General features: G+C 36.0%; 4 protein-coding genes across 4 annotated transcripts; all 4 read left to right on the top strand.

The window, feature by feature from the left end:
- The first annotated feature begins 4,816 nt into the window (after positions 1–4,816).
- On the top strand, positions 4,817–9,092 carry LOC113350608. Its single transcript, XM_026594747.1, has 7 exons — positions 4,817–4,881; positions 4,955–5,013; positions 5,182–6,809; positions 6,950–7,115; positions 7,206–7,354; positions 7,397–7,675; positions 7,821–9,092. Exons 1-7 carry the CDS (start codon positions 4,817–4,819, stop codon positions 9,090–9,092), a joined length of 3,618 nt encoding a protein of 1,205 aa, XP_026450532.1.
- Positions 9,093–14,452: 5,360 nt separating this feature from the next.
- LOC113350609 lies at positions 14,453–14,923 on the top strand. The gene has a single exon (XM_026594748.1). It carries the CDS (start codon positions 14,453–14,455, stop codon positions 14,921–14,923), a length of 471 nt encoding a protein of 156 aa, XP_026450533.1.
- An 8,315-nt stretch (positions 14,924–23,238) lies between these two features.
- On the top strand, positions 23,239–25,165 carry LOC113346724 (gallate 1-beta-glucosyltransferase-like). Its single transcript, XM_026590219.1, has one exon. The coding sequence runs from the start codon at positions 23,392–23,394 to the stop codon at positions 25,012–25,014; it is 1,623 nt and encodes a 540-aa protein (XP_026446004.1). The 5' UTR covers positions 23,239–23,391; the 3' UTR covers positions 25,015–25,165.
- Positions 25,166–28,896: 3,731 nt separating this feature from the next.
- On the top strand, positions 28,897–33,946 carry LOC113346725. Its single transcript, XM_026590220.1, has 2 exons — positions 28,897–29,562; positions 33,486–33,946. The coding sequence occupies exons 1-2, from the start codon at positions 29,320–29,322 to the stop codon at positions 33,549–33,551; spliced, it is 309 nt and encodes a 102-aa protein (XP_026446005.1). The 5' UTR covers positions 28,897–29,319; the 3' UTR covers positions 33,552–33,946.
- Positions 33,947–72,089: the final 38,143 nt, after the last annotated feature.

A 72,089-nucleotide genomic window follows, 5' to 3' on the forward strand; every position in this document is an offset into this window, starting at 1 on the left:
TTCCTAATCATGAAGAGATTGACTGTGCTAATATGACTCATACCCGTCATGAGATGAAAGAAATTGTTCGTGGTTTTGGTTTTGTAGAGCCCATTTTTCCTCCTCAAAGGAATCCTGAGCAAGAAGCACAACTCTTTCTACAACATGGATCTCAGAGGCGTGATAGACTACGACAACCTATTGAACAACAGCCTAGACCCTTTGATGGTATGCGCCTTTCAATCTTCTCGGCCACTGATTCAGGTTCTGGTGCTTCCTCTTCATATCACAATCAAGCTCAGCCCTCTTCTTCTTTGAGACCATCTTATACTATGACTAGTGACGGTGCTAGTACTAGTGGTGTTAAGAAAAGATATCGTCGTACACCTATTTTGGTTATAACTTCTGAGCCGCATATTCCTAAGGAATATGCGGCTCAGAAGTTATAACCAAAATAGGTGTACGACGATATCTTTTCTTAACACCACTAGTACTAGCACCGTCACTAGTCATAGTATAAGATGGTCTCAAAGAAGAAGAGGGCTGAGCTTGATTGTGATATGAAGAGGAAGCACCAGAACCTGAATCAGTGGCCGAGAAGATTGAAAGGCGCATGCCATCAAAGGGTCTAGGCTGTTGTTCAATAGGTTGTCGTAGTCTATCACGCCTCTGAGATCCATGTTGTAGAAAGAGTTGTGCTTCTTGCTCCGGATTCCTTTGAGGAGGCAAAATGGGCTCTACAAAACCAAAACCACGAACAATTTCTTCCATCTCATGACGGGTATGAGTCATATTAGCACAGTCAATCTCTTCATGATTAGGAACTTTACATTCAGGACAAAGACGATATGGCTGTTTCTCATAAAAAAACCAATCCACCTAGTTACACCAGCAGCATTAGCAGTAGTTATACCAGTAATAAGCTCTTCATGATTAATATACTGAATCTTTCTGTATGATAACTCGTTTTGGTTTTTGAATTTATTGTAAAATTCTCTCTGTTTTTGATACCCTAGTTTTTATTTTTCTTTTTCTCCCTTTCTTCGTGTCGATCTCTGGTTCTAATTGATCTGTTTTTCCCTTTAATGGCAGACTAATCTTCTATTTTATCTGTTGCCACGCATGGGGTTGCAGTATTGTCCCATTAATTATATGGGTTTCTCAATGGTTGGCAGTATCAAAGTTGGCATCTTCAAAAGTTGGCCTTATCTAACAGTGGTGTGTATCTTATTCATCTTTATCTTGTCGATCCATCGTTATCTGTTTGGGAATCATTGTTTTGGTTTTAACAAGATGCTACCTTTATCGATCTCCGCTTCTGAGGTTATCTTAATTTTTTTAGAAGCTTTGATTCCTACAACTTTTTATCTGTTCTTCCAATTTATTAAATCTTTAACCCATACTTATCCCTTTTACCTCTTGCCACCTCCTTCATGTTTTGTTTATAAAATCCACCTCACAACCTTCTTCTTTCTTCATTCCCTCTTCTGTTTTGTTATCATCTTCTTTCTCTTTATTTTCATGGCTCGTCCTTTTTTGAATAATATTGCTCACCAAATGGAAAGTGTTTCTACCAGTGAAGAGCCTATTAGGAGAAGAGTGATTATGCATTCTAACACTGCTATCTTAGCTGGAATTAGGGATTGGCAGTTTAGTCTTGCTGGTAAGCTTTATGCTCCGGGGGTTATGTCTTGGCAGGATGCTGAACGTGCAGATAAATTTATTTGGCCTCATCTTCGAAGACACAATCAATGGTTTTTCCAGGTGCGTGGTTTAGAACCAAATATTTTTGTTATCAAGTTTAAAATTTCAGAAGATAAAGATGCAATTTTATTTGGTGGAGCTTGGAACCTTGATGGTCATTTGATTGTTTTAAAGGATTGGAATCCCACTATGGATTATCATCTACTGGATTTTACGGTTTCTCCTTTTTGGTTAGAGTATAAATATCTTTTACCTGAATTCACCTATGCTGATATTCTTCGAATGTTTGGTAATATTGTTGGGGAAGTTAGAGTTTTAGAACCAGATGGTGTGAACCCACCTACATCCTCTAAGTATAGAGCTCTTGTTCTCATTAATGTTAACACTCCCCTGATTACTGGTATAACTACTGCTAATGCTGCTGGTGTAACTAGGTGGATTGGTTTTTTTATGAGAAACAACCATATCGTCTTTGTCCTGAATGTAAAGTTCCTAATCATGAAGAGATTGACTGTGCTAATATGACTCATACCCGTCATGAGATGAAAGAAATTGTTCGTGGTTTTGGTTTTGTAGAGCCCATTTTTCCTCCTCAAAGGAATCCTGAGCAAGAAGCACAACTCTTTCTACAACATGGATCTCAGAGGCGTGATAGACTACGACAACCTATTGAACAACAGCCTAGACCCTTTGATGGTATGCGCCTTTCAATCTTCTCGGCCACTGATTCAGGTTCTGGTGCTTCCTCTTCATATCACAATCAAGCTCAGCCCTCTTCTTCTTTGAGACCATCTTATACTATGACTAGTGACGGTGCTAGTACTAGTGGTGTTAAGAAAAGATATCGTCGTACACCTATTTTGGTTATAACTTCTGAGCCGCATATTCCTAAGGAATATGCGGCTCAGAAGTTATAACCAAAATAGGTGTACGACGATATCTTTTCTTAACACCACTAGTACTAGCACCGTCACTAGTCATAGTATAAGATGGTCTCAAAGAAGAAGAGGGCTGAGCTTGATTGTGATATGAAGAGGAAGCACCAGAACCTGAATCAGTGGCCGAGAAGATTGAAAGGCGCATGCCATCAAAGGGTCTAGGCTGTTGTTCAATAGGTTCGTAGTCTATCACGCCTCTGAGATCCATGTTGTAGAAAGAGTTGTGCTTCTTGCTCCGGATTCCTTTGAGGAGGCAAAATGGGCTCTACAAAACCAAAACCACGAACAATTTCTTCCATCTCATGACGGGTATGAGTCATATTAGCACAGTCAATCTCTTCATGATTAGGAACTTTACATTCAGGACAAAGACGATATGGCTGTTTCTCATAAAAAAACCAATCCACCTAGTTACACCAGCAGCATTAGCAGTAGTTATACCAGTAATAAGCTCTTCATGATTAATATACTGAATCTTTCTGTATGATAACTCGTTTTGGTTTTTGAATTTATTGTAAAATTCTCTCTGTTTTTGATACCCTAGTTTTTATTTTCTTTTTCTTTTTTCTCTTTCTTCGTGTCGATCTCTGGTTCTAATTGATCTGTTTTTCCCTTTAATGGCAGATAATCTTCTTTTATCTGTTGCCACGCATGGGTTGCAGTATTGTCCCATCAATTATCTGGGTTTCTCAATGGTTGGCAGTATCAAAGTTGGCATCTTCAAAAGTTGGCCTTATCTAACAGTGGTGTGTATCTTATTCATCTTTATCTTGTCGATCCATCGTTATCTGTTTGGGAATCATTGTTTTGGTTTTAACAAGATGCTACCTTTATCGATCTCCGCTTCTGAGTTATCTTAATTTTTTAGAAGCTTTGATTCCTACAACTTTTTATCTGTTCTTCCAATTTTTAAACCTTTAACCCATACTTATCCCTTTTACCTCTTGCCACCTCCTTCATGTTTTGTTTATAAAACCACCTCACAACCTTCTTCTTTCTTCATACCCTCTTCTGTTTTGTTATCATCTTCTTTCTCTTTATTTTCATGGCTCGTCCTTTTTGAATAATATTGCTCACCAAATGGAAAGTGTTTCTATCAGTGAAGAGCCTATTAGGAGAAGAGTGATTATGCATTCTAACACTGCTATCTTAGCTGGAATTAGGGATTGGCAGTTTAGTCTTGCTGGTAAGCTTTATGCTCCGGGGGTTATGTCTTGGCAGGATGCTGAACGTGCAGCTAAATTTATTTGGCCTCATCTTCGAAGACACAATCAATGGTTTGTCCAGGTGCGTGGTTTAGAACCAAATATTTTTGTTATCAAGTTTAAAATTTCAGAAGATAAAGATGCAATTTTATTTGGTGGAGCTTGGAACCTTGATGGTCATTTGATTGTTTTAAAGGATTGGAATCCCACTATGGATTATCATCTACTGGATTTTACGGTTTCTCCTTTTGGTTAGAGTATAAATATCTTTTACCTGAATTCACCTATGCTGATATTCTTCGAATGTTTGGTAATATTGTTGGGGAAGTTAGAGTTTAGAACCAGATGGTGTGAACCCCCTACATCCTCTAAGTATAGAGCTCTTGTTCTCATTAATGTTAACACTCCCCTTATTACTGGTATAACTACTACTGCTAATGCTGCTGGTGTAACTAGGTGGATTGGTTTTTTTATGAGAAACAACCATATCGTCTTTGTCCTGAATGTAAAGTTCCTAATCATGAAGAGATTGACTGTGCTAATATGACTCATACCCGTCATGAGATGGAAGAAATTGTTCGTGGTTTTGGTTTTGTAGAGCCCATTTTCCTCCTCAAAGGAATCCTGAGCAAGAAGCACAACTCTTTCTACAACATGGATCTCAGAGGCGTGATAGACTACGACAACCTATTGAACAACAGCCTAGACCCTTTGATGGTATGCGCCTTTCAATCTTCTCGGCCACTGATTCAGGTTCTGGTGCTTCCTCTTCATATCACAATCAAGCTCAGCCCTCTTCTTCTTTGAGACCATCTTATACTATGACTAGTGACGGTGCTAGTACTAGTGGTGTTAAGAAAAGATATCGTCGTACACCTATTTTGGTTATAACTTCTGAGCCGCATATTCCTGATGCTGATTTGGATGACAATGTGGTTACTTCTCAAGTGGATGATACTGTCTCTGTTGAATGATACCACTGCTTCAGCCATGGATAATGTTTGGGACATTGCTGCAGCCTCTGCTTATAATGCACAGAATCATACTGATGCATGGCAACAGGTGATTGTCAAAACTTATCCTTCTTTATTCATTTTTCTTTGTTTTTTTTTTGTTGTTTTCTTGCAGTCTTTTTTTGAATTTCTCTGTTATTACCGTCATGAAAATTCTTTCCTGGAACTGTCAAGGTATAGGTAACCCTCATACCCGTGATTATCTTCATTTCTGTTTGACCAACAATGACCCATATTTTTTTCTTGTGTGAAACCAAAGCTCAGTCTAATAATATGAGATTTTATCTTTCTAAAACTAATATCCTCATTACTGGTTTCATCCCTCTTTGGGTCTCTCTGGAGGTATCTCTCTTGGCTGGAAAAATGGAATTGATATTGAAATCATGCATACAACCTCTAAAACTATCCATGCTATTGTCCATACTCATGATAATAATATGGATTTCTTGATAACCTTCATGTATGGTGCTCATGATGATACAGAAAATGCTAACCAGTGGCAATATCTTATTAATATGCATTTGTTTGTTGATCTTCCTTGGGTTCTTCTAGGTGATTTAAACTTCACCATGCATGACTCCGAAACACATAGCTCTAGTGTCACTCATCCTCATCATGCTAGACATGTTAGAAATTTTGTTCAGCAACTAGGTCTCATTGACTTAGGTTACTCAGGAGCTGACACAACTTGGTCAAATCATCGTAGTGGAGATGATCATGTCTCTGCTCGTCTAGATAGAGCTTTAGTAAATCGCTGGATCAACCACTACACAAATGCACATCTTCAACATTTAGTACCTGTTGCTTCGGATCACAGCCCGATTTTGCTACATACAGTTCCTTCTGCTACAAAACATTCTCCTTTTAAACTCTACAAGTGTTGGTTTAAAATGGATTCTTGTACTGATACTATTGCACGCAGCTGGCAGCAACGATTTTCGGGGTCTCCTTCGTTTCAGTTTTCTAGTAAATTAAAACTAACCAGAACTCAGCTGCAGATATGGAAACGACTTTCTTTTGGCAACATCGAGAATAACCTTCAAAATATTCAGAAGCAGCTACAATTTTGCTATGACCGCAATTTGCCTTCTTCTCATCCTCAAGTTAAGCATCTAAGCTCTTCCTTGCAGCAATGGCTTTTGATTCAAAAAGAGTTTTTCATGCAAAAAGCAGGTGATAAAGCTCTTGAAGCAGATAGAAACACTTCTTATTTTCACTCGATAGTCAATTACAATAAGAGAAGGTCAACTATCAATTCTATCCAGGGTCCCTTGGGCATTTGGTTTGATAGCAGAAGTGATATTGAAGCTATATTTACTAACCATTTTAAGAATATTGCTACTTCTTCTAAGCCTCAGATTAATAACGAGATTCTGCAGCTTTTTCAACCTTGTGTTTCAGAAATACAGAACAATTGCCTTATCCAGGTGCCTCATGCTCAAGAAATAAAGGATGTGGTATTTCAAATCAAGCCTTGGGCTTCTCCGGGTAATGATGGGTTCCAAGCTGGATTTTATCAACATTGTTGGGATGTTGTTGGCACTGAGGTAATCTCCATGGTTCAATACTTTTTCACTCATAAACATATGCTCAAAGCCATCAATCATACATATCAGGTTTTAATCCCTAAAATTTCAAACCCAAAAACACCTGCTGATTACAGACCCATAAGTCTGTGCAATGTTAGCTATAAAATTATTTCTAAAATTTTAGCTAACCGTCTTAAACCCCTTCTTCCTGATATTATCTCCCCTACTCAAACTGCCTTTGTTGCAGGAAGACATATCCATGACAATATCATTATTGCTCATGAGATTTTGTTTAGTATGAAACGTAAAAAGATTAAGAAGGCTTTGGTTGGTTTGAAATTAGACATGTCGAAAGCTTTCGACAGGGTTGAATGGTCATTTCTGCTTTCCATCTTTCGGCAATTGGGTTTTCATAATGATTGGATTAGTTTAATAGAGCATGTATTTCTACTTCAAATATTTCCATTCTTATCAATGGCAGTCCTTCTTCAACTTTTTCTCCGACTCGGGGTATTCGTCAAGGAGACCCTTGTCTCCTTTTTTATTTTTTTGTCATGGAAGCTTTTTCTAGACTTTTGCAGCTTAATGTGGACTCTGGTTGTCTTTCAGGGATTAGAATTAATCATCACTGCCCTTTAATTAATCATCTGTTCTTCGCGGATGATTGTTTGTTATTTTTTGAAGCTGATTCTACTCAAATGGCAGCTTCAACACTTGCTTCATATATTTGGACAAGCTTCAGGTCAGGTGATAAATATGCAGAAATCAACCTTATTTTTTGGCAAGCACACTTCTAATGCTCATAAGTCTAATATCATGGTATTCTTGGTATGAAAGTTATGGGACTTGGCGAAAAATACTTGGGTATACCTCTTCTGCTGCATAGATCCAGACATAAGAACTGTCAGGGTGTTATTGATAACATGAATAATAGATTGCAGGGCTGGCAGAGCAAAATTGTGAATCAAGCAGGAAGAACTACTCAGGTTAATTCTGTTCTAAGCTCTATGGGTATGTATCAAATGCAGGTTTTCAAACTACCTGAACAACTCTTCAACAAATGGAAAAATTCAGAGAAGCTATTGGTGGAACAGTTATCAAGCCACGTTCTCAAAAGTACATTTCTTGGAGAAAGGTATGTTTACCTAAAAGTAGGTGGTTTAGGACTTAAAAATTTATGCAACTATAACTTAGCTTTTCTTGCGAAACTAGCTTGGCAATTGTTACATAACCAAGATGCTTTATGGGCGAAGTTGTTGAAAGGTAAACATTTTCCTCATCATGACCTGCGTTTCTTCCCTCCACCGGTTAACTTAAATTCAAGTTGGATTTGGCAAAATCTCTATTGGGCTCGAGATTGTGTTGAAAAATGCTAAATGGCAAGTTGGTAATGGAGCTCATATCAACATCTGGACTTCTAACTGGATTCCTTCTCTGAATTCTGCTTTACAGGACTGGGGTGATTTGAATACTTCTAACTATCAGTTGGTTTCTGATCTTATAGATACTGATACTGAACAGTGGAATGTGTCGCTTCTTCGCCTTCTCTTTACAGCTGATCAGGTGAACTCCATTTTAACCATTCCCATTCAGTTAGATCAAGAGGATAAATTAATCTGGCCCTTTACAACCACTGGTATTTTTACTACTGCCTCAACTTATAAGATGTTGTGTGATAAAGATATCCTAACAGATAACTCCATGGGTTTATCTCAACATTTTTGGTTATCTTTTTGGAAGTTGAAAGTACCTTACAAGTTTCAGATTTTCCTGTGGAGAGCTATTCACAATGCTGTTCCAGTCAAAGCAAGAATTTTCACCCATGTGCATAATGCTGATTTACACTGTGTACTTTGCAACCACAATCAAATGGAAGATCTGGACCATCTTTTACTTCATTTCCCTTTCTCTAGGGCAATATGGCAGTATTTTTTACCTCATCCGTTTCACTTTATTTTGCAGCACTCTTCTCTCTTATCTTGGATTCAGACTTGGCAACTCAAAGACTCCATCATCAACATCCAGAAGTCCCCTGAGATTGTTCACTTAGCTATGTGCATCATGCATTTCATATGGAAGCTTCGATGTAGTGTTGTTTCTAACAATACCACTCCCAACCATAACTCTGTAATCCATCAGGTCACTTCATACATTCTCCAGCATCATCTAGGAAACACTCCTGCTAACTACAATCATCCTAATGTTCATAATAAGCTTTTACATCATAAATGGGAACCTCCTCCTTTGCAGTACCTAAAAATTAATATCGATGCTTCTTATAATTCTAGTTCTTTGTTAGCTGGTATTGGAATTATAATTCGGAACTCTACAGGGGCATATGTCATGGGAAGGGGAGCCTTGAGAAGAGCTAGTAATGCTCAACAGGCCGAAGCATGGGCAATTTTGGAGGCTATGCAACTGGCAGATTCAAATGGTTGGTCTCATGTGATTTTTGAATCTGATAATCTGGGAATTTGTTCTTTTCTTCAACAACAATCTTCTCTTTGTCACTGGCAGAATATGCCTCTTCTGCGAAAATGTGTAAACATATGTAATATTAATCCTGGTTGGTCTTGTAGTTTTGTGTATAGGTCTGGTAATAAAGCTGCAGATGCAATAGCGAAGGCAGTTTATAAACATAATCTATGTGGGGATTGGTGGTTTCATCCACCTCCTTTGTTAATTCCCTACATAAATTGTGATGTATCAATTTCTCATGTTTAATATAAGTTCTTTCCTTGGTTAAAAAAAAAAGTCTATAAATTTCTCAATCTAAAATATCGATAAGAAAAAAACTAATCCTAATTAAAACAAATGGGGATCTACTTATACTTTTATTTTCACATTTTAAACATCATTTTTCTTTTTGAAACCTAAATAATAACGGATTCGAAACTAATATTTTGGGGATATGTTTCTCTTACATAGTTCTATACACTACTAAAAATGAGTGCATTCCAAAATACCAATCATCATTATCTATCGATCATAAGCTGATTTTCAAAATAGTAGATGGTGGTGTTATACGTCGTAAAATGTGCTCATTTTTAGTAGGTATATAGAGCTTTGTAAAATGAACATATTTATAAACTCTTACCGTCTAGATTTTATTCGCAAAAAATGTTGTTTAAAGCATGAGATAGTGTGAGAATTACGTGTGTGGATCAGTCCCCATTAAAACATGGCCAAAAACAACAATGGTCTAAAATGTAAAATGAACATCGATCATTCTAGGCGTACCGCGTAAATAAATCATGGAAAAACCGCTATTCACACAAAAATGGGTCCCATGGGGAGGGAATTTACAAGGGGCTAGTATTGTGGGCCAACATGAGGGATATGTGAGGGGGCGGTTTTGTTGGTGTCCATCAGAGCAGTTACAAAATCTTACCGTTTAAGTTTTATTCGCAAAAAATGTTGTTTAAAGCATGAGATACTGTGAGAATTACGTGTGTGGATCAGCCCTCGTCAAAACATGGCCAAAAACAACAATGGTCTAAAATCTAAATTAACCATAAGTATTGTTGTTTACTCTTTCCACCATGATTTTAATCCACAATTATTATATCTGCTCTGTTTGATAACTAATGTCTTTCTTACCTTTGGACTTTGATCACAAGACATGCTTGATAATGATAGCAAAAAGGAAGAGCAAATAACAACAAAATTAACGTTTAGTCAGCTGAGAGAGTTGCCTACTGCCTTGTTCTTCGTCAGAACCAAATAGTGTAAATGCATGCGAAATTGTTTACGAAATGTAAAATTCGGATGTCGTACAGAGATGAGATGTTGACCATCTTGAATAGATACACCCTCCTGTGATGACGTGCAACCATCAGGTAGGGCAACTGGGTCTACAAACATTACGTCACGGATGACCTACGCAGTCGGAATGCTTTATAGGCAAACAATTGGAATAGTTTTTGGCTAATTGGCTGTTGGTCTCTGTTCGGCAGGCTAGATCCTGGGATCCCAATATTGTGTGGTAACTGGTAATCTATACTGCTTCTGTTGGAAACCTATATTAATCAGTAACCGTTATCCAATAGTGTAAGACTGCAGGATTTAGAGTGAAATTCAGGTTGCCCAAGCAAGAAGCAACTCTCTGCTGAAAAACAAAATGAGGCAGGAAGGATGGTTGGACTAGAACTTGTTTGTTTGCAGCTGACTCGGCGTCTGAATTTGAGTCAACCCCCTGACTTAGACCGAGTCAGCAGTCAGATCGTTTGTTTTCCATTTTGAGTCAGATCTGACTCGACCTCTGACTCAGACATAATCCCTGACTCGGACTCATTTGAGTCAGGTAACAAAATACCCCTGACTCATGGGACCAAACCACTGACTCACTTATTTCCGAATCAGATGAGTCAGATCTGACTCAAAACAAACATATCGACTCAGATCCAGATGAGTCAGGTGATTTCACTCAGATCCAGATAATTCAGATCCAGACGACTCAGATGAGTCAGGAGTAAACAAACATGGTGTAAGTGATAATCTTAGTTAAATTTTACGTGTTCTCAATAGTTTGAGCTCCCATAATATTTGAATAACTAAACCAGTTAAGTTTCTTTAATTGTCTAATTTGACTTAGCAGCAAGGGTGTTGCTTTAATGAAAATTGTTTTAAGTGCTGCAAAGAGAACTACATCGATTTTTAAAACTTGGCATTTTGTTACTAGTATATGTATTTCATTGACATTTAAGTACTCGACTACCTACTTGTCCGATTCAAGATGATGCACGCCCCACAAAGTAACACACTAGTGATGGACTGGTTTGCATTTAAACCAAAACTCCAACATCTTCCAAGTGTTCCATTGACATCCATACAACTATATTTAGTTGAACTAGCCAGCTCCTTTCCTTCTTTCTGGTCTGCGCTGTACTGTAATTCAGACACCCTTTTCCTTGTAACCAGTGGAGTAATTAGGCCAAAATTGACGCTGATAAAATTTGCTATTTTTGTCCACATTAATTTTTGAATTTGGTTTTGGGAGAGTTTTGGAGTCTGTCTTAGACCAGCTGTTAACCTAATTATTTGAAAGAATAAACTGATCTAGACATGTAAAATCACGAAGCTGTATATACAGCGGGCTTATCTACTCAATACTTAAAAGCAGACATGTCCTTGATGTCAAAAAAAAATCAAAGGCCTTCAGCAGCCAAATGCAGACTTAATTGAAAGTCTTTTTTTGAACCATGTTTTTGGACATACAAGAAAATTTTATGGCATATACAAAATGATTAACCTAACTAGGGTGTCGTGATAAGGGGTATATTTTCTTTTTTTTGAAAAGAGGAGTTTTTATTAACTTAACCAGGTTGAACATCTCTTGGGTAACGAGTCCTCATTGAGTCATTCGTTACAATTACATTGATGAAATCCGGAACAGTATGTTCCTTAATGTGAGTTGAGTTGTTGCCGCTGAGGGCGTTCCCCGCCTGTACTTGTTTCTTTGCCGCATAGTCTGCAAGTCCATCTGTTGTCTGGTTGGCTTGCCTGTATGTGTGAGTTATCACACATGGTTGTACTTGTTGCAGATGTAGTCGTATATCCTGCAACATATGAAGAATGATCCATGGAGCTTCGTCTGCTTCCTTTGATAACAACGTCAACAGTGCTGCTGAGTCCAATTCAAATTGGATATGGTTCCATTCTCTGATAGCCTCCATTCTAACGGCTAATAGCAGCGCCCATGTTTCTGCCACGATAGCTGTTGTTAGCAATCTTGTCTATTTTACGATGGACATGTGCTGGTAGTAGCCGTGTCTGCATATGTGATTGGTTGTAGGTATCGTGATAAGGGGTATTAAAGGATATGTAAATTATTTAGTTATCCTCAATGAATTTATTAATTTACTTATTTTGTTCTTTTTCTTAATATTTTATTTTTCCTTTTTCTTTTAAATTTTTTTTTTCTGTTTTTTTAAAGAAGAAAATTTTGAATTTTTAAAAAATATTTTTTAAAGTAAAAAAGTAAAAAGAAAAATATTTTTTAATTTTTAATTTTAAAAGTATTTAATTTGTTAGAAATATTTATTTTTAAAAAGAAATAAATTTTAAAAAAATTTAATTTTTAATTTTAAAAATATTTGGTTTTTAAAAAGAAAAATTAAATATGGAGTTGGTGCCCATATTGTAGCTAGGCTAAGGGCTACCAACCAAAGTTGTATGCCAATCTTGATGTAATTTTCCTTTTAAAATTGATATCTTATTGCAATATTTTTGTTTGTCTTGGAAGAGCCTATAAAGATTAAATTGAAAAAAATTTAATTTTTAATTTTAAAAATATTTGATTTTAAAAAAAATTGAAAAAATAATTTTTAATTTTTTTCTTTTAAAAAGATTTATTTTAATATAATAAAATTTAAAAAAATAATAATTTTTAATTTTTAAAATAATTGTTTTAAAAAAAGTTGAAAAAAAGTATAAATAAAGACAATTTTGGCATTACGTAATATATATGGATAAGGGGCTCTTACAATTACTATCAAATAACCTTTTTTTGTCTTTACATGATATGTCCTAAATTTTTTTAGGTATGCCCTAAAACACTGTTAATCATGCATTTATAGGGCACAACCAAATTAGCTTTCAGCATATTCCATCTGGAATATATTTTTTCCACCGTTGTGTGTGGATCTAATGAGGACCAAAGTGATCCTTGTGACCATGACCGCCACTAGTTCATCGATATTTCTTCTGATTACTATCAAAGTGGCAAAAGAGCTGTATAAGTCGACTGATAAATCCAAAACTAATAAGACCAACGAAAAAAGAAAAACCCAATTGGCAGAACCATCAAGTTGATCCTTGCAAGTTAAAACCAAACACAAAAATATTCCTCAGCTAGAGGAGTTACCTGAACACACACTATCATTTGGAGAACTAATGTATTGTTATTCGTGGAAGCTCATTACATCAGTAAGGTGTTTGTTTATGGACCATACACTTTGCAGTTGACCTCCTGTCCAGAACTATTCAATACATTATCCACTGTGTATTCATTTGTACTATTGGTTCGTCCGATATTGTCGCTTGTATACTAATATCACAAGGACAAAGGCTATACATAACAGGCAACTTGCATGGATATTAATACACGAAGCTCTCTATGCCAGTTGTATGACCATCCAAATAATTAATCTGTTATGGGGGTTGTTAGATGTCTGATTCATCCATTCATTGTATCGTATGTCTTGGAAAAATCACATCTTTCTAGCTAGATCTTATGATAGTGCTCAAGGTTCGGACGCGTTGAGACCATGCCAACCAAGTCTTGCTTTTGAGCCTTATCGAGATTGACGTCTCAAAATTCTTTTATGTCGATGCTGATGTTTTTCTGTGGCGCAGTAGATACATTACATACGACGGCGAAATGGCATCACTGGTATAGTCTAGAAAAATATACTTGCAAATGGCATTGCTAACATGTCGCGGGCTAGAATAATCGACTTACACAAACATTTATGAAATTTTGCTTCCTAGCTAAGATGCTTTCACATCCTCGAAGATATCCTATAACCAGAATATGGGCTACAAGATGTGCTCGTAATCATAATCCCTATCATGCTCACGGGAAACAAGGATTGCTTTCCATTTGGACAGTCTTTTTTGATTACCAAGGCACACAGTATTAACCAGCCACATCATGGACATGCTTTAAAACGGCGACCAAGAAAACATTGATTACATGATCGCGGATAATAAAGCACCAGGATGCAGGATTATCAAATCTTAAATATTTCCTTACAAGCTCAATCTCAATGCTGGAGATGCTTAAAAGAAATTTTACAAACCAGAACCAGAGTGGGAAGAAAATTCTACAAACTAGAACCAGAGTGGGAAGGCATGTTCAGTTAGAAGATTATAACTGTCCTTTCTACAAGCAAACTCCAGAAACAGACACCCATATCATCCTGCATTGTGATCTAGCTAAAGTCATATGGTTCACTTTCCTATCAGAAACTATGCACTCTCAACAACATTTCAGTTCCATGCAAGAATGGATCAAAACTTGGAGCTAGGAACAAAGCATCATTTCTTTTAAAAAGGAAAAAAGTATCCTTTTAGCTACAATAATGTGGAAAATTTGGAAACATAAATGCATAACAGTCTTTGAAGGAAAAACTATACACCCTGACAATATTATCATGAGCATTAGAAACTTGTGCACAAAATATAACATTGTAGGATGTGATACTAACCCTTCATGCAGGAATCAAGTCACTAAAATCAAAAGAAAATGGGAGAAACCTCCTGAAAATTGGTGGAAACTAAATTTTGATGCTGCTTTTAATAAAGATAACAAAACCTGTGAGATTGGTCTAATTTTAAGAGATTGTGCAGGGAGATATTTGGAGACCATGGTGAAAGCATCAAAAGCCAGAGATGATGAACAGGGAGAAGGTTTAGCTCTCCTAGAAATTGTGGAATGGATAACAAGTAGGGGCTGGAGAAATGTTATCATTGAAGGAAATTGCAAGACTGTCATTGAAGCCGTGACTTTAAATTTTGTTAATGCTAACTGGAAGGACCATAATCTTCTTTGAATATTAGTAGGAAAATATAATCTATTAGTAATATTAAGTGTAACCATCCAAAATCTTGGAAAATCTTGGATATTAGTATAGTAATATTAAGTCGTGACTTCAAATTTTCTTTCTTAGGACTGGTAATTATGTGGCCGATGGACCAGTCAAATATGCCAAAAAATATAAATGTAACCAAGTGTGGGATGACATACCACCAAGATGTATCCTCTCAACTCTTGAGAAGGATTATTCTTTGTAATCTGTTTCCTTTTAATAATGAATTTTGCTTTTATGATTAAAAAAAGAATTTTTTTTTAAAACATAATAAAGAGAAAAAAACTATATTTGGAATCAATTCTGATCATTTAGTTTGAGTTTTTACATTTTTTGAAAAAAGATTCTCATAAACAGTAAGAATATTTTACCCGTAATCTTATAAACTTAAGGGTTAATTATTCCTATGACCTTTTTTTTCGTTGAATCATAATATTTTCATTGATTTAAAATGGGATTACAATGATAGGAAAGGCAAAAATAAAACAGAGCTAGACTCTAGCTCAAAACTTACACTGAAAAATTTACAACCTAAAATAGAGAATGAGCAGCTTCAACTGAATCTGTAATATGTGACTCCAGGCATTTCAATTCTTTTCAGCCATGTGGGCCTTCCAATGTAAAGCTGTCTTTCTCCAGCTTGTAATGTAGCTCATCTTTTAGCAGCACGGTCTGCAGAAAAATTAATTTCTCTAAAACAATGAGAAAATCTGATTGCTGAGAGCTTCTTGGTTGCATTCATCCACCTGTTTTTCACAAACCATAGAACTTGATTCCTTGCAAATTGGTTCAACACTGTTTTAGAATCAGAATTTATAATTATTTTCTGCAATCCCCAGACACCTGCTAATTCAGCCACATGAATCACTGCATACACTTCAGCAATGTAATTGGTTGCAGTTCCCAGTCCACCAGTAATTGAACCTAGTACTTGGTTTAAATGATCTCTAACAACAATCCCAAAGCCTGCATCACCTAGATTACCAAAAGAGGCACCGTCACGGCAAAAAAGAGTGAAATCACAATCTGGAGCAGTCCACTAACAGGCTGTGATGCGTTGAAACTTGGAAATTCTTAGACCCAGCTTGAAGAATGATATAATAAGATTGTCATAATCTTGGTTCCATTTACTTACTTTAATTTTAATACTATTTCAGAAACTGTCTTCAGAAGCTTGCATTTTGAAATATCAGGCTTTATTTCTTCAAAGAATTTCTTGTTTTTTTTTTGAAACCACAATTATTTAAAGGTAAAACAAGAAGCAACGATCCATACCTGCTGAATCAAGGAGCTTTTAGCCTTTGCACTTTTCTAAACTTCCTCAAAAGATTTTGGAAGAGGAAAGTTGAATATAACACACAACCAATTCCATATATTCAAACTAAATTTGCATTCCCACAGAAGATGGTTCATGCTATCTTCAGCTTCTTCACAAATGCAACACCTGGAAACCATGTCATATCTTTTCTTGACCATTATTGTATCATCCATATAAAGTCCTTATATTAATTCCCGCACATTGCTGGCAATACTAGGATGTAAATAAGCATTCCATATATGCTTGGACCACAACACTTTCTCCTCCTTTAACATGAGTTTATTAACAACTTCTGCAATTTCAAATTCACCTGAGAAAGTTGCCTTCCAATGTAATTCATCATTCATACCACTAATATCAGGTAAGCTGAAAATAGATATTGCATCTTTGATTTCATATGGAATGGACCAGTTACCATTGTTTAAAATTTCAGCTACCTTCATATGGATATTACTTGTCACAAATTGAGATTGGTCCATGATATTAATCAGTGGAGAATCACCTATCCAAACATCAAACCATACAGAAATTGATTATCCATTGCCAACACTCCATTTTAAATCTTCTTGTAATGACTTCCATGCCCATTTTAAACCACTCCAAACTGATGATAGTTTCCAGTTAGTTCTCCATTTATTATGCTTATCTCTATACTTGGTTTTGAAGAATAAAGCCCAGTCATCTTGAGAAGTAACAATTTCCCACATCATCTTCACAAGGAAAGCCTTATTGATGACCTCAAGTCTTTGAATACCTAAACCACCTTCAAAGTAGGGAGTACATACTTTTCTCCATGCTAAGACTTTGTGTTTTCTTATTTCACTGTCCCCTGACCAAAGAAAATTCCCTATAATCTTCTCACAAGCTTTAATTACTAAAGAAGTCCATTTGTAAATTGCCATGTTACAGACTGGAATACTACATATAACTGATTTAATTAGGACTAATCTGTCTTGAAATGACAATAATTTTCCTTTCCAAGTGGCCAGTTTTCTTTGCATCAGTTCCACCATTGTCCAAACAGTTGAAGATTTAACTCTGCCAGCAACAAGGATTACTCCCAAGTATTTATCTGGAAACTCACTTAATTCCATTTGAATGATATTTTTAATAAAAGTTTTCCTTAAGGCTGTAGTTTCATCTATAAAATATTTACTCTTGAGCTTGTTTATTACTTGACCTGAACTTACTTGATAGTCATCTAAAAGCTTGAGAAGATTTGTTATACTTTTCTTTGCTCCATTTAAGAATATGAAAACATCATCTGCAAACATTAAGTGTGTTGGATGAATGCCTCCCCTTATCACCATTGGAATAATGTGACCACTTTTCACAATTTCAGTTAAGATTCTACTTAGAGCTTCCTCCATAATGATAAACAAATTTGGAGACAAGGGGTCTCTCTGTCTTAAGCTCCTGCCCACTGAAAAAAGCCACTTGGACCACCATTAAGCAAAAAAGATATTTTAGCAGATTTAAACAGAACATGAAGCCACTCACACCAAGCTTTAGAAAATCCAAATTTCTGCAAGACTTGAAAAAGAAAATCCCAGCTAACTGAGTCATATGCTTGAGAGATATCCAATTTAAGCCCAACATTTCCACATCTTCTTTTCTTCTTCATCTCATTAACCATTTCAGAAGCAAGAAGAATTTGTTCTTGAATGCACCTTCCTTTAACATAAGCAGCCTATTGAGAAGAGATTAGTTTTGCTATTAAGCCACTCATTCTTTTAGTAATGAGTTTTGTAAAAAATTTGAAGCTTACATTTCTTAGACCAATAGGTCTAAACTGATTAGGAGATTTAGCACCTTTAACCTTTGGTAACAAAACTAAGAAATTTTAATTAAGCCCTTTAGGAATAAATTTTCTTGACCAGCAGAATTGGACAGCTTGCACTACATCATCCTTAATTATTTGCCAACATGCTCAGTAAAAACTACTAGAAAATCCATCTGGACCTGGTGAACTATCAGGGTCCATGCTGAAGATTGTACTTTTAATCTCTTTTTCCTCAGGAATTTTATCTAACATTTCTTGATCTTCATTAGTGATTACTTCAGGAATGTTTGTTAATAAAGAATCTTCAATGGAAACAACTTGAAACTCATTTTTTTCCTCAAAATATCTGATTAGTTCATCTGCAATATCTTTTTGATCAATAATAACATTTCCATCCCCCATTTATAACTCACTGATGAAATTCTTTGCTCTTCTTACTTTTAAGTTTGCATGAAGAAATGTAGTATTGGATGCTCCCTCCTTGACCCAGTTTACTTTTGACTTTTGCTTTAATAAGGTATATAATTGAACCTCCCTTGTATTATAAACATTTTCTGCTTCTACCAAAGTATTTAGGGCTTCAACATCAAAAGGATTGCCATCTGAGATATTCATTGCAGCTTGTACTTCTTTTTCTGCTTCTTTTATTTTTACTTGAACATCACCAAACACAGTCCAATTCCAATCATTTAGAACCCTTTTCAACCTTTTCAGTTTACTCTGAAAAACAAAAGCTGGATTTCCAAATATAGGCTCTGACCAACTAGAGCGGACAACCTCCATAAATCTTGGATGAGATAACCACATTTTTTGAAAATTTTTTGGAGCATTTCTTGGCTTTGGAATGTTAATACAACCACCTAATAATGGAGCATGATCAAAAGCAATTCTTATACCAATTTTGTAACTCCAGTCACCATATTTTTGCACCCATAACTGATTAAAAACTGCTCTGTCTAATGCACATAAAATTCTTTTATTATTACCTTGCTGACAATTAGACCAAGAAAAATGCAAACCAATATGAGGAGATTTAATCAATTCACAAGTATCCAAACATTCTGAGAAGTCTAGCATGATTCTTCCAATTGGACTTATGCCTCCCACCTTTTCATCTAGAGAAACAATAACATTAAAATCACCAATAACTAACCACGGTTTCTTCAATTCACTAATTGCTTCCATTTCAGTCCATAAAACTCTTCTTTGAATCACTCCAACATGAGCATGAACACCTGAGATGAGAGTATCTCCAACACTGAAAATAATCATTTGGTTTGGCATATAAACCATAGATGGAGTTGGTAAATATTTATTCCAAAATAACCATATGTTTCCTTTTTTATTAAACACCGAATTATGAATTTTCATGGATTGCATTCCTGGTAAATTCAATTTATTGCAAAAGGAAGAACTACAAACTACTTTTGGCTCAGCTATAAAAAGTAATGAAGGTTTAAATTGATTAACTAAAGTCCACAATTTATTTTGAGCCCTAGTTCTTCTAAGACCCCTTAAATTCCAAAATAAAACTTTCATTGTATGGTGGAGGTTTCTTGTACCTCCTTTTCCTTGAGTTTTTCTAAAATTGCACTTGATTGAATTTTGAGTAATTACCTTTTCAGGTGCTGTAGACTCATTGTTGCTAGTTGTTTCTTGATCCTTGGGAAAAAATGGTTTTTGAATTATCTTAGACCAAGAAGTAACTGGTATTCTTGTTGCTGACACTGAGCCATTTAAACCATCCGCAAATTGTACCACACTTTTATAAACTGAGTTTTCTTCTACTATTTGAGATAATGTTGCTGGATCCAATGGATCAGGAATGAGCTCTATAATAACTTCTTCTTCTGGCACTCCATCTGTTGCTTCTATCAAAGGATAAAATCTCCCAGTACTTTTATTGGTGCCACTAACATTAGCATGAATAATTTCTTTGTTTACTTGAGTTAGAGAAGCTGGAGTTTGACAGATATCAAAAGGTTCCATAACTTCCTTTGGCTTATCTTGCACCTTCTCAGTAAAAGTATTCTTGGGAATTGTTTTAGGAGAATTATTATCTTCTTTACCCTGCTTGAATCTACATTTAGCTTGTAAATGTCCTACAATTTTACAGTGACCATAGAACTTTGGCAATTGAGGAAGTAAGACACTCTGCATAAAACCCCCAAACTTTATAATTATCCACACTTTACTAGGAATGATTTTTGCTAGATCAACATCTATTAGAACTTTTACAGAATAACCACTTTCATATTTGAGATTTGATTCATCAACCTTGATAGGTGTACCAATAGCTCTGCTAATTTTGAATAAAGTTTTCTCATCCCAGTACTCTAAACTTAATTCTGGAAAATTGACCTACAACATTGCAGAAGATGATCTTTGATTTTCAGGTCTAAAATTAGGCATCCAATTTCTGATCCTTAATACTTGATTATTCACTTCCCATCTGCCTGATTTAATATGTTGTTTATCCCTCTCATTTTTCAACTTAATTGTGAAGAAACCCTTTCCCAAAGGAATCAAATGACATTGACCTTCTAATTTCCAATTACTTCGTAAAATTTCAGCAGCTTCTACAAATTTAATACGTAAAAAATCTAGACGACCAATCAAAGAGAATTTTCAAGAAGCATACCTATCATCATCATCATTAGTTATTGAAGGAGCTTCTTCAACATGTTTTGAGATGTCAACTGAAACCCTATTTGAATCTTCAATATTGTTGTGAGATTCCATTTCTTACAGATTAAATCCACTAATTAATACTCATGATTGATTAGTTTAAGTCAACACCTGAATTATCAAACAATTTTGCACCTGAATTAATGAAGATGATACACAGAAAACGAGATCGCGAGAGAATTTTTTCTCCGAGTTGCAGAGCTCGACTCAGTCCGACTCACTAATTAATAACCTCACTGTGTCAATTATTCTTATGACCCTAGAAAACATGGGTCTTACTCTTTTGTCTTTGGGGTCATAGAAATAATTATGCAAATTATTTTCTTGGCCCTGAAATAATTGTGAATATTTCCTGCACACATTCTAGCTGTGCATATTTCCTGCACGGATTCCAGTCGTGGATATTTTCTACACAACTTCATATCAATGTGTTTATTCATCTTTAAAAAACGGTTTTATAAACTTATTTAGTGTACATACTATAGTATAAGCCATTATGAAAGGTTAATTAACATTGTGGATCATCGCTGCACACTAGAAAAACACCGTGGATAATAACTGCACACCGAAAAAAGTCGTGGATAATATCAGCAAAATAGAAAAAAATACTTTGAATAATAGTTGTACTTAAAAAAAATTATCTGGATAAAATCTATACACAAATAAGAAAAAAAATAAAAATCATTTAAAGAATAAAAAATTCTAAAAATATAAATAATTTGATATTTGTATTTACGCTCATTGGGTTGGTCTTTCAAAAACTTTTTAAATATATAAAATTTGTTAAATTCCTACGTATGGTTTGTGAGATATGTTATATTGAAGTTGGTTTGACAATTATACCCTCGAAGAATAGAGTTTATGTCAAATTTTAACATCATTTAACATCTTTATTCATATGACCCTCCTTGATTTTTAAGATTCATTTCAATAAAATAGGTTAAAGTATTTTTAAACGGGCTTTAAACCCAATACTATAAGAGTAAGAAAGAGTGAAGAGGGGGCCAACCAATTAATTTCCACTAAATTTAAACATACCGGATAGAAAGAAATTGAGTTTGACTTGTTGATTATAAGTTGAATTTATTTTACTGTTATAATTAAATTCTTCTAAGGTTTATAAAAATATTTGTAACGTTCGTAATGGCAATGTATTAGGAAGTTTTAAGAAAAAATAAGGTCTATTTTACGGATAGTACCTAGTTTAACCAATATCTTAGTACCCAACATTTTAATTCTTCGTTTGACAAGTATGTTTTCCATATGCGTCATTCTTCATCAATATAATACAATCTAAGCTCGATAAATGAATAGTTTTCTTCGGTCCCGATTTGGGCAAATGGGCTAAATGAATAACCTCACGAAATGCATTAACAAACAAAAAAAAACTTGAATCTCTAGAGGCCATATGAAAATATAAATGAATAATCACTCAAGTCGATACAAAAATATTCATAAATAAAATCAAAACATTTTGTCCAATCCAAAATATTCGTATACGAAATTACTTTTCTCAAAAATACATCTAAAATTTGTTGCTCTTTCTTTCGACCTAAACCAAAATGCATTCCATCGTCAATTTTTTTTGTGTAATACATGCACAATTTCTGAAATATTTTGGCCGTGTTGTAGCAAGTCACTTTCCATCGTTACTAGGGCTAGAAATGCCTTGTTTGATGACACAGTTTGTGTGGCGTTACTATCATCTGGTTCAAAATATTTCTCATCATTTATTATTGATACGTTAACTTTTTCCTCCGTAAGCAAATCCATAACTACATCATTCTCGTTACGGTAGTTTAAAAAATGTTCGACATCCATCACACTTCTATGACGAATGGTATCTTTCCCCGAACATCCTTCCACAAAAATTGATTGAAAAACGAAGTACAAACACCCATTTTTCAAAAAGTTCACTATACTCCTTTTAAGTCTTCACGACTGTTGGAACACTTTCCACATCTTAACGTTTTCCTTTTGTAGAGTTGAGTGACAACCAAAAAATTATTGGGGAGACACTGAACAAAACCATAAAGATGACCGTCGGGGTGTACTTTTAAACAGTTTGAATGGTGAAAGTCCGTAAAAGTAAATAAAATATAATGATGGTGATGGGATTCCCAATAATGCAAGATTGACGGGAAAAATTTATCCGAAATTCTCCCGTGTCTCACACAAAATACCTGCTCATGTTTTTTTCATGTGGGCCCCGGAGCTCTCTTTTATATGAGACACAGGAGAATTCCCGGTAGATTCTTCCGGTCATTGTAGCACTATTTTGGGATTCTAACCACTATCATTTATCGAAGAGAAAACTACTGCACCTTATTTACAAGGCCCCTAATAGGGGTATCAAGTTATTTGGGGGTGTACCAACACATATTATTTTTCTGTCCAATATGAATTTCGGTACAACCTCGTCCAATTTGGTACCCTTATAAATTTTACTCATTTATTCCAATCAAACTGGCATACCACTTGCGTATGCTACACTTCAGTCTATTCAACAAAATCTATATAATCGTCAACCTCTGATAATGCAAAATACAAACTCACAAGACCTTTCTTTTCTCTCATTTCATACGAGGGAAAAATTTAGCCGAATTTGTTAAAATAATCGATTGGAAAAACACATGTCAAAACATGATTTGTCCCCCGTGCCCCCGTCATAAAACGCCCCCATCAAAAATTTACTCCCATAGGAGAGTATCCATCCATCCACATTATTTCCAGAAAGAAAATCAGGAGCTAGGCACACCATTAATGGAGTGCAAGAAGTCTAACCTTCATGTATTATTGGTTTCCTTTCCTGCCCAAGGTCATATTAACCCTCTTCTCAGGTTAGCAAAATGTCTTGCTTCAAAGGGTCTTCTAGTCACCTTCTCCACAACTGAAACTATCGGTCATATGATGAAAGAAGCAACTAACACAAAGAGCACCAACATAGGTCAGGGTGAGCTTCGTTTTGAGTTCTTCTCTGATGGTTGGGAGATCGATGAACCACAGCGAGCCAATCTTGCTACCTGGATGCACCAGCTGAAAACTGCCGGACGTGAATCATTTATTGAACTCATCAATCGACAATCCGAAACGGGTAAACCTGTTTCCTGCATAATCAACAACCCATTTGTTCCATGGGCAACTGATGTTGCCGCAGAACTTGAAATCCCTTGTGCTGTATTATGGGTTCAATCCTGCGCTGTTTACTCCATTTACTACAATTTTCAACACCAACTTGCTAGTTTCCCAAATCCTGATCAGAGAGACATGGTGCTTGATTTGCCTAGTTTGCCTTCTCTGGAATTCGATGATATACCCGACTTTTTAACGTTGAATCCTTTCGATTCTTTGAGGAAGGTAATATTAAGTCAGTTTAAGAACCTCGACAAAGCTTTTTGTGTGTTGGTTGATTCATTCGAAGAACTAGAACGTGAAACTATCGAAGTTATGTCTCGTATATCAGCTCCGATCAAACCCGTTGGTCCTTTGTTTAGATCCACAAAAAATGCTAGTGTTAGAGGAGATATCTGGAAGGCTACAGACGATTGTCTTCAATGGCTAGACTCTCAGTCTCCAAATTCAGTCGTCTACGTTTCTTTTGGCAGTGTAGTAGCTCTATCCAGTGAGCAACTCCAGGAATTAAGTGCAGGTCTGTTAAAATCCGGGACACCGTTTTTATGGGTCGTTAAAACCCCACCACCAGACATGGGTTCTAAACCGGAATTACCTCAAGGTTTCAAAGAAGAAGCGGAAGGAAAGGGAATGGTGGTAGAATGGTGTCCACAAGAACAAGTTTTAGCTCACTCAGCCGTATCATGTTTCATAACTCACTGTGGATGGAATTCTTCCATGGAGTGTTTAACTTCAGGTGTTCCGGTCGTTGCATTTCCTCAATGGGGTGATCAGAATACAAACGCCAAGTTCTTGATCGATGTTTATGGAGTTGGAATAAGAGCGAAGAAAACTCCAACAGGAAAGAACGGAGCACCAGTGGTAACTAGAGATGAAGTGGAGAGGTGTATCTTTGAAGTTACAAAAGGTGCTAACGCGGAAGAGATAAAGAAAAACGCAGTAAAATGGAAGGAAGCAGCTGAGGCTGCGGTGGCTGATGGTGGTTCTTCTCATCGGAATATCGAATTGTTTGTAGATGATATCCAACGAATGGCATGTAATAAGTCAGGATTCAACGATCAGATATCTCTCACAGCTGAAGATGTTCATACTCTCACAGCTGAAGATGTTCGTACTAGTATCAGTATGCCTTAAATTTTGTTTTTTGTTTTGGTGGAATAGTATGCCTCAATTGACAACCCCTTATTTTCTATCTTAGCTTTTGTGGTTTTAATATGAACGTGCTATATAGTTGTAGTATATTTCTAGTCAATATCAAAATTCTATATAGTTGAAACAGTGAAAAGATATTTATTTGCCAATCAGAAGATAAACTTTCTAAAATTATTTTAAAAAGTCCCACGCGTCAAATTTGGGGTGGTGTACTGCATTTTTAGCCTGCTAATACGGGGGAGATATTAGACCAATAGGCTTTTTTACAAAACTATGATAAAAATCTAAGTGAGAAGTAAATTCTCATTCTCTACTTTCATTCCTTCTTTTACGGTAGTAATGGCTCTGTAAAGTCTAGAGCTGGCAAACGGACGGGCCGGGCTGGCTTGTTACGAGTTACACGGGTATGGATTAACACGGGCCAAAACCTGTGGGTTGGCATTCTTCACGGGTAATTATTTCTTCACCCCGCGCTCGTAACGGGTAAAGCTTGCGGATTCACTGGTTAATCCGGCTTGTTTAATTAGAACTAAAATTAAAAATTAATTAACTTAATTTATAAAATGATCAAACACAAATTACAAAAATTAGACCTCCATACCCATCTTAAAATTCATTAAACCATTTTCAGGCCTTTTAACTCCTTCCCTGTAACACCTAACATGTATCTAAATATCTAATCACTTCATTTTCAGCTCAGTCCATCCCGAAATTCACGACTTCAATACTAGCAAGAACTCTTTCCAGTTGTGTTCTCTGCTCAAACTCAGACTCATGCCTATGATAATCACCAGCACCAACATTTCAATTCCATAACCTGCAACACCTCATGCTTGCACAACAACCCATTAGTAGGACCCCCAAGCTTCATATCAACTCACACCACATCCACAATATTCTCCTCTTTTCAGTTCGTCAAATTCAAACACCATAATAGATCAACAGCTGCAACACAATTCAAATATGACAAAAATCAAGAGCAATTTTACTTAGATCTAATTCTTATACAAATTCATACAAACATAAATGAATTTGAAAATTTCAAACCCAAATTAAATTGAAACCCAAAACAGTTATTGAAGCGAAAGTAGTAATCAAAATCTCAAAAACATTCAACCCAATTGCTGCCGTATTCTTCCTTCTTTCCGATTAACCAAATGTTTAGCCAGTTGCTGCCGTAGTCTTCCTTCTTCCCGATTAATTTAGGCCTTGTAATCCTCCTAATGAGACACCCAACCCAATTGAATCAGTATTAATAAGAAAACAACTATTTAGGGTTTTTTCTTCTTCTGTAAAATGCTAAAAATTGAATAGTTATTTCTTTTAAGATAATGAGAAAATTAAGAGAAACAAAGTTCACCAGATGAGAAAATTGGTCATGGGTGGTGGTGGTGCACCGGTGGTGAAGCGCCTGTCTATGTACGACTGATTTGTATTTTGTGAGAAGAGAAGAAGAGAGAAAAAAAGAACAGAAGAAAGATGGAGGTGCTGACTGGTGAGGAGCAGCCGCAGTGGGGAGAAGAAAGATAAGAAAGAGGAAAAGAAATGAGATCTTTTGTCTGCTAGGGTTTTCGTTCTTTTTATATCTTAAATGTACGAATAGGATTAATGCTAGATGATCTGACGGTGGATATTAACTAAAACTTATTACTTAGGGATTTTTGACGGGTTAACGGGTGGTACCCGCGGTTTTACGGGCCGGGACGGGTTAACCCGTTTACTCACAAGCCTAACCCGGCTTGTTTAGCCACCAGCCGAACCGGGTGCGGATTTTTTACGGGTCGGGGCGGGCAAACCCGCGGGTTTTGGCTTGTTTGCCAGCTCTAGTAAAGTCCCTTTCTGTCTTCCGTCTCTTTAGTGTCCCAGTTTATTATCTAATAAAACAAACGGAAATGTTGTTCACCTCTATATTCTCCACCTCCCTATTCACCTCCCTCAAATCTAAGTCTCACATCCCTATCGAGATTCGCATTCAGGCTAAAACAAAGTTGTTTTTTAAAAATCCTGGCTTGATTGGGGTATATCTAATAAGACAAAACTCGGGTCATTATGAAATAAAACACACCACCCCTTAACCAGTTATTTTTGAAATACCTAATCTATCCTTGCTTAATTAACACTAAGAATGTATTTAGGTTAATTAATTTAGTTAGTTAATTAGTTGAATTAAAATTCTCAAATTAGGTATTGTTTGGATTGAATTCATGGATTATGTGTTATGATTTTTAATGATTTTTTTTTTTTGAGATTTTTCTTTTGTAACGGAAATGAGACCACACTATCCAAACACTTCTATAAAGGGGATTGCAAAGCTGCTGAGTGATTTCATACTCGAAATTACAGAAGGAATCAACACTTTCAATTCTGAAAATATGAAAAGTCAGCAAGATCGACAAAAAAATACCATACCGACTATGAAAAGTCGGCAAGGTCGACAAAACAATACCCTGCCGACTATAAGATTTTTGACATGCATAAAAGGTGTTACAAATGCATGATTAGTCGACAAGGTATTAATTTCATAACCTGCCGAGTAAACTATAGTCGGCAAGGTATAAGGATGAATAACGTGCCGACCCTGTAAATGCTAATTTCAGAGATTAAAAGTCGGCAAGGTCGACAAAAAATTACCCTGCCGAATAATACGTCGACAAAAAATACCCTGCCGACATTTGGAAATGTTGAGTCATAAAGGATTTGGGATTGGTTATGATTTTGTACCCAATCTCAAAACCCGTATGATACACATTCTCAGTTTCTTCTTGATTTTTTTTTTTGATTTCATAGTTAGAGTTTTGGAAAAAGATTTTGGATGGATTTCAGTCGGCATGATTTTTTTTAGGCAATTTGGTCTTTTTGGACACCCCGTAGCACACTAGGTTGGATGGGTTTAATTTTGGTATATCCCAATTAATCTGGATATATCCCAATTTGGCCAGGTTAAAAATGGTCTCTCTGTCTCAGGTTTTGATGTTTGAAGAAATGAGTTCTCAGCCAAGTCCAATAGGAAAAGCAACAACAAAAAGAATGGTTTTCAAAACCCAATTACTTTCGTTCTAGGTGCCTATTTTAAAAGGTTTTAACCATGAAAACTCTACTGTTGCAAGGATATTTTCAACAACGTCTTTTACAAAAACTAACATTGCAAGAGCTCTGAAATTCAGATGGGTAAAAAACAATTTTCAAAACTAAACAGATAGGTTACAATGTGTTTATGGTCTCATTCTCGGACAAAGAAACCATGAACATCATACTTACAAATGTACTAGGGCATTTGTATGGTGATGCTTTTCCTATCGCCACATGGTTTCCGGGAATGCAGATTCAAAGAAACTCATTGAAAATTATAACTGTTTGGGTAAAAAATTTAAACCTGCTACCATTTCATTTTGATGAATACATCATTGCTCAGATTGGCACTCACCTGCGTTTTGTGACAAAAATTTATCCAACTAATGCTATCCCTGTTCAGGGACAAGATTTTTTTGCTAGGATAAATATAAACATTGAAAAACAATTCAAAACCTTTGCTAGAGTTAAGGCGGGACATCACCCTGAGTCGATCATAGCATTTACTTACTTACACTTCCATACATGGTATGCAACTTTTGTCAGCGTCTAGGGCATTTAAAGGAAATATGTGTCATAAAATACAATCTTAGATCATAGGATATTTTTGATGATGGTCCTGACTCGGAATCGGCTGAAGAATCGTAGAGTTGGGCTACTGGGTTTAAAGTACTCATTAATGCTCAAATAGATAGAGACACCATTTCCTATGGTGCAAATGCCCAGCCCGTCTCTCTCTTATCTCCTGACTCGGTCTTTCCTTCTAATACCCCTTGCATCGATGTTTCCTGCAATAATTCTTCTTTAGTAAGGGCGGAGGAAGGTGAAAATTAATTAGAAAGAGGAGTTTCACTTCTAGGCAAACGTCAGAGATTTTGGGTTTCTCCACCTCATCCCCTATTCTCTCATTCTCAGTATGAAGACATCTCAGATTCTGATTATCAAATTAGAAACACCGGACTTCTACAAGATGTGGTAAATCAAATCTTATCTTCTCCATCTCCAAATGATGAAGATTTTATACCAATTGAAAACGGATCCATGGAGTTCGATGACTCAATTGAGCAGTACTTCACACCGGATGATGCAATTTCTGATGATAACTCATTACCTAAACCGGCATTGTGCATCACCTTCTACGATTCTTTTTAGGATACTAATCATAATGAGGATAGAATTCAATATCCCTTTTCCCCTAATATAGTACCAGCTTTCTCTATGTCTTTCTCTGATCAATCTGATTTTACTTCTTCACCTCATAGCTCGTTGGGTTCAAATGATTTCAATCGTTCTATTTTTCAAAATGCTGTAGAAAATGAGCTTCTTGATGAAAATGTTTTAAACCAATATGGGTACTTTACTCTGTCTCTCAATACCTTGGATGAGGATACACTTCCCATAAATGAAAAGATTGAGCTTCTCAAAGACCAGGCTGCAGAAAAAGGGAAACAGGTCATTCAGGTAAGTCCCCTATTTCTTTTCTATAAAAACATCTCCAACTATTTGCTTCCTCTGTTCAATCTTTAGCATTAACACATCTTACAGCTTGCATACATTTTCTTCTACATTGCCTTAGTCTTTCAATTTTATTGTTCTTATTTCTGGCTTAGCTGTTAGACTGAGGTATCAATAGACTCAGGTTTTTAAATTTTTGGCCTTTTTATCTTCTGTCTGATCCTATGAAAATCTTAGCTTGGAATACACAAGGGTGTGGTCAGAAAAAGACTCAACAACATTTGCATCACCTGTTAAACAATGAAAAACCAGACTTTTTTTTTGTCTGAAACCAAGTCTCAAAGGAGCTTGATGAAGAATATACTTGATTATTTCCCAAATACCCATATTGTAGATCCAGATGGAATAGCTGGAGGTCTAGCAATTGGTTGGGTAGATGGAATTCATTTTGAAGTGGTTCAATGGAACCTTAACATGATCAATGTCATAGTTAAAAATACTTTTTACTCTAAGGAGTGGCTTCTAACCTCTTTTATGGAGCACCTAAGCCTGAAAACAAATTAGAAATTATGGGTTATCTGGAAGATATTGCACGGAGAGTGAACTTAATTGGAATGTCATGGCTTGTAATAGGTGATCTTAACATAATCTTCAACAGTGAGGAAAAATTAGGGGGACTGCCATTTGACAGAAAAAAGTAGAGCCTATCCTGAATTTAATTCAGAGAACAGGTCTAGAAGACTTAGGTTTTATAGGGAATATATTTACTTGGAGTAATAAGAGGGAAGGAAGTGCTAACATTAAACAGAGGTTAGATAGAGCCATGGAAAATGCCGAATGAAATGAGGAATTCCAAGAAGCATCACTGCAAAATTTAGTGGCAATTGGGTCAGATCACGGGATAATTTGCCTTTCTTTAAACTCTTTACACATCCATCTAGTACCCACTTTTAAATTCTATGATACTTGGCTTAAGGAATCATCATGCATTGAGGTTATAAAACAATCTTGGAACATTAATACCAATAGACATGTCTTGGATCTCTTAGAAAATATTACTAACCTAGGAATTAATCTTAATACTTGGAAGAGAGACATCTTCGGTAAACCAAATAAAAAGATTAAATGTCTTCTAAAGACTATAGAAAATTTAGAAGCCAAAAACCCAACTCCCAATGCTCAAACCTTAATAAATAAGAAAATGTTAGAATTATAAGCTCTATATGATACACAGGAAGAAATAGCAAAGCAACATTCTAGGAACAATACAATAGCTCTAGGAGAAAGAAACACAAAACTGAAAAGGAGGAAAAAAAACAACATTGATTGTATTCAGGATAAAAACAACACTGTAGTATCCTCCAGAGATGAAATTGATGAAACTCTAACTTCATATTTCTCTGAGCTTTTTACTAAATCTTCTATAGACCCCAAAGAGGAAATTTCCTCCCGCATCAAAAGTACTATCTCTATAGAAGAGAATTTAACCTTAACTGCAATACCTTCACCAGAGGAAATTTGGATGGTAGTAAAGAATCTTAAGTCCAACAAGGCACCGGGGCCAGATGGCTTCCCGGTGAGCTTTTTCAAACATAACTGGGTCATTGTGGGCTCCCAACTAGTGGCAGTAGTGAAGGATTTCTTCAAAAACAAAAATCTAGATAGCAATCTGAACAAAACTTATCTGTTTTTAATTCCTAAAACAAAACATCCTAAAACCCCTACCGATTACATACCAATTGGTCTGTACAACACTCCGTATAAAGTTATAGCTAAGCTGATGGCTAACAGACTAAAAAATCCCTAGAACACATCATTTATCCGTTGCAATCTGCTTTTCTCTCTTCTAGGTAAATTTCAGACAACATAATTGTGGCTCATGAAATACAACATTCAATGAAGAAAAGCAAAAAAAAAGAAGGAAACATAGGTCTTAAGATTGATATGTCAAAGGCCTTTGATAGGGTCAATTGGACATTCCTACTTAAAGCTTTAAAAGCTTTTGGTTTCTCGAAAGATTGGTGCACCTTGATTCATCAATGCATATCAACAACTTCCATTGTGGTTCTTCTAAATGGTAATCCTTGCAAGGAATTTAAACCCTCTAGAGGTATTAAACAAGGAGACCCATTGTCTCTGTATCTATTTATCTTATGTACAGAAGTCTTTTCACGGCATCTAAATCATCTAGAAACACAAAAGAAAGTGCAGGGTGTTAAACTGAAACCAAAGGAGAAACCCATCTCACACCTTTTCTTTGCAGATGATCTGCTATTGTTTACAAAAGCAGACCTAACTAGCTGCGACTATCTTCTTGAAGCTATACGGATGTTCAGTAAAGCATCTGGACAAGTATTAAATTTCACTAAATCTGGTCTCTTCTTTAGCAAGAGAGTCCATAACAAACATCAGGGAATTATATGCAGATTAATGAAAATAAAGAAGATAAACATAAAAGATACTCACTTAGGAGTACCACTCTTCATAGATACATCCAAACTGAAGGCATTCAACAACATTATTGAAAAAATGGAACGAAGGATAAAAAACTGGTTAGAAAAAAATTATATCTCAACCTAGTAAAATTGTCTTGAATAAATCAGTGCTCTCGAGTATGCCCATCTTTAGCATGGGTTGTTTTGTCTTGCTAAAAAAAATAGCTAAAAGAATTAACAACTTACAACGCGATTTCTGGTGGGGCAAACACACAAACTCGAAAGGGATTTACATTAAAGCTTTTGACTTCTTGTGTAAACCTATTTATCAGGGATGTTTAGGATTTAAAGAAGCCAATAAAGTAAATCAGGCAATGATTAATAGACTAGCTTGGAGGTTAGTTAGTCAGCCAGATGATCTGTGGGCTCAAATTTTGAAGGGTAAATACTTCGAAAGGACATGAGCTTTACATTACAAAAAGAAATCGCATGCTTCTTGGATATGGAAATGCATCCTTCAGGGCATTGAGCGTATAAAACAATATAGTATATGGGAAGTAGGGTATGTAGCATTAATAAATATATGGGAGGATAGATGGCTTCCAGCAAGATTATAGACTTTGGCTAACTCAGTCCATAGGTCAAACACTCACATAACACTTGTGTCTGAATTGATTAATCCAGACACTAAAAACTGGAACTTACAATTGTTACAATCAACTTTCGATAATGCTCTAGTTAAGGAAATAGTTAACATTAACCTGTTCACTAATAGGAATGGTCATCTGAAAAAAGATAAATTGAGATGGACCTTAACAAAAAATGGTGAATTTTCTGTCAAGTCTTTATATGCAAAATTTTAAAACCCGTAAAACTCTTTATCTCAATCTTCTAAAAAGTTCTGGAAAGGATTATGGAGCATGGATACGTCACAAAGAGTTAAGCTTTTTATTTGGAAATGCTTGCAAGATGCTTTACCAACTAAGCTTAAATTGGGTGCTGCCAACGGTGAAGATAGAAAATGTGTTTTCTGCAAGACTATAGAAGAATCTACTTACCATATATTCTTTGAATATGATTTTGCAAAGATTGTTTGGAGCTTACCACTAATGGATACACATGGAGTATCTCTAAACCAACAGCATGCTAAATCCTTCTTAGAACACTATAATGAATGGCAGTCAGGATACTTAAACTCTGTTTCTATGGCATTAGCAGCAACCAAGTGTTGGTTCATATGGAAGGAACGGTGTCTTAGAGTTTTTGAAGATAAAACTAGAACACCTGTTCAATTAGCTCTAGCTATCTCTAGACACTTTGCTTACTGGCATCCAGAAAATAGAAAAACAATCCATGAAACTAATAGCATTACTCAGATCAGAGATATATACTGGCACCTTCCTGTTGTAAACACTTTTAAATTAAACTATGATACCTCTTGGTTATCTGAAAACACTAATGCTGGTTTTGGATTTATCATTCGCAACTGGACAGTCACCTTTCAAGCAGCAAAATTTGGATGGTGCAGAACCTTCTCAGCCGAAGAAGCAGAAGTTGTAGCTCTGCTTAGAGCAACACAATGGGCCAACAGAAATAACATACAAAATCTGGCGATAAAGGAGGACAATCAGGCAAAATATGGTATTTACAAGGAAAGGCAACAACGGTTCAGCATCACAATCTTAGATGAAGTCAAATTGTTAGCAGATCAATTGGTATCATTTCAAGGATTTCAGCATGTAGATTGAAGAGCAAACAAGGTGGTAGACTTGTTGGCAAAAGAAGGGCGAAGATCGAGTATAACAACTTCTTGAAATGATCAAGCTCCTAGTTTTTTAATTCCTGCAATGTCAAAGCGGATGGTATATGTAATTTCAATAACAATGCTTCATTATCTCGTTCTGTTGAAGTTAATCCAACAAATTCAATCATTGGAAGAGCAACTTATGATGTGTTTGTCTCCGAAGAGTCTGAATTCGCAGATTAATGGAAACTCAGTAATATAAGTATTATTTTCAAAAAAAAAAAAAAGTCGACTAGGGAATGACGGCACGGGCTATTTCGCACTGACCTAAGCTGGGGCGTTTAACAGTCTCTAAGAGTTTGTTCTTCTGTGTGTTTTGTTTAAGTCAAAAGAGCTTAAACACAAAAGTAACCCATGATATACAGCTGCTAGGGGGTGCACATCCTTCACAAAAATGAAATTTTTAGATGATCAGATTAGACAACAAAATTTTACCCCAGTAACGGCGGCACAGATATAATGGTGGAATGACCTTGAAACGATATTGTTGCCACCAACAGTAGGCCATAAAATTGACATAGGAACCCTTAATGTTTACATACCAAATTCACGGCTTTGGTTACAGTCACTCATTTGCTATTTAATGACTCACAAATAGCAATCTGAACAATATAGCGTACATCTTTTACAGTGTTAAATGCATATGTTATGAATTTGCAATCTACCAAAGCAGATTTGTAACTCACTTCTGTGCATGACTTTCGAAAGACAATGTGAGCATATTTTGAAAGATGAGTCTTGCTTCCATTACAGAGATGTAGGGAGAACATGGTAGAGGAGTCTGGTGACCGTGTCAATCCACCGGTTGGTGCAAGACCCATGAAAAGCCAGATAACGCCGTGTCTTTTGCATTATCCTGGAAAAGGCAACACTAAAGTGAGCAATCATTGGACACTTTCATCCATAACAAATAATACACTCAAAATCTGTAAAATGTAGGTTCCTGCTCCGCTTTTAAATGGAAAGATAACACCAGTTCTGCTGTTTTTTTAGCTCTAAACAATGATGTACAAAAGAGGTTTCCAGACACTGTACATGAACTCTTGCGAAGGGTCCAAGGTAAATTAGGTTACTCGGTTAAATATTGTAGGACAACTACGTTAATAAAATAACGGGTAGATATGTGCTAACATTATGGATAATATATTATACAGTACAGAGCATCAACCATACTATTGGAATTTCCACTTTTGATTTGTATTTGGTGCACCAACAATTCACCATTTTTCCACGAATTTTCTTATTACATGCACGGCAGGCAACATGGTGACACTGACAACCCAATGATAATTTTGGTAGAGTGCGCATTGTATATGAAGATAGATACACCTATATGAAATAAGCTGCAAAATTCACCGGGTTGGTGGGGTCCATTTTGCAGAGAGGAAATCTGGGATAGTTTTTCTATAATCGAAATCTAAGATGTCAATAGGTGCTTTCCTTTTCCTCATGCATATGGGCAGTGTAATATGAGGGGATGGTCTTGCATCCAAATACCTAGAAAAGATAACATTCTTACACAAACTAATAATATGACAACACTTGCCGGCTATTACAGAGACAATGAAGAAAATCTGTCAAAAAAGGTTGTATGTCAAACGTAATAGCAATATGTAACTGGTTTCAAAAGAATTTAGTTTATCTGCCATCTAGGGAGTTCAATCCATCCATACATGGCTGAAAAGTAATGAACTCCCCTAGCTTAGTAACACTATGTTCTAATAAGTCTGCCTTGGCAGTAATATTACTGAACCCGTGTATGTATCTAACTTGACGTAATCATTACTTAGTGCACCTTAGATATGGCAGTTGCACACTTATCAGCAACCTCATATGCATGAAATTTTGTGAATATGTAACTCATGGGTCTCATGCAATATCCGCTAGAGAGGACCAGGAAAAAAGAAGAAAGCAAGCATACCTTATTGGTGCCCATAGAAGTAGCAACGGCATGAGGGACGTACTCATCAATTTGATTGGTGCATCCTGCACTGTCTCATCAACCCATGCGCGATTTAGTATTGGTTTCACTAACTGCAATGCCAAAAAAAATAATTAAAAACCAAAACAATATAAATCATGAAGAACAAATTGCCGTATACCTTAGTGCGTTGCTCCATCTTTCGACCAAGCTCGCTGATCATAGCTTCAAGCTGCGCCTGTAAATCTGCGGTTTCTTTCTTATTCACATTCAAAATTCCTACCTGTTCAACAATATTGAAGTCTGGAAACTGTTCGTTAAATTTAGACGGGACTTGTGCTCCTCCATCTGAAAAAAAAAATGTCTATGCGATCAGCCTGCAGAATCCCCAACTTGGTTGCATCTAATGATTGAACAATCTCACATATTTCTTTTAGCTCAACTGCTCTTCTCTTATTACTATAACATATTCTTTTGGTCTACTAAATTGCTTAGGGTATGCATTACTGTATAAAAAGTTGAACAGCGTGCTGAAATATCAGACATTGAATGATATCACCATATCCATCCTGCCAGTTGAGAGCATTGAGCCTATCCACTGTCAGTTCATATTCCGTATAGACAGTTGAAGTAAACCCGGGGAATAAGCTTCATATGAATTTTCCCAAATTTAAGAGTGCAAGAACTTTCTTTGCGTTTGATCAATAAATCGCCTTAGGGCTTGGTCCAAACAAAAAATAAAGAGTGCAAGAAAAAATGTACCTGGCAGTTGTAAATGTTGTGGTGCATGTGCGCCGAGTTATAGTCTTGGGAGGGTTTCCAAGAGATGTACGCACAAAACTTTATACTTCAAGCCATAGATATCTATGCAGAACCTTGGAATAGCGCTAAAGAACCTCCTTGGTTGGCATACTCTCATTGACTACAGGAGGAAGTACCCTGATGCGAATTCCAATTGTTGTACACGAGTTTGCACTCAAGCATACTAAAATTCATATATAAGTGACAGAGCTCTACTCAGACAGCCGCACTATGAACATCAATATCCGGAGTCAAACTAATCATATGAAAAGATCAAGAAGGTGGATATAGAGAAAAACGTAGATGGTTTCAATGTTGACTCAGGTGAACGGTGTTTCCCATATCTGTCTGAAGGCCACTGCCAAGACAAACCTATCCTAATGGACTGAGATATTGGTCTGACTAATATCAACACAACTGGCATATACAAGGGAACCATTGGTCGATAAACCTAACTCTAGATCAACTCAGCTGGCATATACAACGGAACCAATGGTTGATTTTATTGAATTTATTCCGGTAGGTCAGATGATCTGGTCTAACTTTCATTTTTCAATTTTTTTATGGTATCTCAATCACTCTATTTCACCCTGGCAGTGGTAACAATTCGATGTGTGTACCGTACCAAATCACTTAGAGAAACATATTATTAAAATAAAAGAAAAACAGAAGGTGAAAAGGACTCAACGAGATATGGCGAAACTACCATGTTATTTCTAACACATGAACTCTGTGCTTTTATGAATAGACTCTACAACCAAGATGTTTCCATCCAAGATGCTTTTACGGGTTCCTCAACTCCTACAACCAAGATGCTTCCATCCACTTAGATCGGTTAGTGCTATCCTTAATTGACACAAATTTCTAGGCTTTGAAGTTTATTTATTGTGACTAACAATTTTTTTCCAATACCCCAAACTTAAATCTAACATTGTCCTCAATGTTCTAAAGATGAAATTAAAAGCATGAACAAGGAGAAATCGTTACCACTTGAAGGAAAGGAAAAAGGAAGAATATTACCATGTCGACGCATAAGCATGGGTTGCTTCCCAAGAAGTGCTAAGTTTAAAGTCTTCAGCCAGACATTGGAAGAATTAGTCACCTCGTAGAATCATATAGCAGCAGCCGGAATAACTGTGGGTCATCTGAATCAAAAAGTGCTAACCACAAGAATAGGAAGCTGTAAAAGACCAAAAACATATCGAACCTACCCTTACTTATTTTTTAGTTGAAGACAACTACATCTAGTTGTGGTTCAGGATCAGGCTCTATAAAAGGGTCTAGATAAAAATGTTTTCATGGGCTGGACTTCCTCAAAGGCAGGATCCTGAAGATCAGGTTGTAAAGTTTGGAAATACTCAACTAGGAACTTAGAAGCACATAACAATAACCTGAATAATTGGGGATCCTCTAAGCCAATCACATTTGACTCATACAGCTGACCACGGTGGTGGTTATTCTTAAGAAAATGTGTTGACCCTAATCTCATAAAGTAATTAGGTTTAGCCTCAAAACTCAATATCTGACACGTTTGAATTTCAAAAGTTCCCACAATTGGAGAAGAAGTTTTTGGTGGGAAAACAAAGTCAATTGAGGTATCGTAGCCTGGGTTAACCACATCAACAAGAAGATGGGTTTCTAACAACTGAGCTTCTTTCTAGAGATCATTAGATTCAGGAAAACGTGTATAAAGATAATCTTGTAAAATGGTTGAGGCACATATGTCAAGTCCCAAGTGAGGGACCTTTCTAATAGTTAAAGCACATGGAGAATGATAATCACCCCCAAATTTAGAGTTTTCAGTGTCTCTAGAAAGACTAGTCATAACTTCCCTAATTTCTAGGTTATCAGATTCCTGGAAATGGTCAATTGATTCTTCTAAGTCAGGTTCATCCTCACTCATCTCTACGAGTTCACTTTCTCTGTCTAAGACTATTGTTTCTAAATAGCTATGCTCAAATAAACTATTCCTCTAAACCATTATTGGTTTCGTAAAAAGGAAATACTACATCGTCTAAAACGGGGATATTTCTAGTCAAATCCTCGTCCTTTTGAATAGGTGAATAATTATTAAAATTATTTGGATTTGTACTAGAAATAACATTATCATTATAAAACTCAACCGGAGCAACAAATTCCTGATCACTATGCCTACATATTTCAGAGTCTTCATCAATACTATCCTCATCATAATCATCATTATAATAACATGAAAATGATTGAATCTCTTCTAAACAAGTAGTATTACCAATTCTAACCTTGTTATCTTTATTATGTGAATAACTATCCTCATTTTCAAGGGTACTATTGGAAACACTATATTGAAAATTAAGCTTATTTTGAGCATTCTACGCCTCTAACAAACGCTTCTGAATCGACTCACATGACTTCCTGATGGTATCATGTGTAGAAGGTTCACTATTGGTTGCAGTTCTTTCACCCATAACTAAGACTAAGTCATTTGTCTCAGTTGACTTATACGTCGACTGAAGTAATTTACGTGTTGACTCAAGTATCTTACGTGCCGACTCTAGTTGAGGAGAAGTATAAGAATCTTGCTCGTATGACCGGTACGCGTGTGGATAATAATTGGGCTCACCATGGTATGACCCGTAACCTTCAAAAGTTTGGCGTTCCCAACCACTATTCACACTATGGTCCTAAAAATATCTCAGTCGGATTTCTCAGTCGGATATTCATTGTATTGGCTATTGTAATACCAGTTCGACATCCTAACTGCAAGGGAATTCTACACAAGCACAAACAAGGCTGACTCGACCAAAACAAGCCTACTTAATCTGGCGAGCAAAAAGCATGATGGCTCCACTTAGATTGTTTCTAGACCAGCTTCTATTCTTTCGAAAGGCAATTCGTTATAATTTCAGCAAACCTCTCTGGAATCAATCTGAGTTAAAGTAAGTTATATGGAGACAAGATAAGATCAGTGGAGCTTTGATACCCATGCCTCACCGGAAAACGTTTCCTCGGGTTACAAGGCGGCACGTTCAACTTACATTAACCATCATGAACTTCGAAGAATGCTTAATAGAGCAACCAATATTTTTCGAACGATTTTCCTATTAAGCTCGTTACCCTACGTCTCGTTCTAGTCCAAATTTTAAGGCTTAGGTTCGCGTAGGTTACGTGTTCATAAGGCGGGAAAGAAGGAAACGGTGATGAAATCCGAATCCTTATCTTAATTTGGCAAGGCCTTGCCCTTTACTAGAAATTTAAAACCGTATTCAATTCCTCAACATATATGCAGACAAAATCATCCAGTAAACCCGCTGACAGGGGATTCGCGGGTGTTTAGAATTCTTACCTCCCGTTCCAGACGAGGGATGAACCGTTGAAGTCGACTCGGTCCACCGACTCCTATGTCAGTGTACGAACTCGAGGGCCAAGACAGTATCGTAACTGTCATCCTTTCCTGTGCAGTTTAATATTTAAATTAACCCTTCTTTAGGTTTTTAAAAAATAATAAAGTCCATTGTTCCAAAAATAAAACTCAAAAAGTCCAAAAATAAAAGATTACAAAAAAATAAAATCCTAATTACAGTTTCTAAAAATAAAAAGAAAATAAAATCTAAAATAAAATAACTATTTACAAAATCTTCTTCTTTGTCCTTTTGGATTCATTTTTCTTTCCTTTTTGGGCTGTGTCTTTCTTTTCAGCGCAATCTCTTTTTCTTTAGCTTAGCTCCGAATCTGAAAGCAGACATAAAATACCAAAACGCTTAAAAGAAAAAAAAATAATAAAAATAAAAATAAAACCTAAAAACAAATCTATAAACAAGTCCGCGTCGGCGGCGCCAAAAATTGATCGAATTTTAGACAGTGGTAAATAAGGTTGTCGTTCATTCGGACTCGATGACATTGATTTTAGGCTTAGTTAATGGAAAATACTAAAAATAAGAAACAAGATGAAGAGATGATCGGGACTCATGATTCCACCAGACTTCAATTTCATGCAGTTCAAATACCAATTCTAAACAATAATAGCTCATAATATAAAGTTTCATTGACTCTAATTCATTGCCTAAAGCAGATTTCGAAAGTAATAGTTGTAAACCTAAAGTATGGGATATCAAAACATTTAAGCAAGCATAACAGATCAATTGAAATGATAACTATTCAATGATAATCATAATTAAATTAAATAATTGTGCAATTAGTCATAAAAAGAATTAATATAATTACCGCATTCGTGAAATTTGGCTTCCTCCATTGTCCCGGTGACGGGGTCTAATTCCGCTTGGTGAAAACACACTCAAAGGAATTTTTCATTTCTCAAAAAGGTGTTTGCAAGGAGAAAATATAAAAAGCATTATGTTTGTAACAGATATAATTGTTACAAAATCCACTGTTACAGAGAAAGTGTTGCGACTCGAAAATAATTGTTGCAAAGATATTGAATTTGAAAGAATAGGTAACAGTTTCTGCGACTGTTTCTAAGTGTTGTTCTCTGTTGTTCTTCTTCGCCTGAAAGTGCAGCAGCAGAGAAAACTTTGCAACTTCCTATTCTACGTTCTGTTTCTTCCCCTAACTCTCCGTCCCCTTTCTTTTACTCCTCCAGACACCAAAATCAAGCGTCATAATTCCTTATATTCTTCAATTACTCGATAATATTCTTCACCTCCAGTCACGGGATTTCTTCCCTTTTTTACATCTTCTCACGCGTCTGTAGCCATCTAACATACTCTTAACAGACTCATACACGTCCCAGAATAAGATAAACATGCTCTGACCTCGTGCAATCTTTCTAAGAATAAAGAAAATCCCGAGAATAACTCATGGGGATATATAATGCTCTGTTTTCTTCCAGTCGGTGATACAACCATATTTTGACGAATCTAAGAGACTTACCAGTCCTGTTTGTGGTTAACAGGCCCAAACCAAGCTAAAACTTTGATTGAATCTACCAGAAACTTTCCAAACCAAATCCAGAATACCCCGTAGTTTCATAATATTTTCCCGTGAACACGCAACTCTGTTTCCTTCTCACCGATCATCTGGTCCAAATGGAATGAATCCAACACCACTACCATCTCTGTTTATCTCAAATAGACAAACTCAAAGAGTTTTGTCCCTTGAATCTCCCTAGAGCATGATCAAAACTCGAACCCTAAATCTGGCCGTGTGCTGCAACATTTCCCCGCCAACAAAGAATTCAAATGAAGAAGAAATGGTTGCCCTTATCCAGACCAGGGGCGCAAATAGCAGTTGGCGCCTGGGGTGCAAATAGTAATTGAGTTGCCCCTTAATAATTGAGTGCCCCTTATTCAAAGTAGGGTTTCGTTTAGCAGTTGTCCTCCTGAGTGCCTTTAACAACTTTTTGAGCCGAATTTTCCAAAAAAAATTTATTGCCCAAAAACACCTACACATACACAAAAACACCATAATAAGTACAAATCGAGCACTAACAATACATGATACTGAGGACTACTTAGACACAAAAATGCGTCTATCAGGAAGAAGAAATGTTCAAGCTCCCTTCCTCTCTCTAAAGAAAGTCATGAATCTAAAATGTCTGCTCTAGACTACATTCACATCAATAATCGAGTCTCGGAGCTCAAGACGAGTATAAACAGACTTAAACGCATCATTAAGAAGGAAAGGAAGGCGGCAGTTTCAGGTATCTCATGTCCTCCTCTTTTTAATTCTCTTTCGACTAACCCTCTTATTTTTTCTGAAAATCTTCATGAAGGAAAAAGGGAAGAAGTCAAAATCCTTGATGAGCAAAATGCTCATCAAAATACAACTTGACGGCTCAAAATAGCATCCTCCTTGTAATTGTGGGAGGATGCTCATAATTCTCAAGAAGGTCTTTTGTCTTGAGAAAGTAGTATTTTTGTTATTTATCGTTGTTATATTTATAATGATGATCATAATACTGTTGAGCCCTGCTCTAGTATATTATTACATGTTGTAATATATTGGATCAATAACTCTTGAGAATATTTTCTTTGTTTCTTGCCTTGAAAAATTCATGTTGTCTTCCCATTGACGGGTGAGTTGTTGTTTATCAACAATTATCTTATGTTCTTTTGAGCTAAGACTGTCTGTCAATTGGTTTAGAATGTGTCTTTGATTTTATCAAAAACTACTTCTGAATTTGGCTCTATTACTCTCTTGGTTCTGGACCTGGTTTGTAACCATATGTGTACGTACACCTGACCCTCACCGAACGTATACGAGTAACCCTAGGGTTTCCCTATGATGCACTCATATATATATATATGTATATATATATATATATATATATATATATGTATCATGTTTTTCATCATCTTCTGATACATACACGTTCCGTAACGTCAAAAATTCTCCTGAATTTTTGTGGTGTGCACAATGGATGGATGCAACAAGGAAGACAAAGTTGAGAAGAGCAAGGCTATTGAGTTTCACAAGAACCCTATTTTGATAACCTTCTACCATGTTGTTGATCATGAAAAAAAACTGCCAGTTCAGATGTCATCTCAACTGGTAGGAAATCTTCTTCGAGATTTTGATGTCGTACGTGAACAACTTGGAATTGCAACGAAGAATCTTGAATTTATGTAAAACGAACTAAAGAAAGCAAATGATGAACTTGTCTATGTTCGATCTCTGGTTGCTGGTCATGTCTGATGATTTTCGCTTGCATTCTTCCTAGGAGTTATATTTCTTATTGTCTAGGAAACTTCTTATGAGAATTTATTCTTGTGTTTTAAGAAGGGTAACTAGGGTTTGGAATAGCCATTATTTTGAGTACACATAGCTATTTCCAACGTCTTTCATCTTGCAATGTTTTTAGATTTATTTATTTAAATTCAAAAGTTTATTTGGAAGATGATTTTGCATTATTAATCTTTATGGTTTCATATATTGCAACTTGTTATGAGGTATGTGTGTTTGTGTCTGTAAACTGTGGTTGTCCGATACATGGTCAAAAGTTAAGTCTCGCATATGTCATTATGCAAATATTGATAAAAGATTGAATGAACTTTTGACAAACAAAAGTTAAGCCTATTATGTCACTATGCAAATATTGATGGAATATAGGATGAACTTTTGTTTACAAAGATTAAGTCTATTATATGTCTCTATGCAAATATTGATGAAAAATAGAATGAATCTTTGAATATTCCGCAGTATTGGTTTTCATAATCCACATCTTTGTGTAAATACTGTGTGGCTCCGTAAGTTTTCTTATTTTGAGCATTTCCGATTAAATTAATCACGGGTTCTCTTGTGGTTAATTTAATTGAGTATTTTGGATACGAATTCATATTTCTTGAGATTTGTTAATGTCCAAGGAAAATCCTTCTTTTCTTGTGAAAGTAAGGTCGCACTTGTTGTTCTTTCGAGAATGACATTTTATGGGGGAGAGTTCTTATCTGAACTTGTGCTTAATTTCCATATATTTGTGTGGAGTGCGGCTGTGGAATATTATAGGGGTTATCTTGTATCTTTATAAACTCCTTGATGAATGCATTTAGTTTCGGCTATATGATTGCATCTAAATAAAGTTGATATGTGTTTCTATTTTGGTCATGGAGTATCTCTATGGAAATTTCATAGGGATCCCACTAGTTTTCGTACCTTTGCCAATTTATATTGACAAAAAGGGGGAGAATTAATGTGTAGTTCACACTACAAATACATATGGTTTACGAATCATTATATAAGGGGGAGTGGTTTTCATGTGAGATGAAGTATTGACTAAGGGGGAGTGATACATGTCACCGTAGTATTGTAGTCAAAGTTGTGATACAATTGAACTTTGATGTTGTGTAATAATACTACGACAATGTATAACAATGATTTAGAGCTATTGTTTTCTCATTGTTATAACTACGGATCTTCAACAACTATGATGCTGAGTTGACCACATTTAAAATCATTGGATTACTTGGAAGTGACAAATATTTCAAGTAATGTTGAAGAACCAAGGAGATCAAGCATTTGGATTAGAAGCTACAAAGTTTATTTATCTTGTAATCCATATGTCTTGGTAGTTTTGTCACTAAAATTGACAAAGGGGGAGATTGTTAGAGCACTGCTCGGTCGAACTCGCAAGCATTGCTATCTCAAGCTTGTTTGTCAAGTTTAGTTTCCAAAACTATAAGTCTTGATTTCTAGTCTACTTATAGCTAAGTCTCGGTGTAGGATAGTAAGTGTAGTCGAGCTTTATACTTCACGGCGTTCATCGAATGAAGATGAAGAACTATTCAAGGGAACTTGTGGAACTTCATCAACAAAAGGTATGTGGAGACTTGAACTCATATGTAACTCAAAATTCTATATACTTTATCTACTATTTGAGACAAAAAGTCGTATTGCTATATAGACTTTATATTATACACGTTTGATATTTCGAGCTGAGTTTAACTCGCTTACATATTTCTCGAAATATGTGTTGGTAAGCTTTCGCTTTAACCAAGTTCATCTTTTATTCTTGATGAAAGTCAAAAGATGATCATGTGAAAATCGCCTAGTAAAATCTTACATGATTTGTGTGAGACAATCATTTGATGTAGACTCGGAATGTTTCGTATTGATCATTTGATCACTGGAAAATTGCTTTGAAGCTAATAGTTTGTGTGAGACAGCTATTGTCGTCTTCCAATATTGTTTAAATGATTGAAATGATGGTTTAGAACATATAACCATTACTGGATATAAACATAGTGTGTATTCACATCTGTGTAAAGTACAAAACCGGAAACCATGGTATGTGTACCCGTACGCGTACTGGTTGGTTGTTGGAAGTCCAGAAACTAAGTATGCGTACCCGTACGCGTACTGGCGTAACCAAAATCATTCCAACTACTTTGGTAGGCGTACCCATTTGCATACTTAATTAAGTAATGTTCGAGAATCGGTTTGTTTATGAACTAATACATTTATATATTAAGGAATGCAATCTTTTGCAAACCGTGGCTATAATGTTCATGAAATGATTCGAGTGAATCAAAATCGATTTTGCTTCAATTGTGTCTTGTATACTTTTATGAGAATATAAACAATTGAACAACTCTCTAACTAGTTTCATTTGAGTCATTTGAACTAGTTATAATAAAGATGAATAAGGTTGATATGAAAGTGCTCATATGGATAACCATTGGTTAACTATTGTTGAACCAACTAAGTATACACGATTAGGTATGGTTACCTTTATCTAAATAATGGTATGTTTCATTTATGTATAACAAGCTAAGTTCGATCTAACGGTTGAAAGATATTAGCTTGAATCTAATCAGGTTTTCATCTAACGGTGGATATTGAATGCTTTGTTACCAAGATAGCATTGATTGCAAACCCTGATTTGAAGACTATATACAGGAGAACTCTAGAAACCGAGAAACCTAATCCCCACATCTCCTGTGTGATAGTAGTTGCGACAAGAGTCGATTCTCCTTTAACCTTAGGTTTTTAACGAAACCCTGTAGGTTTACGACTTGAAGACTTCATTGGAATTGTGAAGCCATACCCAACTATTTCTTTGTAGTTGCGTGTTCTGACCTTGATGTTTTCTATCGTGTTGAGTACCATCTTCTTTAAGATTTGCTCGAGATTTATTCTCCGGTAGGCTAGATTGAAAAGTAGTCACAAACATCTTCATCTCATCGTTTGTGATTCCATAATATCTTGTTTCGTTAATCGATTAAGATAATTGTGAGGTGATTGATAATACTAGGCTGTTCTTCGGGAATATAAGTCTGGTTTATAAATTGGTTCTTGTTCACCTTGATTTATCAAAAGACGGAACAAAACTCATAGGTATATCTGTGGGAGACATATTTATTTATTCAATAGACTTTTTGTGTGAGACTGATTTGTTTATCAAGTCTTCGACTTTGGGTCATAGCAACTCTTAATTGTGGCTGAGATCATCTAAGGGAATCAAGTGCGCATAATCCGACGTGGTTCAAGAGTCATAAGGAACACAACTGTACCTTGATCAGTGTGAGATTTATTAGGGCTCAACTACATTCCAAACCGAAGTTAGCTTGGTAGCAGGCTAGTGTCTGTAATGGATTAATATAGTGTGGTGTTCAAATCTGGACTAGGTCCCAGGATTTTTCTGCATTTGCTGTTTCCTCGATAACAAAATTTCAGGTGTCTGTGTTATTTTTTTTCCGCTTTATATTTGTTTATATAATTGAAATATCACAGGTTGTGCGTAAGTTCAATCAATTGTGAATCCAACCTTTGGTTGTTGATTAAATTGATTGACACTTGGATATTGGTTTTTGATACCGTCCAAGTTGTTTCTTATATTAATCAGGATCACGGATTTCTATTTGTTTTGATTTGTTGATTACATTAAGAAACAGAGATACAAACTCTTTGATATATTTGCTAGAGTTAAGGCGGGACATCACCCGGAGTCGATCATAGCATTTACTTACTTACACTTACCATACAGGGTATGCAACTTTTGTCAGCGTCTAGGGAATTTAAAGGAAATATGTGTCATAAAATACAATCTTAGATCATAGGATATTTTTGATGATGGTCCTGACTCGGAATCGGCTGAAGAATCGTAGAGTTGGGCTACTGGGTTTAAAGTACTCATTAATGCTCAAATAGATAGAGACGCCATTTCCGATGGTGCAAATGCCCAGCCCGTCTCTCTCTTATCTCCTGACTCGGTCTTTCCTTATAATACCCCTTGCATCGATGTTTCCTGCAATAATTCTTCTTTAGTAAGGGCGGAGGAAGGTGAAAATTAATTAGAAAGAGGAGTTTCACTTCTAGGCAAACGTCAGAGATTTTGGGTTTCTCCACCTCATCCCCTATTCTCTCATTCTCAGTATGAAGACATCTCAGATTCTGATTATCAAATTAGAAACACCGGACTTCTACAAGATGTGGTAAATCAAATCTTATCATCTCCATCTCCAAATGATGAAGATTTTATACCAATTGAAAACGGATCCGTGGAGTTCGATGACTCAATTGAGCAGTACTTCACACCGGATGATGCAATTTCTGATGATAACTCATTACCTAAACCGGCATTGTGCATCACCTTCTACGATTCTTCTGAGGATACTAATCATAATGAGGATAGAATTCAATATCCCTTTGCCCCTAATATAGTACCAGCTTTATCTATGTCTTTCTCTGATCAATCTGATTTTACTTCTTCACCTCATAGCTCGTTGGGTTCAAATGATTTCAATCGTTCTATTTTTCAAAATGCTGTAGAAAATGAGCTTCTTGATGAAAATGTTTTAAACCAATATGGGTACTTTACTCTGTCTCTCAATACCTTGGCTGAGGATACACTTCCCATAAATGAAAAGATTGAGCTTCTCAAAGACCAGGCTGCAGAAAAAGGGAAACATGTCATTCAGGTAAGTCCCCTATTTCTTTTCCATAAAAACATCTCCAACTATTTGCTTCCTCTGTTCAATCTTTAGCATTAACACATCTTACAGCTTGCATACATTTTCTTCTACATTGCCTTAGTCTTTCAATTTTATTGTTCTTATTTCTGGCTTAGCTGTTAGACTGAGGTATCAATAGACTCAGGTTTTTAAATTTTTGGCCTTTTTATCTTCTGTCTGATGCTATGAAAATCTTAGCTTGGAATACACAAGGGTGTGGTCAGAAAAAGACTCAACAACATTTGCATCACCTGTTAAACAATGAAAAACCAGACTTTTTTTTTTGTCTGAAACCAAGTCTCAAAGGAGCTTGATGAAGAATATACTTGATTATTTCCCAAATACCCATATTGTAGATCCAGATGGAATAGCTGGAGGTCTAGCAATTGGTTGGGTAGATGGAATTCATTTTGAAGTGGTTCAATGGAACCTTAACATGATCAATGTCATAGTTAAAAATACTTTTTACTCTAAGGAGTGGCTTCTAACCTCTTTTATGGAGCACCTAAGCCTGAAAACAAATTAGAAATTATGGGTTATCTGGAAGATATTGCACGGAGAGTGAACTTAATTGGAATGCCATGGCTTGTAATAGGTGATCTTAACATAATCTTCAACAGTGAGGAAAAATTAGGGGGACTGCCATTTGACAGAAAAAAGTAGAGCCTATCCTGAATTTAATTCAGAGAACAGGTCTAGAAGACTTAGGTTTTATAGGGAATATATTTACTTGGAGTAATAAGAGGGAAGGAAGTGCTAACATTAAACAGAGGTTAGATAGAGCCATGGAAAATGCCGAATGAAATGAGGAATTCCAAGAAGCATCACTGCAAAATTTAGTGGCAATTGGGTCATATCACGGGACAATTTGCCTTTCTTTAAACTCTTTACACATCCGTCTAGTACCCACTTTTAAATTCTATGATACCTGGCTTAAGGAATCATCATGCATTGAGGTTATAAAACAATCTTGGAACATTAATACCAATAGACATGTCTTGGATCTCTTAGAAAATATTACTAACCTAGGAATTAATCTTAATACTTGGAAGAGAGACATCTTCGGTAAACCAAATAAAAAGATTAAATGTCTTCTAAAGACTATAGAAAATTTAGAAGCCAAAAACCCAACTCCCAATGCTCAAACCTTAATAAATAAGAAAATGTTGGAATTAGAAGCTCTATATGATACACAGGAAGAAATATCAAAGCAACATTCTAGGAACAATACAATAGCTCTAGGAGAAAGAAACACAAAACTGAAAAGGAGGAAAAAAAACATTGATTGTATTCAGGATAAAAACAACACTGTAGTATCCTCCAGAGATGAAATTGATGAAACTCTAACTTCATATTTCTCTGAGCTTTTTACTAAATCTTCTATAGACCCCGAAGAGGAAATTTCCTCCCACATCAAAAGTACTATCTCTATAGAAGAGAATTTAACCTTAACTGCAATACCTTCACCAGAGGAAATTTGGATGGTAGTAAAGAATCTTAAGTCCAACAAGGCACCGGGTCCAGATGGCTTCCCGGTGAGCTTTTTCAAACATAACTGGGTCATTGTGGGCTCCCAACTAGTGGCAGTAGTGAAGGATTTCTTCAAAAACAAAAATCTAGATAGCAATCTGAACAAAACTTATCTGTTTTTAATTCCTAAAACAAAACATCCTAAAACCCCTACCGATTACATACCAATTGGTCTGTACAACACTCCGTATAAAGTTATAGCTAAGCTGATGGATAACAGACTAAAAAATCCCTAGAAAACATCATTTATCCGTTGCAATCTGCTTTTCTCTCTTCTAGGTAAATTTCAGACAACATAATTGTGGCTCATGAAATAGTACATTCAATGAAGAAAAGCAAAAAAAAATAAGGAAACATAGGTCTTAATATTGATATGTCAAAGGCCTTTGATAGGGTCAATTGGACATTCCTACTTAAAGCTTTAAAAGCTTTTGGTTTCTCGAAAGATTGGTGCACCTTGATTCATCAATGCATATCAACAACTTCCATTGTGTTTCTTCTAAATGGTAATCCTTGCAAGGAATTTAAACCCTCTAGAGGTATTAAACAAGGAGACCCATTGTCTCTGTATCTATTTATCTTATGTACAGAAGTCTTTTCACGACATCTAAATCATCTAGAAACACAAAAGAAAGTGCAGGGTGTTAAACTGAAACCAAAGGAGAAACCCATCTCACACCTTTTCTTTGCAGATGATCTGCTATTGTTTACAAAAGTAGACCTAACTAGCTGCGACTATCTTCTTGAAGCTATACGGATGTTCAGTAAAGCATATGGACAAGTATTAAATTTCACTAAATCTGGTCTCTTTAGCAAGAGAGTCCATAACAAACATCAGGGAATTATCTGCAGATTAATGAAAATAAAGAAGATAAACATAAAAGATACTCACTTAGGAGTACCACTCTTCATAGATAGATCCAAACTGAAGGCATTCAACAACGTTATTGAAAAAATGGAACAAAAGGATAAAAACTGGTTAGAAAAAAATTATGTCTCAACCTAGTAAAATTGTCTTGAATAAATCAGTGCTCTCGAGTATGCCCATCTTTAGCATGGGTGTTTTGTCTTGCTAAAAAAAAATAGCTAAAAGAATTAACAACTTACAACGCGATTTCTGGTGGGGCAAACACACAAACTCGAAAGGGATTTACATTAAAGCTTTTGACTTCTTGTGTAAACCTATTTATCAGGGAGGTTTAGGATTTAAAGAAGCCAATAAAGTAAATCAGGCAATGATTAATAGAATAGCTTGGAGGTTAGTTAGTCAGCCAGATGATCTGTGGGCTCAAATCTTGAAGGGTAAATACTTCGAAAAGACATGAGCTTTACATTAAAAAAAGAAATCGCATGCTTCTTGGATATGGAAATGCATCCTTCAGGGCATTGAGCGTATAAAACAATATAATATATGGGAAGTAGGGTATGTAGCATCAATAAATATATGGGAGGATAGATGGCTTCCAGCAAGATTATAGACTTTGGCTAACTCAGTCCATAGGTCAAACACTCACATAACACTTGTGTCTGAATTGATTAATCCAGACACTAAAAAGTGGAACTTACAATTGTTACAATCAACTTTCGATAATGCTCTATTTCAGGAAATAGTTAACATTAACCTATTCACTAATAGGAATGGTCATCTGAAAAAAGATAAATTGAGATGACCTTAACAAAAAATGGTGAATTTTCTGTCAAGTCTTTATATGCAAAATTTTCAAACCCGTAAAACTCTTTATCTCAATCTTCTAAAAAGTTCTGGAAAGGATTATGGAGCATGGATACGTCACAAAGAGTTAAGCTTTTTATTTGGAAATGCTTGCAAGATGCTTTACCAACTAAGCTTAAATTGGGTGCTGCCAACGGTGAAGATAGAAAATGTGTTTTCTGCAAGACTATAGAAGAATCTACTTACCATATATTCTTTGAATGATTTTGCAAAGATTGTTTGGAGCTTACCACTAATGGCCACACAGGGAGTATCTCTAAACCAACATCATGCTAAATCCTTCTTAGAACACTATAATGAATGGCAGTCAGGATACTTAAACTCTGTTTCTATGGCATTAGCAGCAACCAAGTGTTGGTTCATATGGAAGGAACGGTGTCTTAGAGTTTTTGAAGATAAAACTAGAACACCTGCTCAATTAGCTCTAGCTATCTCTAGACACTTTTCTTACTGGCATCCAGAAAATAGAAAAACAATCCATGAAACTAATAGCATTACTCAGATCAGAGATATATACTGGCACCTTCCTGTTGTAAACACTTTTAAATTAAACTATGATACCTGTTGGTTATCTGAAAACACTAATGCTGGTTTTGGATTTATCATTCGCAACTGGACAGCACCTTTCAAGCAACAAAATTTGATGGTGCAGAACCTTCTCAGCCGAAGAAGCAGAAGTTGTAGCTCTGCTTAGAGCAACACAATGGGCCAACAGAAATAACATACAAAATCTGGCGATAAAGGAGGACAATCAGGCAAAATATGGTATTTACAAGGAAAGGCAACAACGGTTCAATGGCAATGCATCACAATCTTAGATGAAGTCAAATTGTTAGCAGATCAATTGGTATCATTTCAAGGATTTCAGCATGTAGATTGAAGAGCAAACAAGGTGGCAGACTTGTTGGCAAAAGAAGGGCGAAGATCGAGTATAACAACTTCTTGAAATGATCAAGCTCCAATTTTTTAATTCCTGCAATGTCAAAGCGGATGGTATATGTAATTTCAATAACAATGCTTCATTATCTCGTTCTGTTGAAGTTAATCCAACAAATTCAATCATTGGAAGAGCAACTTATCATGTGTTTGTCTCCGAAGAGTCGAATTCGCAGATTAATGGAAACTCAGTAATATAAGTATTATTTTCAAAAAAAAAAAAAAGGTCGACTAGGGAATGACCCGTGCCGTAACGGCACGGGCTATTTCGCACTGTCCTAGCTGGGGCGTTTAACAGTCTCTAAGAGTTTGTTCTTCTTGTGTTTTGTTTAAGTCAAAAGAGCTTAAACACAAAAGTAACCCATGATATACAGCTGCTAGGGGGTGCACATCCTTCACAAAAATGAAATTTTTAGATGATCAGATTAGACAACAAAATTTTACCCCAGTAACGGCGGCACAGATATAATGGTGGAATGACCTTGAAACGATATTGTTGCCACCAACGGTAGGCCATAAAATTGACATAGGAACCCTTAATGTTTACATACCAAATTCACGGCTTTGGTTACAGTCACTCATTTGCTATTTAATGACTCACAAATAGCAATCTGAACAATATAGCGTACATCTTTTACAGTGTTAAATGCATATGTTATGAATTTGCAATCTACCAAAGCAGATTTGTAACTCACTTCTGTGCATGACTTTCGAAAGACAATGTGAGCATATTTTGAAAGATGAGTCTTGCTTCCATTACAGAGATGTAGGGAGAACATGGTAGAGGAGTCTGGTGACCGTGTCAATCCACCGGTTGGTGCAAGACCCATGAAAAGCCAGATAACGCCGTGTCTTTTGCATTATCCTGGAAAAGGCAACACTAAAGTGAGCAATCATTGGACACTTTCATCCATAACAAATAATACACTCAAAATCTGTAAAATGTAGGTTCCTGCTCCGCTTTTAAATGGAAAGATAACACCAGACATTGAATGATATCACCATATCCATCTTGCCAGTTGAGAGCATTGAGCCTATCCACTGTCAGTTCATACTCCGTATAGACAGTTGAAGTAAACCTGGGGAATAAGCTTCATATGAATTTTCCCAAATTTAAGAGTGCAAGAACTTTCTTTGCGTTTGATCAATAAATCGCCTTAGGGCTTGGTCCAAACAAAAAATAAAGAGTGCAGAAAAAATGTACCTGGCAGTTGTAAATGTTGTGGTGCATGTGCGCCGAGTTATAGTCTTGGGAGGGTTTACAAGAGGTGTACGCACAAAACTTTATACTTCAAGCCATAGATATCTATGCAGAACCTTGGAATAGCGCTAAAGAACCTCCTTGGTTGGCATACTCTCATTGACTACAGGAGGAAGTACCCTGATGCGAATTCCAATTGTTGTACACGAGTTTGCACTCAAGCATACTAAAATTCATATATAAGTGACAGAGCTCTACTCAGACAGCTGCACTATGAACATCAATATCCGGAGTCAAACTAATCATATGAAAAGATCAAGAAGGTGGATATAGAGAAAAACGTAGATGGTTTCAATGTTGACTCAGGTGAACGTGTTTCCCATATCTGTCTGAAGGCCACTGCCAAGACAAACCTATCCTAATGGACTGAGATACTGGTCTGACTAATATCAACACAACTGGCATATACAAGGGAACCATTGGTCGATAAACCTAACTCTAGATCAACTCAGCTGGCATATACAACGGAACCAATGGTTGATTTTATTGAATTTATTCTGGTAGGTCAGATGATCTGGTCTAACTTTCATTTTTCATTTTTTTTATGGTATCTCAATCACTCTATTTCACCCTGCAGTGGTAAAAATTCGATGCGTGTACCGTACCAAATCACTTAGAGAAACATATTATTAAAATAAAAGAAAAACAAAAGGTGAAAAGGACTCAACGAGATATGGCGAAACTACCATGTTATTTCTAACACATGAGCTCTGTGCTTTTATGAATAGACTCTACAACCAAGATGTTTCCATCCAAGATGCTTTTACGGGTTCCTCAACTCCTACAACCAAGATGCTTCCATCCACTTAGATCGGTTAGTGCTATCCTTAATTGACACAAATTTCTAGGCTTTGGAGTTTATTTATTGTGACTAACAATTTTTTTTCCCATACCCCAAACTTAAATCTAACATTGTCCTCAATGTTCTAAAGATGAAATTAAAAGCATGAACAAGGAGAAATCGTTACCACTTGAAGGAAAGGAAAAAGGAAGAATATTACCATGTCGATGCATAAGCATGGGTTGCCTCCCAAGAAGTGCTAAGTTTAAAGTCTTCAGCCAGACATTGGAAGAATTAGTCACCTCGTAGAATCATACAGCAGCAGCCGGAATGACTGTGGGTCATCTGAATCAAAAAGTGCTAACCACAAGAATAGGAAGCTGTAAAAGACCAAAAACATATCGAACCTACCCTTACTTATTTTTTAGTTGAAGACAACTACATCTAGTTGTGGTTCAGGATCAGGCTCTATAAAAGGGTCTAGATAAAGATGTTTTCATGGGCTGGACTTCCTCAAAGGCAGGATCCTGAAGATCAGGTTGTAAAGTTTGTAAATACTCAACTAGGAACTTAGAAGCACATAACAATAACCTGAATAATTGGGGATCCTCTAAGTCAATCACATTTGACTCATACAGCTGACCACGGTGGTGGTTATTCTTAAGAAAATGTGTTGACCCTAATCTCATAAAGTAATTAGGTTTAGCCTCAAAACTAAATATCTGACACGTTTGAATTTCAAAAGTTCCCACAATTGGAGAAGAAGTTTTTGGTGGGAAAACAAAGTCAATCGAGGTATCGTAGCCTGGGTTAACCACATCAACAAGAAGATGGGTTTCTAACAACTGAGCTTCTTTCTAGACATCATTAGATTCAGGAAAACGTGTATAAAGATAATCTTGTAAAACGGTTGAGGCACGTATGTCAAGTCCCAAGTGAGGGACCTTTCTAATAGTTAAAGCACATGGAGAATGATAATCACCCCCAAATTTAGAGTTTTCAGTGTCTCTAGAAAGACTAGTCATAACTTCCCTAATTTCTAGGTTATCAGATTCTTGGAAATGGTCAATTGATTCTTCTAAGTCAGGTTCATCCTCACTCATCTCTACGAGTTCACTTTCTTTGTCTAAGGCTATTGTTTCTAAATCGCTATGCTCAAATAAACTGTTCCTCTAAACCATTATTGGTTTCGTAAAAAGGAAATACTACATCGTCTAAAACGAGGATATTTCTAGTCAAATCCTCGTCCTTTTGAATAGGTGAATAATTATTAAAATTATTTGGATTTGTACTAGAAATAACATTATCATTATAAAACTCAACCGGAGTAACAAATTCCTGATCACTATGCCTACATATTTCAGAGTCTTCATCAATACTATCCTCATCATAATCATCATTATAATAACATGAAAATGATTGAATCTCATCTAAACAAGTAGTGTTACCAATTCTAACCTTGTTATCTTGATTATGTGAATAACTATCCTCATTTTCAAGGGTACTATTGGAAACACTATATTGAAAATTAAGCTTATTTTGAGCATTCTACGCCTCTAACAAACGCTTCTGAATCGACTCACATGACTTCCTGATGGTATCATGTGTATAAGGTTCACTATTGGTTGCAGTTCTTTCGCCCATAACTAAGACTAAGTCATTTGTCTCAGTTGACTTATACGTCGACTGAAGTAATTTACGTGTTGACTCAACTATCTTACGTGCCGACTCTAGTTGAGGAGAAGTATAAGAATCTTGCTCGTATGACCGGTACGTGTGTGGATAATAATTGGGCTCACCATGGTATGACCCGTAACCTTCAAAAGTTTGGCTTTCCCAACCACTATTCACACTATGGTCCTAAAAAGATCTCAGTCGGATATTCATTGTATTGGCTATTGTAATACCAGTTCGACATCCTAACTGCAAGGGAATTCTACACAAGTACAAACAAGTCTGACTCGACCAAAACAAGCCTACTTAATCTGGCGAGCAAAAAGCATGATGTCTCCACTTAGATTGTTTCTAGACCAGCTTCTATTCTTTCGAAAGGCAATTCGTTATAATTTCAGCAAACCTCTCTGGAATTAATCTGAGTTAAAGTAAGTTATATGGAGACAAGATAAGCTCAGTGGAGCTTTGATACCCATGTTTCACCGACAAACGTTTCCTCGGGTTACAAGGCGGCACGTTCAACTTACATTAACCATCATGAACTTCGAAGAATGCTTAATAGAGCAACCAATATTTTTCGAACGATTTTCCTATTAAGCTCGTTACCCTACGTCTCGTTCTAGTCCAAATTTTAAGGCTTAGGTTCGCGTAGGTTACGTGTTCCTAAGGCGGGCAAGAAGGAAACGGTGATGAAATCCGAATCCTTATCTTAATTTGGCAAGGCCTTGCCCTTTACTAGAAATTTAAAACCGTATTCAATTCCTCAACATATATGCAGACAAAATCATCCAGTAAACCCGCTGACAGGGGATTCACGGGTGTTTAGAATTCTTACCTCCCGTTCCAGACGAGGGATGAACCGTTGAAGTCGACTCGGGCCACCGACTCCTATGTCAGTGTACGAACTCGAGGGCCGAGACAGCATCGTAACTGTCGTCCTTTCCTGTGCAATTTAATATTTAAATTAACCCTTCCTTAGGTTTTTTAAAAATAATAAAGTCCATTGTTCCAAAAATAAAAGATTACAAAAAAATAAAATCCTAATTACAGTTTCTAAAAATAAAAAGAAAATAAAATCTAAAATAAAATAACTATTTACAAAATCTTCTTCTTTGTCCTTTTGGATTCATTTTTTCTTTCCTTTTTGGGATTTGCCTTTCTTTTCAGCACTATCTCTTTTTCTTTAGCTTAGCTCCGAATCTGAAAGCAAACAGAAAATAACAAAACACGTAAAAGAAAAAAAAATAATAAAAATAAAAATAAAACCTAAAAACAAATCTATAAACAAGTTCGCGTCGGCGGCGCCAAAAATTGATCGAATTTTAGACAGTGGTAAATAAGGTTGTCGTTCATTCAGACTCGATGACATTGATTTTAGGCTTAGTTAATGGAAAATACTAAAAATAAGAAAATATATATAAAAGTTGACAAGATGAAGAGATGATCGGGACTCATGATTCCACCAGACTTCAATTTCATGCAGTTCAAATACCAATTCTAAACAATAATAGCTCATAATATAAAGTTTCATTGACTCTAATTCATTGCCTAAAGCAGATTTCGAAAGTAGTAGTTGTAAATCTAAAGTATGAGATATCAAAACATTTAAGCAAGCATAACACATCAATTGAAATGATAACTATTCAATGATAATCATAATTAAATAAAATAATTGTGCAATTAGTCATAAAAAGAATTAATATAATTACCGCATTCGTGAAATTTGGCTTCCTCCATTGTCCCGGTGACGGGGGCTAATTCCGCTTGGTGAAAACACACTCAAAGGAATTTTTCATTGCTCAAAAAGGTGTTTGCAAGGAGAAAATATAAAAAGCAGTGTGTTTGTAACAGATATAATTGTTACAAAATCCACTGTTACAGCAAAAGTGTTGCGACTCGAAAATAATTGTTACAAAAATATTGAATTTGAAAGAATAGGTAACAGTTTCTGCGACTGTTTCTAAGTGTTGTTCTCTGTTGTTCTTCTTCGCCTGAAAGTGCAGCAGTAGAGAAAACTTTGCAACTTCCTATTCTACGTTTTGTTTCTTCCCCTAACTCTCCATCCCCTTTCTTTTACTCCTCCAGACACCAAAATCAAGCGTCATAATTCCTTATATTCTTCAATTACTCGATAATATTCTTCACCTCCAGTCACGGGATTTCTTCCCTTTTTTACAGCTTCTCACGCGTCTGTAGCCATCTAACATACTCTTAACAGACTCATACACGTCCCAGAATAAGATAAACATGCTCTGACCTCGTGCAATCTTTCTAAGAATAAAGAAAATCCCGAGAATAACTCATGGGGATATATGATGCTCTGTTTTCTTCCAGTCGGTGATACAACCATATTTTGACGAATCTAAGAGACTTACCAGTCCTGTTTGTGGTTAACAATCCCAAACCAAGCTAAAACTTCGATTGAATCTACCAGAAACTGTCCAAACCAAATCCAGAATACCCCGTAGTTTCATAATATTTTCCCGTGAACACGCAGCTCTGTTTCCTTCTCACCAATCATATGGTCCAAATGGAATGAATCCAACACCCCTACCATCTCTGTTTATCTCAAATAGACAAACTCAAAGAGTTTTGGCCCTTGAATCTACCTAGAGCATGATCAAAACTCGAACCCTAAATTTGGCCGTGTGCTGCAACATTTCCCCGCCAACAAAGAATTCAAATGAAGAAGAAATGGTTGCCCCTTATCCAGACCGGGGGCGCAAATAGCAGTTGGCGCCTGGGGTGCAAATAGTAATTGAGTTGCCCCTTAATAATTGAGTGCCCCTTATTCAAAGTAGGGTTCCGTTTAGCAGTTGTCCTCCGGAGTGCCTTTAACAACTTTTTGAGCCGAATTTTCCAAAAAAAAATTATTGCCCCAAAACACCTACACATACACAAAAACACCATAATAAGTACAAATCGAGCACTAACAATACAGGATACTGAGGACTACTTAGACACAAAAATGCGTCTATCAGGAAGAAGAAATGTTCAAGCTCCCTTCCTCTCTCTAAAGAAAGTCATGAATCTAAAATGTCTGCTCCAGACTACATTCACATCAATAATCGAGTCTCGGAGCTCAAGACGAGTATAAACAGACTTAAACGCAGCATTAAGAAGGAAAGGAAGGCGGCAGTTTCAGGTATCTCTTGTCCTCCTCTTTTTAATTCTCTTTCGACTAACCCTCTTATTTTTTCTGAAAATATTCATGAAGGAAAAAGGGAAGAAGTCAAAATCCTTGATGAGCAAAAGGCTCCTCAAAATACAACTTGACGGCTCAAAATAGCATCCTCCTTGTAATTGTGGGAGGATGCTCATAATTCTCAAGAAGGTCTTTTGTCTTGAGAAAGTAGTCTTTTGTAATTTATCGTTGTTATATTATAATGATGATCATAATACTGTTGAGCCCTGCTCCAGTATATTATTACATGTTGTAATATATTGGATCAATAACTCTTGAGAATATTCTTTGTTGCTTGCCTTGAAAAATTCATGTTGTCTTCCCAGTGACGGGTGAGTTGTTGTTTATCAACAATTATCTTATGTTCTTTTGAGCTAAGACTGTCTGTCAATTGGTTTAGAATGTGTCTTTGATTTTATCAAAAACTACTTCTGAATTTGGCTCCATTACTCTCTTGGTTCTGGACCTGGTTTGTAACCATATGTGCACGTACACCTGACCCTCACCGAACGTATACGAGTAACCCTAGGGTTTCCCTATGATGCACTCATATATATATATATATATATATATGTATCATGTTTTTCATCATCTTCTGATAAAAATTCTCCTGAATTTTTGTGGTGTGCACAATGGATGGATGCAACAAGGAAGAAAAAGTTGAGAAGAGCAAGGCTATTGAGTTTCACAAGAACCCTATTTTGATAACCTTCTACCATGTTGTTGATCATGAAAACAAACTGCCAGTTCAGATGTCATCTCAACTGGTAGGAAATTCTTCGAGATTTTGATGTCGTACGTGAACAACTTGGAATTGCAACGAAGAATCTTGAATTTCTGTAAAACGAACTAAAGAAATCAAATGATGAACTTGTCTATGTTCGATCTCTGGTTGCTGGTCATGTCTGATGATTTTCGCTTGCATTATTCCTAGGAGTTATATTTCTTATTGTCTAGGAAACTTCTTATGAGAATTTATTCTTGTGTTTTAAGAAGGGTAACTAGGGTTTGGAATAGCCATTATTTTGAGTACGCATAGCTATTTCCAACGTCTTTCATCTTGCAATGTTTTTAGATTTATTTATTTAAATTCAAAAGTTTATTTGGAAGATGATTTTGCATTATTGATATTTATGGTTTCATATATTGCAACTTGTTATGAGATATGTGCGTTTGCGTCTGTAAACTGTGGTTGTCCGGTACATGGTCAAAAGTTAAGTCTCGCATATGTCATTATGCAAATATTGATAAAAGATTGAATGAACTTTTGACAAACAAAAGTTAAGCCTATTATGTCACTATGCAAATATTGATGGAATATAGGATGAACTTTTGTTTACAAAGATTAAGTCTATTATATGTCTCTATGAAAATATTGATGAAAAATAGAATGAATCTTTGAATATTCCGCAGTATTGGTTTTCATAATCCACATCTTTGTGTAAATACTGTGTGGCTCCGTAAGTTTTCTTATTTTGAGCATTTCCGATTAAATTAATCACGAGTTCTCTTGTGGTTAATTTAATTGAGTATTTTGGATACGAATTCATATTTCTTGAGATTTGTTATTGTCCAAGGAAAATCCTTCTTTTCTTGTGAAAGTAAGATCACACTTGTTGTTCTTTCGAGAATGACATTTTATGGGGGAGAGTTCTTATCTGAACTTGTGCTTAATTGCCATATATTTGTGTGGAGTGCGGCTGTGGAATATTATAGGGTTTATCTTGTATCTTTATAAACTCCTTGATGAATGCATTTAGTTTCGGCTATATGATTGCATCTAAACAAAGTTGATATGTGTTTCTATTTTGGTCATGGAGTATCTCTATGGAAATTTCATAGGGATCCCACTAGTTTTCGTACCTTTGCCAATTTATATTGACAAAAAGGGGGAGAATTAATGTGTAGTTCACACTACAAATACATATGGTTTACGAATCATTATATAAGGGGGAGTGGTTTTCATGTGAGATGAAATATTGACTAAGGGGGAGTGATACATATCACCGTAGTATTGTAGTCAAAGTTGTGATACAATTGAACTTTGATGTTGTGTAATAATACTATGACAATGTATAACAATGATTTAGAGATATTGTTTTCTCATTGTTATAGCTACGGATCTTCAACAACTATGATGCTGAGTTGACCACATTTAAAATCATTGGAGTACTTGGAAGTGACGAAGATTTCAAGTAATGTTGAAGAACCAAGGAGATCAAGAATTTGGATTAGAAGCTACAAAGTTTATTTATCTTGTAATCCATATGTCTTGGTAGTTTTGTCACTAAAATTGACAAAGGGGGAGATTGTTAGAGCACTGCTCGGTCGAACTCGCAAGCATTTCTATCTCAAGATTGTTTGTCAAGTTTAGTTTCCAAAACTATAAGTCTTGATTTCTAGTCTACTTATAGCTAAGTCTCGGTGTAGGATAGTAAGTGTAGTCGAGCTTTAGACTTCACGGCGTTCATCGAATGAAGATGAAGAACTATTCAAGGGAACTTGTGGACCTTCATCAACAAAAGGTATGGAGGACTTGAACTCATATGTAACTCAAAAGTCTATATACTTTATCTACTATTTGAGACAAAAAGTCGTATTGCTATATAGACTTTATATTATACACGTTTGATATTTCGAGCTGAGTTTAACTCGCTTACATATTTCTCGAAATATGTGTTGGTAAACTTTCGCTTTAACCAAGTTCATCTTTTATTCTTGACGAAAGTCAAAAGATGATCATGTGAAAATCGCCTAGTAAATCTTACATGATTTGTGTGAGACAATCATTTGATGTAGACTCGGAATGTTTCGTATTGATCATTTGATCACTGGAAAATTGCTTTGAAGCTAATAGTTTGTGTGAGACAGCTATTGTCGTCTTCCAATATTGTTTAAATGATTGAAATGATGGTTTAGAACATATAACCATTATGGATATAAACATAGTGTGTATTCACATCTGTGTAAAGTACAAAACCGGAAACCATGGTATGTGTACCCGTACGCGTACTGGTTGGTTGTTGGAAGTCCAGAAACTAAGTATGCGTACCCGTACGCATACTGGCGTAACCAAAATCAGTCCAACTACTTTGGTAGGCGTACCCATTTGCATACTTAATTAAGTAATGTTCGAGAATCGGTTTGTTTGAACTAATACATTTATATTAAGGAATGCAATCTTTTGCAAACCGTGGCTATAATGTTCATGAAATGATTCGAGTGAATCAAAATCGATTTTGCTTCAATTGTGTCTTGTATACTTTTATGAGAATATAAACAATTGAACAACTCTCTAACTAGTTTCATTTGAGTCATTTGAACTAGTTATAATAAAGATGAATAAGGTTGATATGAAAGTGCTCATATGGATAACCATTGGTTAACTATTGTTGAACCAACTAAGTATACACGATTAGGTATGGTTACCTTTATCTAAATAATGGTATGTTTCATTTATGTATAACAAGCTAAGTTCGATCTAACGGTTGAAAGATATTAGCTTGAATCTAATCAGGTTTTCATCTAACGTGGATATTGAATGCTTTGTTACCAAGATAGCATTGATTGCAAACCCTGATTTGAAGACTATATAAGGAGAACTCTAGAAACCGAGAAACCTAATCCCCACATCTCCTGTGTGATACTAGTTGCGACAAGAGTCGATTCTCCTTTAACCTTAGGTTTTTAACGAAACCCTGTAGGTTTACGACTTGAAGACTTCATTGGAATTGTGAAGCCATACCCAACTATTTCTTTGTAGTTGCGTGTTCTGACCTTGATGTTTTCTATCGTGTTGAGTACCATCTTCTTTAAGATTTGCTCGAGATTTATTCTCCGGTAGGCTAGATTGAAAAGTAGTCACAAACATCTTCATCTCATCGTTTGTGATTCCATAATATCTTGTTTCGTTAATCGATTAAGATAATTGTGAGGTGATTGATAATACTAGGTTGTTCTTCGGGAATATAAGTCTGGTTTATAAATTGGTTCTTGTTCACCTTGATTTATCAAAAGACGGAACAAAACTCATAGGTATATCTGTGGGAGACATTTATTTATTCAATAGACTTTTTGTGTGAGACTGATTTGTTTATCAAGTCTTCGACTTTGGGTCATAGCAACTCTTAATTGTGGCTGAGATCATCTAAGGGAATCAAGTGCGCATAATCCGACGTGGTTCAAGAGTCTAAGGAACACAACTGTACCTTGATCAGTGTGAGATTTATTAGGGCTCAACTACATTCCAACCGAAGTTAGCTTGGTAGCAGGCTAGTGTCTGTAATGGATTAATATAGTGTGGTGTTCAAATCTGGACTAGGTCCCAGGATTTTTCTGCATTTGCGTTTCCTCGTAACAAAATTTCAGGTGTCTGTGTTATTTTTTTTCCGCTTTATATTTGTTTATATAATTGAAATATCACAGGTTGTGCGTAAGTTCAATCAATTGTGAATCCAACCTTTGGTTGTTGATTAAATTGATTGACACTTGGATATTGGTTTTTGATACCGTCCAAGTTGTTTCTTATATTAATCAGGCTCACGGATTTCTATTGTTTTGATTTGTTGATTACATTAAGAAACAGAGATACAAACTCTTTGATATATTTGCTAGAGTTAAGGCGGGACATCACCCGGAGTCGATCATAGCATTTACTTACTTACACTTACCATACAGGGTATGCAACTTTTGTCAGCGTCTAGGGAATTTAAAGGAAATATGTGTCATAAAATACAATCTTAGATCATAGGATATTTTTGATGATGGTCCTGACTCGGAATCGGCTGAAGAATCGTAGAGTTGGGCTACTGGGTTTAAAGTACTCATTAATGCTCAAATAGATAGAGACGCCATTTCCGATGGTGCAAATGCCCAGCCCGTCTCTCTCTTATCTCCTGACTCGACTCGGTCTTTCCTTATAATACCCCTTGCATCGATGTTTCCTGCAATAATTCTTCTTTAGTAAGGGCGGAGGAAGGTGAAAATTAATTAGAAAGAGGAGTTTCACTTCTAGGCAAACGTCAGAGATTTTGGGTTTCTCCACCTCATCCCCTATTCTCTCATTCTCAGTATGAAGACATCTCAGATTCTGATTATCAAATTAGAAACACCGGACTTCTACAAGATGTGGTAAATCAAATCTTATCATCTCCATCTCCAAATGATGAAGATTTTATACCAATTGAAAACGGATCCGTGGAGTTCGATGACTCAATTGAGCAGTACTTCACACCGGATGATGCAATTTCTGATGATAACTCATTACCTAAACCGGCATTGTGCATCACCTTCTACGATTCTTCTGAGGATACTAATCATAATGAGGATAGAATTCAATATCCCTTTGCCCCTAATATAGTACCAGCTTTATCATGAACTGATTTTACTTCTTCACCTCATAGCTCGTTGGGTTCAAATGATTTCAATCGTTCTATTTTTCAAAATGCTGTAGAAAATGAGCTTCTTGATGAAAATGTTTTAAACCAATATGGGTACTTTACTCTGTCTCTCAATACCTTGGCTGAGGATACACTTCCCATAAATGAAAAGATTGAGCTTCTCAAAGACCAGGCTGCAGAAAAAGGGAAACAGTCATTCAGGTAAGTCCCCTATTTCTTTTCCATAAAAACATCTCCAACTATTTGCTTCCTCTGTTCAATCTTTAGCATTAACACATCTTACAGCTTGCATACATTTTCTTCTACATTGCCTTAGTCTTTCAATTTTATTGTTCTTATTTCTGGCTTAGCTGTTAGACTGAGGTATCAATAGACTCAGGTTTTTAAATTTTTGGCCTTTTTATCTTCTGTCTGATGCTATGAAAATCTTAGCTTGGAATACACAAGGGTGTGGTCAGAAAAAGACTCAACAACATTTGCATCACCTGTTAAACAATGAAAAACCAGACTTTTTTTTTGTCTGAAACCAAGTCTCAAAGGAGCTTGATGAAGAATATACTTGATTATTTCCCAAATACCCATATTGTAGATCCAGATGGAATAGCTGGAGGTCTAGCAATTGGTTGGGTAGATGGAATTCATTTTGAAGTGGTTCAATGGAACCTTAACATGATCAATGTCATAGTTAAAAATACTTTTTACTCTAAGGAGTGGCTTCTAACCTCTTTTATGGAGCACCTAAGCCTGAAAACAAATTAGAAATGGGTTATCTGGAAGATATTGCACGGAGAGTGAACTTAATTGGAATGCCATGGCTTGTAATAGGTGATCTTAACATAATCTTCAACAGTGAGGAAAAATTAGGGGGACTGCCATTTGACAGAAAAAAGTAGAGCCTATCCTGAATTTAATTCAGAGAACAGGTCTAGAAGACTTAGGTTTTATAGGGAATATATTTACTTGGAGTAATAAGAGGGAAGGAAGTGCTAACATTAAACAGAGGTTAGATAGAGCCATGGAAAATGCCGAATGAAATGAGGAATTCCAAGAAGCATCACTGCAAAATTTAGTGGCAATTGGGTCATATCACGGGACAATTTGCCTTTCTTTAAACTCTTTACACATCCGTCTAGTACCCACTTTTAAATTCTATGATACCTGGCTTAAGGAATCATCATGCATTGAGGTTATAAAACAATCTTGGAACATTAATACCAATAGACATGTCTTGGATCTCTTAGAAAATATTACTAACCTAGGAATTAATCTTAATACTTGGAAGAGAGACATCTTCGGTAAACCAAATAAAAAGATTAAATGTCTTCTAAAGACTATAGAAAATTTAGAAGCCAAAAACCCAACTCCCAATGCTCAAACCTTAATAAATAAGAAAATGTTGGAATTAGAAGCTCTATATGATACACAGGAAGAAATATCAAAGCAACATTCTAGGAACAATACAATAGCTCTAGGAGAAAGAAACACAAAACTGAAAAGGAGGAAAAAAAACATTGATTGTATTCAGGATAAAAACAACACTGTAGTATCCTCCAGAGATGAAATTGATGAAACTCTAACTTCATATTTCTCTGAGCTTTTTACTAAATCTTCTATAGACCCCGAAGAGGAAATTTCCTCCCACATCAAAAGTACTATCTCTATAGAAGAGAATTTAACCTTAACTGCAATACCTTCACCAGAGGAAATTTGGATGGTAGTAAAGAATCTTAAGTCCAACAAGGCACCGGGTCCAGATGGCTTCCCGGTGAGCTTTTTCAAACATAACTGGGTCATTGTGGGCTCCCAACTAGTGGCAGTAGTGAAGGATTTCTTCAAAAACAAAAATCTAGATAGCAATCTGAACAAAACTTATCTGTTTTTAATTCCTAAAACAAAACATCCTAAAACCCCTACCGATTACATACCAATTGGTCTGTACAACACTCCGTATAAAGTTATAGCTAAGCTGATGGATAACAGACTAAAAAATCCCTAGAAAACATCATTTATCCGTTGCAATCTGCTTTTCTCTCTTCTAGGTAAATTTCAGACAACATAATTGTGGCTCATGAAATAGTACATTCAATGAAGAAAAGCAAAAAAAAATAAGGAAACATAGGTCTTAATATTGATATGTCAAAGGCCTTTGATAGGGTCAATTGGACATTCCTACTTAAAGCTTTAAAAGCTTTTGGTTTCTCGAAAGATTGGTGCACCTTGATTCATCAATGCATATCAACAACTTCCATTGTGTTTCTTCTAAATGGTAATCCTTGCAAGGAATTTAAACCCTCTAGAGGTATTAAACAAGGAGACCCATTGTCTCTGTATCTATTTATCTTATGTACAGAAGTCTTTTCACGACATCTAAATCATCTAGAAACACAAAAGAAAGTGCAGGGTGTTAAACTGAAACCAAAGGAGAAACCCATCTCACACCTTTTCTTTGCAGATGATCTGCTATTGTTTACAAAAGTAGACCTAACTAGCTGCGACTATCTTCTTGAAGCTATACGGATGTTCAGTAAAGCATATGGACAAGTATTAAATTTCACTAAATCTGGTCTCTTATTTAGCAAGAGAGTCCATAACAAACATCAGGGAATTATCTGCAGATTAATGAAAATAAAGAAGATAAACATAAAAGATACTCACTTAGGAGTACCACTCTTCATAGATAGATCCAAACTGAAGGCATTCAACAACGTTATTGAAAAAATGGAACAAAAGATTAAAAACTGGTTAGAAAAAAATTATGTCTCAACCTAGTAAAATTGTCTTGAATAAATCAGTGCTCTCGAGTATGCCCATCTTTAGCATGGGTTGTTTTGTCTTGCTAAAAAAAAATAGCTAAAAGAATTAACAACTTACAACGCGATTTCTGGTGGGGCAAACACACAAACTCGAAAGGGATTTACATTAAAGCTTTTGACTTCTTGTGTAAACCTATTTATCAGGGAGGTTTAGGATTTAAAGAAGCCAATAAAGTAAATCAGGCAATGATTAATAGAATAGCTTGGAGGTTAGTTAGTCAGCCAGATGATCTGTGGGCTCAAATCTTGAAGGGTAAATACTTCGAAAAGACATGAGCTTTACATTAAAAAAAGAAATCGCATGCTTCTTGGATATGGAAATGCATCCTTCAGGGCATTGAGCGTATAAAACAATATAATATATGGGAAGTAGGGTATGTAGCATCAATAAATATATGGGAGGATAGATGGCTTCCAGCAAGATTATAGACTTTGGCTAACTCAGTCCATAGGTCAAACACTCACATAACACTTGTGTCTGAATTGATTAATCCAGACACTAAAAAGTGGAACTTACAATTGTTACAATCAACTTTCGATAATGCTCTATTTCAGGAAATAGTTAACATTAACCTATTCACTAATAGGAATGGTCATCTGAAAAAAGATAAATTGAGATGAACCTTAACAAAAAATGGTGAATTTTCTGTCAAGTCTTTATATGCAAAATTTTCAAACCCGTAAAACTCTTTATCTCAATCTTCTAAAAAGTTCTGGAAAGGATTATGGAGCATGGATACGTCACAAAGAGTTAAGCTTTTTATTTGGAAATGCTTGCAAGATGCTTTACCAACTAAGCTTAAATTGGGTGCTGCCAACGGTGAAGATAGAAAATGTGTTTTCTGCAAGACTATAGAAGAATCTACTTACCATATATTCTTTGAATGTGATTTTGCAAAGATTGTTTGGAGCTTACCACTAATGGCCACACAGGGAGTATCTCTAAACCAACATCATGCTAAATCCTTCTTAGAACACTATAATGAATGGCAGTCAGGATACTTAAACTCTGTTTCTATGGCATTAGCAGCAACCAAGTGTTGGTTCATATGGAAGGAACGGTGTCTTAGAGTTTTTGAAGATAAAACTAGAACACCTGCTCAATTAGCTCTAGCTATCTCTAGACACTTTTCTTACTGGCATCCAGAAAATAGAAAAACAATCCATGAAACTAATAGCATTACTCAGATCAGAGATATATACTGGCACCTTCCTGTTGTAAACACTTTTAAATTAAACTATGATACCTGTTGGTTATCTGAAAACACTAATGCTGGTTTTGGATTTATCATTCGCAACTGGACAGGCACCTTTCAAGCAACAAAATTTGAATGGTGCAGAACCTTCTCAGCCGAAGAAGCAGAAGTTGTAGCTCTGCTTAGAGCAACACAATGGGCCAACAGAAATAACATACAAAATCTGGCGATAAAGGAGGACAATCAGGCAAAATATGGTATTTACAAGGAAAGGCAACAACGGTTCAATGGCAATGCATCACAATCTTAGATGAAGTCAAATTGTTAGCAGATCAATTGGTATCATTTCAAGGATTTCAGCATGTAGATTGAAGAGCAAACAAGGTGGCAGACTTGTTGGCAAAAGAAGGGCGAAGATCGAGTATAACAACTTCTTGAAATGATCAAGCTCCAATTTTTTAATTCCTGCAATGTCAAAGCGGATGGTATATGTAATTTCAATAACAATGCTTCATTATCTCGTTCTGTTGAAGTTAATCCAACAAATTCAATCATTGGAAGAGCAACTTATCATGTGTTTGTCTCCGAAGAGTCCGAATTCGCAGATTAATGGAAACTCAGTAATATAAGTATTATTTTCAAAAAAAAAAAAAAAAGGTCGACTAGGGAATGACCCGTGCCGTAACGGCACGGGCTATTTCGCACTGTCCTAGGCTGGGGCGTTTAACAGTCTCTAAGAGTTTGTTCTTCTTTGTGTTTTGTTTAAGTCAAAAGAGCTTAAACACAAAAGTAACCCATGATATACAGCTGCTAGGGGGTGCACATCCTTCACAAAAATGAAATTTTTAGATGATCAGATTAGACAACAAAATTTTACCCCAGTAACGGCGGCACAGATATAATGGTGGAATGACCTTGAAACGATATTGTTGCCACCAACGGTAGGCCATAAAATTGACATAGGAACCCTTAATGTTTACATACCAAATTCACGGCTTTGGTTACAGTCACTCATTTGCTATTTAATGACTCACAAATAGCAATCTGAACAATATAGCGTACATCTTTTACAGTGTTAAATGCATATGTTATGAATTTGCAATCTACCAAAGCAGATTTGTAACTCACTTCTGTGCATGACTTTCGAAAGACAATGTGAGCATATTTTGAAAGATGAGTCTTGCTTCCATTACAGAGATGTAGGGAGAACATGGTAGAGGAGTCTGGTGACCGTGTCAATCCACCGGTTGGTGCAAGACCCATGAAAAGCCAGATAACGCCGTGTCTTTTGCATTATCCTGGAAAAGGCAACACTAAAGTGAGCAATCATTGGACACTTTCATCCATAACAAATAATACACTCAAAATCTGTAAAATGTAGGTTCCTGCTCCGCTTTTAAATGGAAAGATAACACCAGACATTGAATGATATCACCATATCCATCTTGCCAGTTGAGAGCATTGAGCCTATCCACTGTCAGTTCATACTCCGTATAGACAGTTGAAGTAAACCTGGGGAATAAGCTTCATATGAATTTTCCCAAATTTAAGAGTGCAAGAACTTTCTTTGCGTTTGATCAATAAATCGCCTTAGGGCTTGGTCCAAACAAAAAATAAAGAGTGCAAGAAAAAATGTACCTGGCAGTTGTAAATGTTGTGGTGCATGTGCGCCGAGTTATAGTCTTGGGAGGGTTTACAAGAGGTGTACGCACAAAACTTTATACTTCAAGCCATAGATATCTATGCAGAACCTTGGAATAGCGCTAAAGAACCTCCTTGGTTGGCATACTCTCATTGACTACAGGAGGAAGTACCCTGATGCGAATTCCAATTGTTGTACACGAGTTTGCACTCAAGCATACTAAAATTCATATATAAGTGACAGAGCTCTACTCAGACAGCTGCACTATGAACATCAATATCCGGAGTCAAACTAATCATATGAAAAGATCAAGAAGGTGGATATAGAGAAAAACGTAGATGGTTTCAATGTTGACTCAGGTGAACGGTGTTTCCCATATCTGTCTGAAGGCCACTGCCAAGACAAACCTATCCTAATGGACTGAGATACTGGTCTGACTAATATCAACACAACTGGCATATACAAGGGAACCATTGGTCGATAAACCTAACTCTAGATCAACTCAGCTGGCATATACAACGGAACCAATGGTTGATTTTATTGAATTTATTCTGGTAGGTCAGATGATCTGGTCTAACTTTCATTTTTCATTTTTTTTATGGTATCTCAATCACTCTATTTCACCCTGCAGTGGTAAAAATTCGATGCGTGTACCGTACCAAATCACTTAGAGAAACATATTATTAAAATAAAAGAAAAACAAAAGGTGAAAAGGACTCAACGAGATATGGCGAAACTACCATGTTATTTCTAACACATGAGCTCTGTGCTTTTATGAATAGACTCTACAACCAAGATGTTTCCATCCAAGATGCTTTTACGGGTTCCTCAACTCCTACAACCAAGATGCTTCCATCCACTTAGATCGGTTAGTGCTATCCTTAATTGACACAAATTTCTAGGCTTTGGAGTTTATTTATTGTGACTAACAATTTTTTTTCCCATACCCCAAACTTAAATCTAACATTGTCCTCAATGTTCTAAAGATGAAATTAAAAGCATGAACAAGGAGAAATCGTTACCACTTGAAGGAAAGGAAAAAGGAAGAATATTACCATGTCGATGCATAAGCATGGGTTGCCTCCCAAGAAGTGCTAAGTTTAAAGTCTTCAGCCAGACATTGGAAGAATTAGTCACCTCGTAGAATCATACAGCAGCAGCCGGAATGACTGTGGGTCATCTGAATCAAAAAGTGCTAACCACAAGAATAGGAAGCTGTAAAAGACCAAAAACATATCGAACCTACCCTTACTTATTTTTTAGTTGAAGACAACTACATCTAGTTGTGGTTCAGGATCAGGCTCTATAAAAGGGTCTAGATAAAGATGTTTTCATGGGCTGGACTTCCTCAAAGGCAGGATCCTGAAGATCAGGTTGTAAAGTTTGTAAATACTCAACTAGGAACTTAGAAGCACATAACAATAACCTGAATAATTGGGGATCCTCTAAGTCAATCACATTTGACTCATACAGCTGACCACGGTGGTGGTTATTCTTAAGAAAATGTGTTGACCCTAATCTCATAAAGTAATTAGGTTTAGCCTCAAAACTAAATATCTGACACGTTTGAATTTCAAAAGTTCCCACAATTGGAGAAGAAGTTTTTGGTGGGAAAACAAAGTCAATCGAGGTATCGTAGCCTGGGTTAACCACATCAACAAGAAGATGGGTTTCTAACAACTGAGCTTCTTTCTAGACATCATTAGATTCAGGAAAACGTGTATAAAGATAATCTTGTAAAACGGTTGAGGCACGTATGTCAAGTCCCAAGTGAGGGACCTTTCTAATAGTTAAAGCACATGGAGAATGATAATCACCCCCAAATTTAGAGTTTTCAGTGTCTCTAGAAAGACTAGTCATAACTTCCCTAATTTCTAGGTTATCAGATTCTTGGAAATGGTCAATTGATTCTTCTAAGTCAGGTTCATCCTCACTCATCTCTACGAGTTCACTTTCTTTGTCTAAGGCTATTGTTTCTAAATCGCTATGCTCAAATAAACTGTTCCTCTAAACCATTATTGGTTTCGTAAAAAGGAAATACTA

This window comes from Papaver somniferum, chromosome 2 (assembly GCF_003573695.1).
Source record: "Papaver somniferum cultivar HN1 chromosome 2, ASM357369v1, whole genome shotgun sequence".
Classification (NCBI taxonomy): domain Eukaryota; kingdom Viridiplantae; phylum Streptophyta; class Magnoliopsida; order Ranunculales; family Papaveraceae; genus Papaver; species Papaver somniferum.

Bases quoted from the DNA above. Each gene is read 5' to 3' on its own strand.
- LOC113350608 (XM_026594747.1), top strand. From the start codon at position 4,817: ATGGATAATGTTTGGGACATTGCTGCAGCCTCTGCTTATAATGCACAG. The intron at 6,810-6,949 runs GTATTTCTACTT...AGACTTTTGCAG, and splicing joins GGATTAGTTTAATAGAGCAT to CTTAATGTGGACTCTGGTTG. The intron at 7,676-7,820 runs GTTAACTTAAAT...TCTGCTTTACAG, and splicing joins TGCGTTTCTTCCCTCCACCG to GACTGGGGTGATTTGAATAC.
- LOC113350609 (XM_026594748.1), top strand. From the start codon at position 14,453: ATGTGGAAAATTTGGAAACATAAATGCATAACAGTCTTTGAAGGAAAA.
- LOC113346724 (XM_026590219.1), top strand. From the start codon at position 23,392: ATGATTTGTCCCCCGTGCCCCCGTCATAAAACGCCCCCATCAAAAATT.
- LOC113346725 (XM_026590220.1), top strand. From the start codon at position 29,320: ATGTCTTTCTCTGATCAATCTGATTTTACTTCTTCACCTCATAGCTCG. The intron at 29,563-33,485 runs GTAAGTCCCCTA...GCAACTGGACAG, and splicing joins AAGGGAAACAGGTCATTCAG to TCACCTTTCAAGCAGCAAAA.